We start from the raw sequence: 72,089 nt of genomic DNA, 5'->3' as shown, positions 1-72,089 counted from the left end.
AATGGCCACCAAGCTCGAGATTCCAAAGACTCTGGGCTAGATTCAGGTAGCCCTGCGTAATTGTGCGGGCGTAACATATCTCCTATACGTTACGCCGCCGTAAATTAGGGCGCAAGTTCCGTATTCTGAAAGAACTTGCGCCCTAAGTTACGGTGGCGTAACGTATGTGCTCCGGCGTAAGCCCGCCTAATTCACATTTGGATAATGTGGGCGTGTTTTATATAAATTTAGTTTGACCCCACGTATTGGCTTTTTTTTTACGAACGCCGCATGCGCCGTTCGTAAAAGAATCCCAGTGCGCATGCTGTAAATTCCGCCGCAAATCGTCAATGCTTTAGACGTGAACGTAACTTACGTACAACCCTATTCGCGAACGACTTACGCAAACGACGTAAAAATTTCAAAATTCGAGGCGGGTAAGACATCCATACTTAACATTGCGTAGGCCTCATATCAGCAGGAGCAACCTTACGCCGGAAAAAGCCTAACGTAAACGACGTAAAAAAAATGCGCCGGGCACACGTACGTTTCTGAATCGGCGTATCCAGGTCATTTGCATATTCTACGCTGAAATTGATGGCAGCGCCACCTACCGGCCAGCGTAAATATGCACCCTAAGATACGACGGCGTAAGAGACTTACGCCAGTCGGATCTTAGCCTAATTTTGGCGTATCTTGCTTTCTGAATACAGAAAGAAGATACGCCGGTGTAAATTCTTGCTAAAATCTAGCCCTCTATTGGCAGCAAAGAATTTTGGGCCAGATTCACGTAGCTCAGCGGATCTATAGATCCGCTCGATCTACGTGAATTAAGATCCGCTCCCGCAAGTTTAGGAGGCAAGTGGCTAATTCACAAACCACTTACCTCCAAACTTGCGACGGCGGATCCTAAATCCCCCGGCGGAATTCAAATTCCGCGGCTAGGGGAGTGTACTATTTAAATCAGGCGCGTTCCCGCGCCGATTTAAATGCGCAGGCGCCGTCCGCGAAATTTCCCGGCGTGCATTGCTCCCACTGACGTCGCTAGGACGTCAGTGGTTTCGACGCTTACGTAAACGACGTCCGTCCGTATTCGAGAACGACTTACGCAAACGACGTTAAAAAATTCAAATTCGACGCGGGAACGCCGGCTATACTTAACATTGGCTGCGCCTGATAAAAGAAGGGGTAAGTATACGCCGGGAAAGCCGCTACAGAAACATTGTAAGAAGACTGCGTCGGGTCCGCGTACGTTCGTGAATTTGCGTATCTCGCTGATTTACATATTATTTATCGTAAATCAGCGGGAACGCCCCCGGCGCCATTTTTAAATTGAAAAAAAGATCCGACAGTGTAACACATTGTAACACTGTCAGATCTTAGTCCTATCTATGCGTAACTGATTCTATGAATCAGGCGCATAGATAGGACCAGTGTAAGTCAGAGATACGATGGTGTATCTGTAGATACACCGTCGTATCTCTTTGTGAATCTGGCCCTTTAAGTCTCAGAATACATGTAAAATTTAGCTCACTGGCATAGGACCAGCTTCAGTCCAGCAACACTCTGAACGTCATAATGAAAACTGTGAGCTTTCACATGCACATAAGATAAGGTGGATCACATAATATTATAATATAATAAAGTAAAACCTTAGATTACGAGCCTAAAATCGTTCCAGAAACATGCTTGTAATTTCCCCATAAGAAATAATGGAAACTCAGATGATATGTTCCACAACCACTTATTCATAAGTCCTTCAGTTTATAGTCCATATATAAAGATTATAGCAATGTGACCAGGTTGTGTAACCATAAAATGTCCATCCACAAGGGGAAGAAGAAAAATACAGCACCAGCTACAGAGTATAAAAGAGAAGAGAGGCGCCTCTAAGGCCCCATACACACCATAGAATCTATCCGCAGATAAATCCCATCAAATGGGTTTCTGCGGATAGATTCTATGGTGTGTACACTCCGTCGGATATTTATCCGCAGATAAATCTCCCCTGGGATGGATTTCCAGCAGATGGATATTTGCTGACATGCTCAACAAATCCATCTGCTGGAATCCATTCCAACGGATGGATCCGCTCGTCTGTACAGACTTACCGGATCCATCCGTCCAAAGGGATTCCCCGCACGCGTCGTAATGATTTGACGCATGCGTGGAATTCCTTATATGACAGCGTCACGCCCGTCGCCGCGTCATAATAGCGGCGACGGCGCGACACGTCATCGGCAGAGGATTTCAGCGGGGATTTCAATGCGATGGTGTGTACACGCCATCGCATAGAAATCTTCTGAAATCCTCGAGAGGATTTATCCGCGGATACGGTCCGCTGGACCGTATCTGCGGATAAATCCTCTCGTGTGTATGGGGCCTGAGTGTAGCAATATGTTGATAAATGTTGTACCTTCATTAAATGTAACCATATTGCTACACTTAGAGGCGCCTCTCTTCTCTTTTATACCCTAATAAAGAAAAATTATTCAGCGCTGGAATGTAAATATAAACTAAAAAATGCAAGCCAGCACTAAGGTAAATTCAAATAAAACACCTCACATTGACATAAAATAATAATAGTGCAGCGCAAAACAAACAATTTTAAACTATACATACAGAAAGTTAAAACATATGATATATGATATATAATTAAAAATTATATAATAAAGTCCATATAAAGTGCTCAAGTGCAAAAAGATGATCCAAATCGGAATATAATAGTGCAAAAATCCAAAGGGTGATATCCAGAAGGAACCTCCACCAAATAGCAGGAATGGCCTCTCACCTTACAACTTCGACCTGCAATAGGTCACAAAGCATAATCAGAGAACCACCTGTTCTCAGAGGACAGCAAGCTATGCAGCAGTAGAACCACGATATCAGTCAGACTCAGGATCAGGACATGGCAATTGTATAAGCACTCTCAAACGAGTGCAGCGAAACAGCATAAAACATCCATAAGAGCATGGGTTTCAGTCTAGGTCGCCGATCGCGGTTGACGTCACATGTGGCCCCTTCCCCTCGTACGACGTTACGTCCCTATGAGCGGGACTTCATCAGCGTGGGGTGAAAAAAGGCAGCATGCAAACGTCCCGCTGTCTAGGTATAAGAAGCCTGTGGCTGCCATGACACACCCACTAGTAATCAAGCCCTCCCATCAATCCTAATTAGACAACAAAGACTGTCAGCAAAGGAAGGCACAAACTGCACCATGATGGAAAAAAGTGACAGATTCGATCATAATGGGAAAAAGGAAACACATTCGATCGGAATACTATCAAAGGGCAGACTCCTAAATACCAAAAGTTATATATATGCAATAAGGATAGAAATCCTCAAAGGCAAAAAAGACCCCTTTAAAAAGAAATCTTACATAAAAAATATAAATGACGTCAGCCACGATCGCACACCCAAATTACATAAAATACATCAAAAACACATATGTAAATCCTTATATATTAACCCATTAAGGTCTCGAAAAGGAACACTACGTGTAACAGATAGATACTGGACATAAATGTTAAGAATATTAAAAATAAAAATATTAATATTAAAAAATATATATATATATATATATATATATAAAATATAATATATACAAAATATAATTAAAAATATTTAAAAAATATTTAAAAATATACAGATACATAAGAAAGGGGGGATTATCTATTGGAAATGAAACAATTAAGGTCAAACTCTACATTTAAACCAGCTGGCGAGGATACTTTAGTCTCATATATCCAATAAGACTCACGCCGACTCAATTGGCGGATGTAATGTCCCCCTCGCCAATGTTTTGTAACTTTTTCAATGCCCCAGAATTTTAACCCTTTGGGATTCCTCTGGTGACACTGCCTAAAGTGTTTAGATACACTGTGATTCCTAATACCCCTTTTGATATTGCTGATATGTTCCCCCACTCTCACATGCAATGCCCGTGACGTGCGACCCACATACTGCAAGCCGCACTCACACTCAAGCATATAAACTACGCCGATAGTATCGCACGTAATTAATTGCTTGATGGGATACTCTAACTGGGTCACATTGGAACAGAAAGACTTCCGTTTCTTAATATGCTGTTTGACATGCTTGCAGGTCGCACAGCGACCGCAAGCATAAAATCCAGATAGGAAGTCAAAAAGTTTTGGCTGTGCAACAACTGGCGGGTCAATTACACCAGGGGCTAGACTATCCCTCAGAGAGGGGGCTTTTCTATAGATGAATTGTGGCCGATCCGGAAGGGCCGGACCCAAAACAACATCGCCCTTCAAGATGGGCCAGTGTTTGGCCACTATTTTTTCAAATTTCCTATACTGAATGTTATAGTCAAGCACCATTTTAAAGTTAGATGGCTCCTTATCAGTAATGGGTGGTTTGTCAGCTACAATAACACTCCTCTCTAACAGCCTAACTTTTTCCATTTCTTGCATAATCAAGGGGCGAGAGTAACCTTTAGACACAAATCGATTAGATAATTCCTGCTACTGGGCCAGATAATCCAACTCCAGGGTGCAATTCCTGCGGAGCCTCACAAACTGGCCTCGCGGGATATTGCATAGCCACAGACGATGGTGACAACTTGACAAAGGAATATATCCATTACGATCAACTGTTTTAAAATAATTTTTGGTTAAAAGCACATTATCTGACTTGAATATCTCAAGGTCAAGGAAGTTTATCTTATCATGGGAGACTGTCCAAGTTAAAACTATATTCTTGGTATTAGAATTCAGTTTATCCATAAATAATTGTAATGAGGGCAGGTCACCCTCCCAGACCATGATAAGGTCATCAATGTACCTACGGTAACACCGCAACTGGTGCGGTCTATCTTGGAAAACAACGTAACGCTCCCAGTGTGCCATAAAGAGATTGGCCACACTGGGAGCGAAACGGGCTCCCATAGCAACTCCACATTGCTGAAGAAAGAATTCTTTATTAAACCAAAAATAATTTCTTAACAAACAAAATTTAAGGCAATCCAGCAAGAACTGCACATGATCGTAGCTAAGGTCGGAGGACTCTAACGCCCAACGAACCGAAGTCAAGGCTGCTTCGTGATCAATGATGGTATAGAGCGACCCTACATCTGCAGTCACAAGAATGGTATTGGGAGTGCAGGGGATAGTATCCAAAATCTGAATGATCTGTTTAGTATCCCTGAGGTAAGCAGGCAACCTACATACAAGGGGTTGTAGAAAAACATCAAGATATTGTCCCAATCGGGAACTGACGGAATCTATGCCGTTTACAATAGGGCGGCCAGGAGGCCTTTCAGCATCCTTATGTAATTTCGGTAGAAAGTAGATAATGGGAGTCCGGCAGTAAAAAGGATCTAAATAAGAGGCCTCCTTACTGGTCAGAACACCCTTACCCTTACCCACTTCCACCAAAGAATGCAGCTCATTTTTATACATCACCATAGGATCACCCCGCAATACAGAATAAGTACTACGGTTGCTCAAAAGTCTGCTCATCTCCTCGAAATAATAAGCCTTACTGAGCACAACAAGCCCCCCCCCCCCTTATCAGCTATATCATTCCGTTTTTCTAGTGATAAAATTCCACGCTTAATACATTGAGAATCTTTCACTCTCTTGATGTTGAGACTTTCCAAATCTTTACACACCATATTGCGAAAGACATCAAGATGCCTAGTATCTGTATATTGTGGGTTAAAAGTAGAGCGGTTCCTAAGATTCGAATGACCCGGAGTAATCCCAGAGGAATTCCTCTCTATTGGATTAGACAAGAAATACTTTTTCATATTCAGACTTCTGGTGTACTTTTGTACATTGACATAAGTCTGAAATTTGTTCATATTCCGGATCGGGGCAAATTTTAAGCCTCTATCTAAAACTCTAGTTTCATCATCGGTCAAAGGAACTCCGCTAAGGTTAAAAATTCCAGTACCTATCAGGACCTTGGCCTTTTGGGCTCTTCTACCGCCTCTGACCCCTCTAGATTTTTTCTCTTTAGGGTGGATTTCCCCCTTGGGGTCTGACTTGGAGGAGGAGGACCGTTCTCCCCCCAATCCCCTATCCAAGGAGGTGGGTAAGGCGGAGGTCCCCTCCAAGGGGTCCTCCCCTGCCCTAAAAAATGCTGATTGGTAGGTGGAGGTCCTTCCCAATAGTTCTGCAAAGGTGCAAAGTAATTATAGGTGGGCAGAGGTGGGGCCCCCCCTGGGACGCCACCCCTCCCACCACCCTGTCCGTTCCCCCTGTTAGAGACTGTCCTCCAGGGAGGAATGGCCTGAGAATCAGGTCCAGGTGATTGAGGTAGTCTACCGACTTGGTGACCCGCTTTTCCTCTCGTATTTTTATTTTTGTTATTTTTACCCCTTCCCCTTGTAGGACCCCCTCCTCTGTTTAGAGGACTGAATGGTCTCAAAGGTGTCCTAGTTGACACCCCATCACCATGGTTAATCCCAGATCCCTGGGATAACATGGGAGGGGGTGGTTCAGAGGTATCCATTGATGCAGATAAAGTAGGGGCTAAAGACAGAGAGCTAAGAGATTGCCACTTGTAAACGTTAGGCACCCCAAAATCATTCACATCACGCAAGAACTTCTTGCGCTTTTTTTCTTGGGTCTCTTTATCCCATTTTTCAAGCTGATGAAGTCCCGCTCATAGGGACGTAACGTCGTACGAGGGGAAGGGGCCACATGTGACGTCAACCGCGATCGCCGACCTAGACTGAAACCCATGCTCTTATGGATGTTTTATGCTGTTCCGCTGCACTCGTTTGAGAGTGCTTATACAATTGCCATGTCCTGATCCTGAGTCTGACTGATATCGTGGTTCTACTGCTGCATAGCTTGCTGTCCTCTGAGAACAGGTGGTTCTCTGATTATGCTTTGTGACCTATTGCAGGTCGAAGTTGTAAGGTGAGAGGCCATTCCTGCTATTTGGTGGAGGTTCCTTCTGGATATCACCCTTTGGATTTTTTGCACTATTATATTCCGATTTGGATCATCTTTTTGCACTTGAGCACTTTATATGGACTTTATTATATAATTTTTAATTATATATCATATATCATATGTTTTAACTTTCTGTATGTATAGTTTAAAATTGTTTGTTTTGCGCTGCACTATTATTATTTTATGTCAATGTGAGGTGTTTTATTTGAATTTACCTTAGTGCTGGCTTGCATTTTTTAGTTTATATTTACATTCCAGCGCTGAATAATTTTTCTTTATTAGTATATTTCTCAATTCATTTATATTTGGCCGCAGGAAATGGATGTCTTTTCTTACTTAGAGAACCGTGAGGTTACCCTTACTGACGTTTTCTCAGAGGCTGCAGTTGCCTCTGACTCTGGAGATCTCAATATCTCTTTTAAAAAATTGGGACATTTATTCGATAAAAAAATAAGGACCTGGTGGGATATTGTCACCTTTGAACAATATCTTGTGACTAAAATCATACCCAGACGTCTAAGGTGGGATTTGCCACCTAATGACGGGCTTACTGATGAGGAGTCAATCAAAGAATGGTTCAATTTTTTTTACTGAAAAAGGCTTTGAGCTTATCAGGTTTTTACTATCCCGCAAACAGCGGAAGAAGTTATGGTTGGAGAGTCAAATTAAAGAGATAACTGACCGTATTGAGCGACATAAGGACACCTCTGAGTTCATTCGCCTCTCTGGGGAGCTTAAAAATAAGCTTGAAAAATGGGATAAAGAGACCCAAGAAAAAAAAGCGCAAGAAGTTCTTGCGTGATGTGAATGATTTTGGGGTGCCTAACGTTTACAAGTGGCAATCTCTTAGCTCTCTGTCTTTAGCCCCTACTTTATCTGCATCAATGGATACCTCTGAACCACCCCCTCCCATGTTATCCCAGGGATCTGGGATTAACCATGGTGATGGGGTGTCAACTAGGACACCTTTGAGACCATTCAGTCCTCTAAACAGAGGAGGGGGTCCTACAAGGGGAAGGGGTAAAAATAACAAAAATAAAAATACGAGAGGAAAAGCGGGTCACCAAGTCGGTAGACTACCTCAATCACCTGGACCTGATTCTCAGGCCATTCCTCCCTGGAGGACAGTCTCTAACAGGGGGAACGGACAGGGTGGTGGGAGGGGTGGCGTCCCAGGGGGGGCTCCACCTCTGCCCACCTATAATTACTATGCACCTTTGCAGAACTATTGGGAAGGACCTCCACCTACCAATCAGCATTTTTTAGGGCAGGGGAGGACCCCTTGGAGGGGACCTCCGCCTTACCCACCTCCTTGGATAGGGGATTGGGGGGAGAACGGTCCTCCTCCTCCAAGTCAGACCCCAAGGGGGAAATCCACCCTAAAGAGAAAAAATCTAGAGGGGTCAGAGGCGGTAGAAGAGCCCAAAAGGCCAAGGTCCTGATAGGTACTGGAATTTTTAACCTTAGCGGAGTTCCTTTGACCGATGATGAAACTAGAGTTTTAGATAGAGGCTTAAAATTTGCCCCGATCCGGAATATGAACAAATTTCAGACTTATGTCAATGTACAGAAGTCTGAATATGAAAAAGTATTTCTTGTCTAATCCAATAGAGAGGAATTCCTCTGGGATTACTCCGGGTCATTCGAATCTTAGGAACCGCTCTACTTTTAACCCACAATATACAGATACTAGGCATCTTGATGTCTTTCGCAATATGGTGTGTAAAGATTTGGAAAGTCTCAACATCAAGAGAGTGAAAGATTCTCAATGTATTAAGCGTGGAATTTTATCACTAGAAAAACGGAATGATATAGTGATTCGTCCCGCTGATAAGGGGGGGGGGGGCTTGTTGTGCTCAGTAAGGCTTATTATTTCGAGGAGATGAGCAGACTTTTGAGCGACCGTAGTACTTATTCTGTATTGCGGGGTGATCCTATGGTGATGTATAAAAATGAGCTGCATTCTTTGGTGGAAGTGGGTAAGGGTAAGGGTGTTCTGACCAGTAAGGAGGCCTCTTATTTAGATCCTTTTTACTGCCGGACTCCCATTATCTACTTTCTACCGAAATTACATAAGGATGCTGAAAGGCCTCCTGGCCGCCCTATTGTAAACGGCATAGATTCCGTCAGTTCCCGATTGGGACAATATCTTGATGTTTTTCTACAACCCCTTGTATGTAGGTTGCCTGCTTACCTCAGGGATGCTAAACAGATCATTCAGATTTTGGATACTATCCCCTGCACTCCCAATACCATTCTTGTGACTGCAGATGTAGGGTCGCTCTATACCATCATCGATCACGAAGCAGCCTTGACTTCGGTTCGTTGGGCGTTAGAGTCCTCCGACCTTAGCTACGATCATGTGCAGTTCTTGCTGGATTGCCTTAAATTTTGTTTGTTAAGAAATTATTTTTGGTTTAATAAAGAATTCTTTCTTCAGCAATGTGGAGTTGCTATGGGAGCCCGTTTCGCTCCCAGTGTGGCCAATCTCTTTATGGCACACTGGGAGCGTTACGTTGTTTTCCAAGATAGACCGCACCAGTTGCGGTGTTACCGTAGGTACATTGATGACCTTATCATGGTCTGGGAGGGTGACCTGCCCTCATTACAATTATTTATGGATAAACTGAATTCTAATACCAAGAATATAGTTTTAACTTGGACAGTCTCCCATGATAAGATAAACTTCCTTGACCTTGAGATATTCAAGTCAGATAATGTGCTTTTAACCAAAAATTATTTTAAAACAGTTGATCGTAATGGATATATTCCTTTGTCAAGTTGTCACCATCGTCTGTGACTATGCAATATCCCGCGAGGCCAGTTTGTGAGGCTCCGCAGGAATTGCACCCTGGAGTCGGATTATCTGGCCCAGTCGCAGGAATTATCTAATCGATTTGTGTCTAAAGGTTACTCTCGCCCCTTGATTATGCAAGAAATGGAAAAAGTTAGGCTGTTAGAGAGGAGTGTTATTGTAGCTGACAAACCACCCATTACTGATAAGGAGCCATCTAACTTTAAAATGGTGCTTGACTATAACATTCAGTATAGGAAATTTGAAAAAATAGTGGCCAAACACTGGCCCATCTTGAAGGGCGATGTTGTTTTGGGTCCGGCCCTTCCGGATCGGCCACAATTCATCTATAGAAAAGCCCCCTCTCTGAGGGATAGTCTAGCCCCTGGTGTAATTGACCCGCCAGTTGTTGCACAGCCAAAACTTTTTGACTTCCTATCTGGATTTTATGCTTGCGGTCGCTGTGCGACCTGCAAGCATGTCAAACAGCATATTAAGAAACGGAAGTCTTTCTGTTCCAATGTGACCCAGTTAGAGTATCCCATCAAGCAATTAATTACGTGCGATACTATCGGCGTAGTTTATATGCTTGAGTGTGAGTGCGGCTTGCAGTATGTGGGTCGCACGTCACGGGCATTGCATGTGAGAGTGGGGGAACATATCAGCAATATCAAAAGGGGTATTAGGAATCACAGTGTATCTAAACACTTTAGGCAGTGTCACCAGAGGAATCCCAAAGGGTTAAAATTCTGGGGCATTGAAAAAGTTACAAAACATTGGCGAGGGGGACATTACATCCGCCAATTGAGTCGGCGTGAGTCTTATTGGATATATGAGACTAAAGTATCCTCGCCAGCTGGTTTAAATGTAGAGTTTGACCTTAATTGTTTCATTTCCAATAGATAATCCCCCCTTTCTTATGTATCTGTATATTTTTAAATATTTTTTAAATATTTTTAATTATATTTTGTATATATTATATTTTATATATATATATATATATATATTTTTTAATATTAATATTTTTATTTTTAATATTCTTAACATTTATGTCCAGTATCTATCTGTTACACGTAGTGTTCCTTTTCGAGACCTTAATGGGTTAATATATAAGGATTTACATATGTGTTTTTGATGTATTTTATGTAATTTGGGTGTGCGATCGTGGCTGACGTCATTTATATTTTTTATGTAAGATTTCTTTTTAAAGGGGTCTTTTTTGCCTTTGAGGATTTCTATCCTTATTGCATATATATAACTTTTGGTATTTAGGAGTCTGCCCTTTGATAGTATTCCGATCGAATGTGTTTCCTTTTTCCCATTATGATCGAATCTGTCACTTTTTTCCATCATGGTGCAGTTTGTGCCTTCCTTTGCTGACAGTCTTTGTTGTCTAATTAGGATTGATGGGAGGGCTTGATTACTAGTGGGTGTGTCATGGCAGCCACAGGCTTCTTATACCTAGACAGCGGGACGTTTGCATGCTGCCTTTTTTCACCCCACGCTGATGAAGTCCCGCTCATAGGGACGTAACGTCGTACGAGGGGAAGGGGCCACATGTGACGTCAACCGCGATCGCCGACCTAGACTGAAACCCATGCTCTTATGGATGTTTTATGCTGTTTCGCTGCACTCGTTTGAGAGTGCTTATACAATTGCCATGTCCTGATCCTGAGTCTGACTGATATCGTGGTTCTACTGCTGCATAGCTTGCTGTCCTCTGAGAACAGGTGGTTCTCTGATTATGCTTTGTGACCTATTGCAGGTCGAAGTTGTAAGGTGAGAGACCATTCCTGCTATTTGGTGGAGGTTCCTTCTGGATATCACCCTTTGGATTTTTGCACTATTATATTCCGATTTGGATCATCTTTTTGCACTTGAGCACTTTATATGGACTTTATTATATAATTTTTAATTATATATCATATATCATATGTTTTAACTTTCTGTATGTATAGTTTAAAATTGTTTGTTTTGCGCTGCACTATTATTATTTTATGTCTTTTATACCCTGTTGTTATATGACGCTACTTGTATATAAACACATCGCTTCTATATCCAGTCAAGATTTATAAACAAAATTAGCTTGTCTTGCAAAACGCTCTCAAACCAAGGTTTTACTGTAATAAGGTTGCAGAGCATGAGGCAAACACATAGTTACAATTTGAAGGTTTACAATTAAGAAGTTACAATTAACCCTACACCTTACACTCCACCCCAATGGTTATGCATGGGCAACAGACCAGGTAGGTCTCCTGTGAACCATTTAAGCCATTTACCAAAGTGCAGGTGACAGGTTCACAATCTATTGTTTCAGAAGACTCAATCTAGAAATGCTTTGGCTCAACCACTACACACGTGTTATTACCAGACATCGTATACAAGCAATAGTCCTGAGTAGATCAAACAGTGATCCGTCTTTAGGCCCCAATCACACCTAAGCAATTTTCTGCTTGAAGCTTGTCGCTCCAAAACACCCAATGAGCCAAATCCCATTCATGCCAATGGCCCCAATTCACTTCTGAGCATTCTGTCGCCTGTCACAAAACGCCTGTTGATCAAAAAAGATTACTTTCCAAGTAGAAAAGGATAATGAAGTACATACTGTACATTTTCTTGAAAGGAATAATCTTTTCTAAGATAATTCCCCTGTTGAATCTTCATCTACCAAATTATGATCAAATTCAATTTGATCAATATTTTAGATCGCCTTGATAGTTTTGCTATAGGCTTGTTTATTCTAGGAGGTGACCTTAACTCATCTTCTACCAAGCAGTGGCATAGCGTGGGTTGTGAGCACCTGGGGCAAGGCAAGAAATTCCCCCCCCCCCCAACCTGCACACTTAGACACTCCCAGAGTCCCTGACCAACCTGATTACTTTACTAACCATTACACACTACACTATCCACTACTAAAAACTGAGAACTACACTGACCACTATACTGTCCACCATACTACACTACACTGACCACTGTACTATAATGTCCACTACACTGACCACCATACTACACTGACCACCATACTACACTGACCCCCATACTACACTACACTGACCACTGTACTATACTGTCCACTACACTGACCACCATACTACACTGACCACCATACTACACTGACCCCCATACTACACTACACTGACCACTGTACTATACTGTCCACTACACTGACCACCATACTACACTGACCCCCATACTACACTACACTGACCACTGTACTATACTGTCCACTACACTGATCACCATACTACACTACACTGACCATCATACTACACTGATCACCATACTACACTACACTGACCACCATTCTACACTACACTGACCACCATTCTACACTACACTGACCACTGTACTTTACTGTCCACTACACTGATCACCATACTACACTGACCACTGTACTATACTGTCCACTACACTGACCACCATTCTACACTGATCACCATACTACACTACACTGACCACCATACTACACTGACCTACTATACTGACCACTACACTGATCACCATACTACACTAACCACCATAATACACTGACCACTGTACTATACTGACCACTACACTGACCACCATACTACACTGACCACTGTACTATACTGTCGACTACACTGACCACCATTCTACACTGACCACTACACTGATCACCATACTACACTACACTGACCACTGTACTATACTGTCCACTACACTGATAACCATACTACACTACACTGACCACCAAACTACACTGACCACCATACTACACTGACCACTGTACTATACTGTACACTACTCTGACCACCATACTACACTACACTGACCACCAAACTACACTGACCACCACACTACACTGACCACTGTACTATACTGTCCACTACACTGACCACCATTCTACACTGACCACTACACTGATCACCATACTACACTACACTGACCACTGTACTATACTGTCCACTACACTGATCACCATACTACACTACACTGACCACCATACTACACTGACCACCATACTACACTGACCACTGTACTATACTGTACACTACTCTGACCACCATTCTACACTACACTGACCACCATACTATACTGTCCACTACACTGACCACCATACTACACTACACTGACCACCATTCTACACTGATCACCAAACTACACTGACCACCATACTACAATGACCACTGTACTATACTGTCCACTACACTGACCACCATTCTACACTGATCACCATACTACACTGCACTGACCACCATACTACACTGACCACTGTACTATACTGACCACTACACTGATCACCATACTACACTGCCCACCATACTACACTGACCACTGTACTATACTGTCCACTACACTGACCACCACACTACACTACTCTGACCACCATTCTACACTGATCACCATACTACACTACACTGACCACTGTACTATACTGTCCTCTACACTGACCACTATACTACACTACACTGACCAGCAAACTACACTGATCACCATACTACACTGACCACTGTACTATACTGTCCTCTACACTGATCACCAAGCTACAGTACACTACACTACACTGACCACCATACTACACTGACCACTGTACTATACTATCCACTACACTGATCACCATACTACACTACACTGACCACTGTACTATACTCTCCTCTACACTGATCACCATACTACACTACACTGACCACTGTACTATACTGACCACCATACTACACTAAACTACACTGACCACCATACTACACTGACCACCGTACTACACTTACCACTACACAGATCACCATACTACACTACACTGACCACTACACTGATCACAATACTACACTACACTGACCACCATACCACACTGACCAACATTCTAAACGGATCACTACACTGATCACCATACTACACTGACCACTGTACTGTACTGTCCACTACACTGATTACCGTACTACACTGACCACTGTACTATACTGTCCACTACACTGACCACCATACTACACTACACTGACCACTACACTGATCACCATACTACACTGACCACTGTATTATACTGCCCACTACACTGATCACCATACTACACTAACCACTGTACTATACTGTCCACTACACTGACCACCATAGTACACTACACTGACCACCATAGTACACTACACTGACCACCATACTACACTGACCACCATACTACACTGACCACCGTACTACACTGATCACCATACTACACTGACCACCATACTACACTACACTGACCACCGTACTACACTGACCACCATACTACACTACACTTATACTACACTGTCCTGCTGCCTACAGTATTCCCTTTCTCTCTCATCCCCCGGGGCCAGTAACACTAGGGAGTCTCACTCACCTTCTTGTCCAGTTCTGGCCTGCATCCCAGTGGAGGAGGCGAAGGCGGTGGAGGAGGAGGATGAGGCGGCGGTGTGGCGGCAGCAGTGGAGGAGGAGGAGGTAGCGGAGGCGGCTCACATTTTTGGTTGACGGTGGAGGAGGAGGAGGCAGCAGCGGAGGTGGAGGCAGCTCACTTTTTTGGTTGTCTCCCGACTCCCGCAGTGGAGGAGGCGAAGGCGGCGGCGTTGGAGGAGGAGGAGGAGGAGAAGGTGGTTGTGGTGGCGGAGGAGGAAGCGGCGGCGGCAGCGGAGGCGGTCTCAGGGCTTTTAGCATGTAAGGGGTTAAATGATTAATCCAATGTAATGCATCCTTCAGGGCTTTCAGCATGTAATGGGTTAAATGATTGCAAGATTAATCATTTAACCCCTGACTGTGAGGAGTTAAATGATTAATCCTGCGATCATTTAACCCCTTACATGCTGAAAGCGCTGAATGATACATTACATTGGATTAATCATTTAACCCCTTACATGCTGAAAGGCCTGAGGGTATAGATCATGAAGCTCTGTTATTAATCCAATTCTTGCAGGCCGCAGCAGGAGGGGGCTTTTGGCAATGGCATCAGGCATGTTACTGTAAGTGTCTGTACTGTACTTAGGCCAGCAGGGCAGGCATGCTGGCTGCGTGTGTGCTTGCTGGAGTGGCTGTCCTGGCCGGGGAATGCATGGCAGCATGGCGGTGGTGTGAGTCTGACTCTCCCAGTCTCCCCAACTAGGTCCCAGCGGTGCAGAGTCCTACTCCCATATCTCTGGCTCACCTTTGTCCAGACTCACTAGGCCGGCCGACCCTCCCAGACGAAGTCCACTGCACATTCGGCGCGGTCAGGGTGGAGGAGAAGATGGCGACGTATACAGAAGCGCGGGCGGAACTCCTCCAGGAGCAGCCTTCGCGCATGCGCCCACCCACGTTCATGGATTGGCCAGCCCTGCCACCACATGACCACATACGCCCAATCACAAGGCGCCATCTGCCGCAACATGGCGGCCGTGCTGGGACAGTGACACAGTAAATAACATTTTACTGATTTTAAAAGAGTGACACGAATGCCAGGATTTCGCGCCCCCCCAATGTTGCGCCCAGTGTGACGACCCCCCCCCCACGCTACGCCTCTGCTACCAAGGTATTTTAAATGACCAAAAACAAAGTCATGGACTGTTATCTGTCTCTAGAGTGCCTGAAAAAAATTAGTGCTCCTGGCTGTGCAGGAGTGGGAGATCATTTGTGGCTCCTAAGGGGGTGCGCTACAGGTAGAAGAGGCAACATCCTAGTGGAGACTGATCATTTCAGCCGGTATGCTCAGGCTTATTATTCCAAAGATCAGCAGGCCACCACTGTGGAGAAGATCCTGGGGGAAAATTATTTGAGGCAGAGGTTTTGAGAGTCAGCTGATACATCAACTGTGCCAATTACTAGGAAAAAAAAATCCAAGACTGCCTCATACCTCCCACAGGGAGATCCCCAGCCAGAGAGGTTCAACTGAACATGGAAGAAACAACATTGGAGGAACCACATTGCGGCTGTTGTGCATGCTTACAATAGCACTGTAAGTGATGCCACTGGATACTCACCTTACATGTTGATGTTCGGAAGAGAAGCTCGGCTCCCAATTGATCTGGATTTTGGGACGTCTGTTGGTAACACTTCTTTTTCCTCTCACAAAGGATATGTAGCACCTGGTTACTTTCCAGAACCGGTGCTAGTGTAAATATAGAGGGGGTCAGAGAGTTAAGTAACTTTGAAGCTTCTGTCTCAGCTTTGGCTGTGCTGTGGGCTCATTTTGTCGTTTCTGGGGTGCTGATCACACCCCAGATCGACAGGTGGCAGCAGTGGAGTCAAGGATTTGGATACTTTTCCCAGCAGCCTATCAGGAAGGGTTTGCTTGCTGTGCATGCTTGGAAGGGATATATATGAGGCAGACGCCATTGTCCTGGGGCTTCTTCCTGTGTGGCCCCCACCTTCAGGGTAGCCATACCACGCCCCCCCCCCCCAGCAAAATTGCCTTCCGGGCCGCGGTGTGCGTGCCACGCAGTGTTCCTGGTTCCGGGACCATGTTGGTCCGGAACATCTGAGCTGTGGCTGGGACCCAGTGACCGACTGGGTCCGAATCTAAAGGGGTTCCAAGCATTAGTCCTGTAAGAGGAAGCTGTTTGGTGGAAAGTCTGCCTGAGGAGTGCCAAGAGAGACTGGCGTTCCAAGAGGGTTTCGACTATCCACTGGGGATCAAGGTAACCGGGTACTGAGAGGCTGGACATCGGTTGTCTATCAGTCGGTAACCTAGCTACAATTAGATGAAGGAGATTCAGGTGTCGCTGTTTCAACCATAGGGAGGGTCTGTGGCAGAGACTTTTTCCCCAAGTTCCGAGTGACATTCTGGCTACCAGGCTGGTGAGAGAGGCCTGTCCAAGTGCACTGTACCCATTCCAGTTGGGGTGGTGAGAAAGAAAGTGTTGTTGGAAGCAGGACTGTTTCCCTATTATTTACACCTGAACCTGTTACTTCCATTTCTATCAAAATCTCTACTCTTCACCAAGTTCTACTGTTTTTACCTGGCTGGGTAATAAAGAGCACAGAAAAAGACACCTGTGGACATTCCATTACTTCAACTCTCATCATATACCCCTAGACGGCAGAGGACCATGAGGTAACGTGCCACCTAAAACAAACCAGCAGCTCTTTCGGGGGTAAGTGCTACAGATATATAAACAGACTATGAAAAAATCTGAAACCCAGGTCTTCCGCCCAAGGAAGAGAGCGTGTGTCACGATTCTCATTAAAAAGGGAGCCCCCTTTATCTTGACCCGAGAGGGCATTACCTTATCCTTCGGGGCCTCTGGCAGTCGCAGGCCATCACCCTTTGTGTAGTATACGCCCCGAACACACGCCAGCACCGTTTCCTGACCAGGGTGCACTCCCGCCTCTCTCGGGAGTCCCATGACTTCCTGGTGATCGGGGGAGACTTCAATATAGCTCACTCCTCAACCTGGGACCGTCTGGTGCGAGTCTCCGGGCCTCACAGACCCGAGCCCTTAGGGACTCTAAGCTATTCCGCCAGCTCACTAGGAGACACGCGTTGTTTGATGCCTGGCGGGCTCTTCACCCGCGCGTTCGCCAATACATGTTTTACTCGGCACCGCATTGCACTTATACATGTATAGACTACTTTTTTGTAAATAACAACACGCTGCGCATCGCGGACTCGGCGAGTATACTGCCCATATCTTGGTCCGATCACGCCCCCATCATGCTATCCTTAAACTTAAGCGCTCCCCTTCACTGGCCCTACAACTGGAGGCTAAATGATTTTCTCTTACAACACGTCCCCTTGAAACTGGAGCTGGATTCGACCTTACAGCACTATTTTGTTGAAAATGACACCCCGGACGTCTCCCCCTCCACCCTGTGGGCAGCCCACAAGGCGGTCCTTAGAGGGCGGTGCCTGGCGCTTTCTTCAGCCCTGAAGAAAGATGCCAGTTAACCAGCTGAAGGCCCTTGAGGCCCAGCTTCTGCTGAAACCATCCACCGCACTCCTTAAACGAATAGTTCAGGTATGCGTAACACTCGGAGACCTTGCGATAGGCAAGGTAGAGAAAGCACTGATCCGACTCAAGCAACTTTATTATGATAAAGGCAACACGGCGCAAGCGCTTTTAGCCAGGAAGTTAGCAGACCGGGCTCTTGCCTCCACCCCACACCAGGTAAAGAATAGAGGAGGTGACCTGCTGACCCACCCCCAGGACATAGCAAATACTTTTGCAGACTTTTACACTGACTTATATAACAAACCAGAGGTCCCACACAATCCCCACTCGCCCGACCTCACAGCCCGTATGACCCAATACCTCAAACAGGCCGGCCTGCCCCGACTTCAGGAGGCGGACCTACAGGACCTAAACGCCCCCATAACGATAGAGGAACTGGCTGTGACCGTGAAGGGCCTTCCGGCCAGTAAATCCCCTGGCCCGGATGGGTTACCCTATGAGTATTACAAGGCCTTCCTTCGCCTCCTAATGCCGCGTACACACGATTATTTTTCGGCATGAAAAAAAAGTTGTTTTTCAAAAACGTCATTTTAAATAATCATGTGTGGGCTACACATCATTTTTTAGGTTCTAAAAAACAACCCAAAAAAATTCGAACATGCTGCATTTTTTAACGTCGTTTTAAACGATGTCATTTTTTTGGTTGTAAAAAATGATCGTGTGTGGGCTAAAAGTTATGAGACGGGAGCGCTCGTTCTGGTTAAATTACCGTTCATAATGGAGTAAGCACATTCATCACGCTGTAACAGACAGAAAAGCGTGAATCGTCTTTTACTAACACTGAATCAGCTAAAGCAGCCCAAAGGCGGATGGAACTTCCCCTTTATAGTGCCGTCGTACGTGTTGTACATCACTGCGCTTTGCTAGAACATTTTTTTAAAACAATGGTGTGTAGGCAACATCGTTTTTAATGATGAAGTTGGGAAAACTTTGTTTTTTGGACATGCTGAAAAACAACGTTTTTTTTCATGCTGAAAAATTATCGTGTGTACGCGGCATTAGTCCCCACATGACCAAACTATTCAACGCATTCCTACACCAGACCCCAATCCCTGGTGACATGCAGGGATCTTTCTTGACCCTTATACCGAAGCCGGACAAAGACCCTGCCTCCTGCGCTATTTATAGACCCATAGCCCTGCTTAATTCGGACCTTAAAATCTTTACAAAACTACTATCAACCTGTCTGAATGTCATTCTCCCTGCGCTGGTCCACAAAGATCAGGTGGGCTTTGTCCCTCTTCGCCAGGCCGGCGACAACACTAGGAAGGTCATAGACTTGATAGATGTTGTCAACAGGGATGGGGCGGAGGCAGGGCCGGACTGGGAATGAAAACCAGCCCTGGAAATAATTTCATACCAGCCCCAAAGCATTAATATACCAGCCCAAAAAAAGAGAGAGAAATCCATGAGAGAGCCAGAGAGGGGCCGGGCTGCAATGGTGAGAGAGAGGGGTGCAACGATGAGAGAGAGAGGGTGCAACGGCAAGAGAGAGAGAGGATGCAACGGCGAGAGGGAGAAAGGGTGCAGCGGCGAGAGAGAGGCGTTTCTACTGAAACTGCGCCCCTGTGAAAACATTTGAAACCCATCTTTCAGATAACCATAACAAAAAAAAAACACCCAAGATTGCAGTAATATAAGCACCCATAATTGCGGCCTTATCACCCATAAATATGGCCTTACCAGCACCCATAAATGCGGCAATATCAGCACCCATAAATGCGGCAATATCCGCACCCATAAATGCGGCAATATCAGCACCCATAAATGCGGCAATACCAGCACCCATAAATGTGGCAATATCAGCACCCATAAATGCGGCAATATCAGCACCCATAAATGCGGCAATATCAGCACCCATAAATGCGGCAATATCAGCACCCATAAATGTGGCAATACCAGCACCCATAAATGTGGCAATACCAGCACCCATAAATGTGGCAATACCAGCACCCATAAATGTGGCAATATCAGCACCCATAAATGTGGCAATATCAGCACCCATAAATGTGGCAATATCAGCACCCATAAATGCGGCAATATCAGCACCCATAAATGCGGCAATATCAGCACCCATAAATGCGGCAATATCAGCACCCATAAATGTGGCGATATCAGCACCCATAAATGTGGCAATATCAGCACCCATAAATGCGGCAATACCAGCACCCATAAATGTGGCAATATCAGCACCCATAAATGCGGCAATATCAGCACCCATAAATGCGGCAATATCAGCACCCATAAATGCGGCAATATCAGCACCCATAAATGTGGCAATACCAGCACCCATAAATGTGGCAATACCAGCACCCATAAATGTGGCAATACCAGCACCCATAAATGTGGCAATATCAGCACCCATAAATGTGGCAATATCAGCACCCATAAATGTGGCAATATCAGCACCCATAAATGCGGCAATACCAGCACCCATAAATGTGGCATTACCAGCACCCATAAATGTGGCAATATCAGCACCCATAAATGCGGCAATATCAGCACCCATAAATGCGGCAATATCAGCACCCATAAATGCAGAGGAATCATGCGGTGTATCATGGGCACAGCACTGGGCAGAAAGGCAGAGTGGAATGGAACATCAGACAGTGGTACACATACAGGTCACACTCACTGGCAGTGGCACTGTGATGGTCAGGGACACGCAGCAGTGCAGGGGGTGTTTCCTTGTAATAGATACAGTCCTCTGCCAATGCTGCGCCAGTGCCTCTGACACTGTACAGGGGGAGAGAGGGAGTAGGATCACCAGCGGCCCTGTCTGCTTAGCACACACGCACAATCACACATGATGTGGAGGTTCCCCTAAAAATCAGTGGCGGCTGGTGCTCAAAATTTTTGGGGGGGCGCAAACGAAGAAGAAAAAAAAATATAAGCCTCACTGTGCCCATCAAATGCAGCCACTGTTCCATCAATTCGCACCACTGTGCCATGCCATCAAACGCAGCCACTGTGTCATGCCATCAAACGTAGCCACTGTGCCATGCCATCAAACACAGTCACTGTGCCATCAATTGTCACCACTGTACCATGCCATCAATTGTCACCACTGTACCATGCCATCAAACACAGCCACTGTACCATGCCATCAAACACAGCCACTGTACCATGCCATCAAATGCAGCCACTGTACCATGCCATCAAATGCAGCCACTGTACCATGCCATCAAATGCAGCCACTGTACCATGCCATCAAATGCAGCCACTGTACCATGCCATCAATTCTGGTCACTGTGCCATCAATTGTCACCACTGTGCCATGCCATCAAATGCAGCCACTGTACCATGCCATCAAATGCAGCCACTGTACCATGCCATCAAATGCAGCCACTGTACCATGCCATCAATTGTGGTCACTGTGCCATCAATTGTCACCACTGTGCCATGCCATCAAATGCAGCCACTGTGCCATGCCATCAAATGCAGCCACTGTGCCATGCCATCAAATGCAGCCACTGTGCAATGCCATCAAATGCAGCCACTGTACCATGCCATCAAATGCAGCCACTGTGCCATGCCATCAAATGCAGCCACTGTGCCATGCCATCAATTGTGGTCACTGTGCCATCAATTGTCACCACTGTGCCATGCCATCAAATGCAGCCACTGTACCATGCCATCAAATGCAGCCACTGTACCATGCCATCAAATGCAGCCACTGTACCATGCCATCAAATGCAGCCACTGTACCATGCCATCAATTGTGGTCACTGTGCCATCAATTGTCACCACTGTGCCATGCCATCAAATGCAGCCACTGTACCATGCCATCAAATGCAGCCACTGTACCATGCCATCAAATGCAGCCACTGTACCATGCCATCAATTGTGGTCACTGTGCCATCAATTGTCACCACTGTGCCATGCCATCAATTGTGGCCACTGTGCCATCAATTGTCACCACTGTGCCATGCCATCAAATGCAGCCACTGTGCAATGCCATCAAATGCAGCCACTGTGCCATGCCATCAAATGCAGCCTCTGTGCCATGCCATCAAATGCAGCCACTGTACCATGCCATCAAATGCAGCCACTGTACCATGCCATCAAATGCAGCCACTGTGCCATGCCATCAATTGTGGTCACTGTGCCATCAATTGTCACCACTGTGCCATGCCATCAAATGCAGCCACTGTACCATGCCATCAAACACAGCCACTGTGCCAATTGTCCCCACTGTGTCACTGTCCAGTCATACATCCACCTCGGAGCTTTATATTATAACCTGCTGGGACTTGTAGTTCTCCATCGTCTCCTGGGGCTCAGGTGCATGCAATCCACCATCTTTGTCCAGTTTTTCTCACTGCTGGGACTTGTAGTCCCATAGATGGTGGATTGCATGCACCTGAGCCCCAGGAGAAGATGGGGAACTACAAGTCCCAGCAGGTTTATAATATAAGACTCCCATCCACCTAGGAGCCTTATATTATAACCTGCTGGGACTTGTAGCTCCCCATCTTCTCCTGGGGCTCAGGCTGCTGACGGCTGGCATTTCACCCAGATTATGCATTGCATTGAACATTAAAAATCATTTATTATGCCCAACTCCATGAAAATGTTAAAAAAAATCCACCCTTGCAATGAGCCTACATCTGCACTGGGTTAATTGCTCATCATGTCTAGTGAACATTCGGCCGAAATCGCGGCACCCCCATCCCCCCCCCCCCCCTGGGGGGGGATGGGGGTGCCGCGATTTCGGCCAAATGTGCACTAAAAAAAAAAATTCCAAATGTTCCAAAAAATTTTTTATAGTGAATATTCGGCCGAAATCGCGGCACCCCCCTCCCCCCCCGGGGGGGGGGATGGGGGTGCCGCGATTTCGGCCGAATATTCACTAAAAAAAAATTGGAACATAGGTAATCTTTGCAGAAGGGGGGTGGACAGCTGCAGCTGCTGCCGCCGAACTTTGCAGAGAAAACAGTCCATTACAGAGGGGCAGAGGCAGGCGGCATAGCTCAGCTTACCTGTACTCGCACTGAGCGCCCCGAGTCCCGACGTCACTTCCTGTTCTTCCAGGGACGTCAGGACGGAACGAGCACAAATAGTGGATGCACCCGCCCAGCCATAACAATGCAGTCCATCGCGCCGGAAGCAAGTGGCGCGATGGACCGCGCCACAAAGGCATTTTTGGGCTGCCAATGTAGCGCCACGTCTGCAATCCCGTGATTGCACAGACGTGGCGCTACCCATACCGCGCTTTTCCCGGCGCCCGACGCCCGGACTCAGTGCACATAAGAACCTTTTTTGGAATTTTTTTTCCTTAAAGGGACATGTTTAAATAAAAAAAATTTTTTTTTTTTTTTTTTTAGATTTTTTTTTTTACTGACTGGGGGAGGGGGGGCGGCGCCCGGGCGCCCCCTATGGGCGGGCCGCCACTGCATATAAGGTCCTTTTTTTTCTGGTACCAGACCCCAGATATATTACATAAAATGTACCCCTCCACCTCTGATCAATGTTGGCGCTGCCACCAAGACAGGGGCTCCCTCTTCCACATCTACTGGGCCTGCCCCCTCATTGCCCCGTTCTGGCAATCTACGCAGCAATTGCTCACCCATCTCTTTGGGACGCCAATTCCCCTGACCCCCAAACTGTTTTTGCTGGGCATCTCTCAGCCTAAACTTGCCAAACCATATAAAAACTACTTAGGCATATCCTAACCGCAGCTAGGTGCCTGATAGCCCTCAACTGGAAGAAATCCACACCCCCATCTCAGGAAGACCTGTACGCAAGGGTCAAGGATGTGGAATTGATGGAAAGGTTGATGGTCAGAATGCGTGACGGCCTGGATGGCCACGATGAGGTCTGGAGGGAGTGGCATCGGCAGGAGGATACGCCGGGCGCGGGAGCAGACACGGTAACCTAGAACCTATTCTTGTTCTGTATTTCCCTTCTTCCTTCTCTTTTTCTTTCCACTTCTCTCTTTCCCCCTTCTTCTAATTGACTATTGTTGCAGTGTTGGTTGCGACACTGTGTTACACGGTTCAACGTGCCAGGGTTATTGACATGTTCATTTGAGGGACTAGTTCTTTATTTAATTTGTTTCCTCCCATAGTCATATTATGCTGGCCATCGGCCCAATCCCTCCTGCTCCCACATTTGTGGGAATAGTTTGCATACTTCCTGGCACGTGTTTGTCTTGACCTTTTAATGTATGTGTGGTATCACAAACTGTATACTGTTTTATATAAATAAAAATTGTTATTTGAAAAAAAAAGAAGAAAAATCTGAAGCAAGCCTATGAGAAGGCAGTAGAATGTGCCACCGCCAGAGAGCTGAAAAAGAAAAACTTTAATCTGAAAGTAAGGGTGCGAGAACTTCAACCCAGAGATCGTGTGCTGTTAAGGAATTTAGGGGTACCTGGGAAGCATAAATTGGCGGATCACTGGTGGCACCAAACTCATGTCATCTGCAAGCAGTTTCCTGGATTACCGGTGTACCAGATTAGACCTGAAGAAAAGGCAGGGCCCTTGAAGATGTGGCACCAAAGCCATCTGCTCCCTCTGTCAAATGCTGTTTGCGTACCTCAGACATCCACTCCACCCCATCAAGAACCAACACCCCCCAAGATTTGGTCGCATTAGTGACTTCCCACTCCACCTGTGGTAAGGGAGGATGAAGATAGCGGAGATGAAGAAAGCGTGTCGCCCTGGTTGTGGCCTTTGACTTCAGAGGTTGATGTGGGGACCAGTGTCTCAAGGAGGGAAAGAGAACGAACAAGAGAGTCCCTCCAGTTCAGGAGTTGAGATTCTTCCACAGCCTGGGAAGATTGACAAAATCAAAGTCGAAAGCACCTTTATTGTTGAATCTGTTTTATTACATTTCAAGCTTTTTTTTTAAATATCAAGTAAACATAGGCAGGAAATAACATATTTCCATTGAGTGTACAAGTATACATTAGGATCGGAAGGGCACTAATAGAACATGTATCACATAAGCATAGTCAGGTAGATATTATTGAGAAGTGTAGAAATAAATGAGATAAACCAAGTACTTGTAAAATCAATTAACCAGTAGACCACTATGAACAGTGGTGTAGAAAACATTAAAAAAAAACAAGGCCCAACACGTATGACCTGTAAGTGAGGTAAATCTACTGGTAAGATTACTATAATCTTATAAAGGTACGGGAGGAGGAGAAATAAGGGAAAGAAAGATTAAAAAAACAGAGGGGGGGGGGGGGGTATGTAGGGTATGAAAAAGAAAGGGACAGTGGAGAAAAGGTATATCACGCTACGCATGACAGGGTCCAGGGGAAATGGTAGGAGCTGTATCTGCTATAAAAGGGTCTAAGTCAGCAGAGAACCTGAAGTGTAGCCAAACGGTCCACATAATAGTGTGGGCATCACTCTTACCAGCATCCCATGCCAACATCCTTTCTATATGTTCGATCCTGTCCATTTCACAGGCCCAATCAGCTAGAGAGGGGACCACTGTTTGTCGCCGAGCTCTAGCAATGACTGAACATGCAGCCGTCAGCAAAGGGGTTCATTGGGATATTTGTCTCCTACAAGTTTGTCATATAGCTGGCGAATCTTGTCCCGAAAGGGGGTAACACGTGGGCACGTACCCCAAATGTGTGTCATGCTACCCGGGGCCAGCAAGCATCGTCGCAAGGACGTCATTTTTTTTAACATAGACGTGAATTACGTCCATCCCGATTCACGGACGACTTACGCAAAAAAAAAAAAATTCTAAATAAACGCGGGAACGACGGCCATACTTAACATGGCAGGTCTAACTATACGCAACGAAATACCAGCTTTAACTATACGTCGGAAAAAGCCGACTAGAGACGCCGTAAAAAAATGCGACGGCCGCTCGTACGTTCGTGGATCGTCGGAAATAGCTAATTTGCATACCCGACGCGGAAAACGACATGAACGCCACCCAGCGGACGCCGAAGAATTGCATCTTAGATCCGAAGGCGTACGAAGACGTACACCTGTCGGATCTAACCCAGAAGCCGTCGTATCTTGTTTTGAGGATTCAAAACAACGATACGACGCGGGAAATTTGAAAGTACGCCAGCGTATCAGTAGATACACCGGCGTACTCGCTCTGTGGATCTGCCCCTTGATGTTTTTTAACATTGATCATTTTGTCTGATCTGTCATTTTTATGTAACAATAAAACTATTTTTCATTATACATCAGTGTATGTGACCTTTAAAGTCCCATTGAAGTGGGATCTTTCCTTTTGTTCAATATAGTTAACCCTTTTCAACCCAGATCTTTAGGACTCCTTATTCACGGAGTTGGCCCTCAGACCCCTTCACATCACAACCCCCTTTACAGCACAGTCCCCTCTTTATATTAGTGTACTGTTCCACAGTCCCTCTTTACATTACAGTTGCCCCTTTAAAGCTGTCCCATGGTGTCCTCAGTTCCAGTGGCGGTGCGTCCATAGAGGGCGCCGGAGCACCGCCCCCTCTCGCTTCTGCACCGCCACTGATACAATACATAGATTCATGCATTGCATGAATCTATGTATTGCCGCTGCCGCCGACTATTCAGATGGCCCGCCCCCTGGTGAGTGCTGGCCATCTGAATAATGGCAGCTGGTTGGCTGTGGAAGTGCCTATCAGAGCCGGCGCCTCTGATAGGCTTTCTGATTACAGCCCTTAGGCTGTAATCGGCTTCCAAATACTTATCCAAGGGACGCACGGGGGGGTGCGTTCCTTGGATAAGACTGACAGGCGCCTCAGCCAATCAGGTTCACCGGTTCTGGTTACTGGTAACCTGATTGGCTAAAGCAGCATCGAGGGCGGGAGAAGACATCGAGGGACCGTGGAAGGAGGGTGGCCGACACCAGAAAGGTAAGTGCTGGGCAGGGGGGGCAGCATTTTACAGGGCACAGTGGCAAAATTACAGGGCACAGTGGCGAAAATTACAGGGCACAGTGGCGACAATTGGCACAGTGGCGACAAAGGGCACAGTGGCGACAAAGGGCACAATGGTGACAATTAAAGGGCACAGTGGCGACAATTGGCACAGTGGTGACAATTGATGGGCACAGTGGCTGCGTTTCATGGCATGGCACAGTAGCTGCGTTTGATGGCATGGCACATTGGCTGTGTTTGATGGCACAGTGGCGACAAAGGGTACAGTGGCGACAAAGGGCACAGTGGCGACAAAGGGCACAGTGGTGACAAAGGGCACAGTGGTGACAATTAAAGGGCACAGTGGCGACAATTGGCACAGTGGCGACAATTGATGGGCACAGTAGCTGCGTTTAATGGCATGGCACATTGGCTGTGTTTGATGGCATGGCACAGTGGTGACTAGAGTTGAGCGAACCCGAACTGTAAAGTTTGGGTTCGGTACGGACTTTGGGTTTTTCCCGAACCCGGACCCAAACCCGAATAATTGGAAAAAGTTTGGGTCCAGGTTCGGGGGAAAAAAAAATGCGCGGAGGTCCCCGCAAATTCAATAACCAGACCCTTTAGGTCTGGTATGGATATTAAGGGGAACCCCGCCATCAATTTAAAAAAAAAATTACGTGCGGTTCCCCCTAAATATCCATAACCAGACCCTTCAGGTCTGGTGTGGATTTTAAGGGGAACTCCACCCCAAATTTAAAAAAAAAAGGCGTGGAGTTCCCCTTAAAATCCACACCAGACCTGTTATCTGAGCACGTTGACCTGGCCGGCCGCAGAAAAAAGAGGGGGGGACAGAGTGCGGCCCCCCCGAACCGCACCAGGCCACATGCCCTCAACATTGGGAGGGTGCTTTGGGGTGCCCCCCAAAGCACCTTGTCCCCATGTTGATGGGGACAAGGGTCTCATCCCCACAACCCTTGCCCAGTGGTTGTGGGGGTATGCGGGCGGGAGGCTTATCAGAATCTGGAAGACCCCTTTAACAAAGGGGACCCCCAGATCCTGACCCCCCCGTGTGAAATGGTAATGGGGTACATGGTACCCCTACCATTTCACAAAGGAAATGATCCATCGTTGTCTTGTATCCAGCGGCGGGTTAGTTCTCCATCGACGGGTGTACGGGTGTTCTCGCCCACGATTGGTCCAGCCATGAGAAGATCCGTCCATTCAGAGCACAGCTAATAAAGTATTTTGTTCTACGGTGTGTGTGTTTTTTTTTCCAGACAACTACTATTTTCATTTCCTTTGTGAAATGGTAGGGGTACAGTGTACCCCATTACCATTTCACACAGGGGGGGGGTCAGGATCTGGGGGTCCCTTTTGTTAAAGGGGTCTTCCAGATTCTGATAAGCCTCCCGCCCGCATACCCCCACAACCACTGGGCAAGGGTTGTGGGGATGAGACCCTTGTCCCCATCAACATGGGGACAAGGTGCTTTGGGGGGCACCCCAAAGCACCCTCCCAATGTTGAGGGCATGTGGCCTGGTGCGGTTCAGGAGAGGGGGGGGCGCACTCTATCCCCCCCTCTTTTCTGCGGCCGGCCAGGTCAACGTGCTCAGATAATGGGTCTGGTATGGATTTTAGTGGGAACTCCACGCCGTTTTTTTTAAAAATTTGGGGTGGAGTTCCCCTTAAAATCCACACCAGACCTGAAGGGTCTGGTTATGGATATTTAGGGGGAACCGCACGTATTTTTTTTTTAAATTGACGGCGGGGTTCCCCTTAATATCCATACCAGACCTAAAGGGTCTGGTTATTGAATTATCGGGGACCTCCGCACATTTTTTTTTTCTAAAAGTCCTTTTTTTTTAAAGTTCGGGTTCGGACCAGAACCCGAACATCCAGGTGTCCGCTCAACTCTAGTGGTGACAATTGATGGCACGGTGGCTGCGTTTGATGGCATGGCACAGTGGTGACAATTGATGGCACAGTGGCTGCGTTTGATGGCATGGCACAGTGGCTGCGTTTGATGGCATGGCACAGTGGTGACAATTGATGGCATAGTGGCTGCGTTTGATGGCATGGCACAGTGACTGCGCTTGATGGGCCCAGTGGCTGCATTTGATAGGTACAGTGGCTGCATTTGATGGGCACAGTGGCTGCATTTGATGGGCACAGTTTTCGTTTGTTTGCGCCCCCCCAAAAAAATTCAGCACCAGCAGCCACTGCTCAGTTCCCCTTCACATCACTGTCCCCCGTTACAAAGGCGTTGCTAGGGGGGTGCAGGGGGTGCGGTCCGCACCCGGGTGACACCATCCCGATTTAAAAAAAATCCCCCCCCCGCGACTGCAGTGATGAGCGCCGCGGAATCGGAGCGCCGCGGTACAAGAGGAATGGGGGTTGCGGGGTGACACCGCAGCACCATCCATCCCCTCCTCTCACAGCCACAGGCTGTTAGCGGTGCTCGGCAGTCGGCACAGCCCCCTCCTCTCTGTTTGTGTGTACAGAGGGGGAGGGGCCGAGGGGACCTTCTGTCCATGTGCCGTGGCGCTGCCTGCGATGATCTAAGGTACTGAATGGGAAGGGGGGTGTTTGCACCTGGGGGGATTTCACTGAAGGGGGGAGTGGTTGTACTAAGGGGATGTTTGCACTGAGGGGGTTTTCACTAAGGGTGGTTTGCACTGGGGGGGGTTTGCACTGGGGGGTTGCACCGAGGGGGGTTGCACTGGGGGGGGATTTGCACTGAGGGGGGGTGTCTGCACTGAGGGGGGTCTGTGTAACATGCAGGGGTCCAGAGGTGCAGGTGGCTATGAGATGTAAAGGGGGCCAGTGATGCAGGGTGCTTGGTAATGTAAAGGGGTCCAGTGATGCAGGGTGCTGTGTAATGTAAAGGGGTCCAGTGATGCAGGGTGCTGTGTAATGTAAAGGGGTGCAGAGGGCTGTGTAGTGTAAAAGAGTCCAGAGGTGCAGGGGGCTATGCGATGTAAAAGGGTGCAGAGGTGCAGGCGGCTGTGTAATGTAAAAGGGGTGCAGTGATGCAGGGTGCTGTGTAATGTAAAAGGGTCCAGAGATGCAGGGTGCTGTGTAATGTAAAGGGGTCCAGTGATGCAGGGGGCTGTGTAATGTAAAGAGGTCCAGAGGTGCAGAGTGCTGTGTAATGTAAAGGGGTCCAGAGGTGCAGGGGGCTATGTGATGTAAAGGGGTCCAGAGGTGCTGGGGGCTATGTGATGTAAAGGGGTCCAGTGGTGCAGGGGGATGTGTAATGTAAAGAGGTCCAGAGGTGCAGGGTGCTGTGTAATGTAAAGAGGTCCAGAGGTGCAGGGTGCTGTGTAATGTAAAGAGGTCCAGAGGTGCAGGGTGCTGTATAATGTAAAGGGGCCTAGAGGTGCAGGGTGCTGTGTAATGTAAAGGGGCCCAGAGGTGCAGGGTGCTGTGTAATGTAAAAGGGTCCAGAGGTGAAGGGGGCTGTGAGATGTAAAGGGGTCCAGTGATACAGGGTGCTGTGTAATTTTAAAGGGGTCCAGTGATGCAGGGTACTGTGTAATTTTAAAGGGGTCCAGTGATGCAGGGGGCTGTGTAATGTAAAGGGGTCCAGTGATGCAGGGGGCTGTGTAATGAAAAGGGGTCCAGTGATGCAGGGGGCTGTGTAATGTAAAGTGGTCCAGAGGTGCAGGGTGCTGTGCAATGTAAAGGGGTCCAGAGGTGCAGTTGTGGAGAGGGGTACACAGTAGTAACAAAAATATATTGAAGGATGCAGAGGTATTATGCAGGGGGCACAGTGGGGTGTTTTTACATTTTAACGTGGGGGGGGGGGGTGCCAGATATTGGATCCGCCCCGGGTGCCAAATGCTCTAGGTACGCCCCTGCCCTATAGGCTCCTGAGATGTGAATTCCGGTTCTGGAGAAAGAGAGGTGGGGGGAGGGGACAAAGGAAAATGGAGAGAAAGAAGAAGGGATAGAACGAACAAGAAAGATGGATAGGGAGAGAGAGAAAAGGGGAAGAAAGGAGAACAGAGAGCAAACAGTAGGGTAAAAAATATTTGAAAATGTTATTGGGGGGGGGGGGGGGGGTGACACCATATTTTATCGCACCAGGTGACACCAACCCTAGTGACGCCACTGCTCCGTTACAGTACAGTGTCTCTAGCAATCACAGCCCCCTATCACAGTGTCCCTTGCATTCATTGTCCCCTTTCCTCTCTAACATCACAGTGACCCCTTTAAATATCTGCCTCCCCTGTACAGTCGTACAACTCACAGGGCAGAGGCAGTTATCAGCCTGTGTGTCTTCTCCCACATTTCCCGCAGGGGGCGGGATGAGCTGCAGATCTGGACCGAGTGCGAGAGCTGACCATTTTATCATTTAACAAGAGGGTGATTACCCACTTGTTAATATGAAAAAACTGCCACTTTCTGTGCAGATCTCCAGCTGCTCCCACCCCTCTGCTCTGCTGATAGGATGACATTGGCGGCTGGCTGGGAAGGGACACACAGGTTAAGTGGCACAGCCTCACAGCAGGAGGTGAGTGGCTAACACAATCTGTGATAGTGCAGCTCACCTTCTGCCACTGGGCCTGGTCATCAACAGGCCACGCACCAGTACTAGTCCATGGTCCAAGGGTTGGGGACCCCTGATATAAGGCATTGTTTGGGGGTATGCTCACCTAGGGGTCATTCAGACAGGCGCTGAGACCTGTCCTCCATGCTGAGACACATTTTTCTGAGCCTGCATCCACCTTAGAGCTGCGTGCAGGCAGCCCATAGATGTGAATGCAGACACAGCGGCAGGCCAGAATTGGACATGCAACTATGTCTGTGCACCCGCTGCATCTGCATTCACTTCTATGGAAAAACAGTGTCCCAAGTACTGAGTCCTATAAGGACTCACACTGTCCACTGCCCAACGGCCATTCTGGTGCAGTCATCAGCAATAATACACACAGTATCCATAAACACAAACAAGAAAGTAGACAGTGCTAACTGGATAGTGTTAGTGATAGTGTTGGATGGTAAACCCTTAGGCCGCGTACACACGGTCGGACAAAACCGATGAGAATGGACCGAGGTTCAGTTTCATCGGTTCAAACCGACCGTGGGCCAGATTCACAAAGAGATACGACGGCGGATCTCCTGATCCGCCGTCGTATCTCTGAGATCTCCCTTAGATCCGACTGGTCTAAGTGACTTACACCGTCGGATCTTAGGCTGCAATCTCCCGCCAGCCGCTAGGTGTCGCCTCGGTCTTTTACGCGTCGGATATGCAAATGAGGAGAACCGCCGTTTCAGAAACGAACGCCCGCCCGTCGTTTTTTTTTTTTTACGTCGTTTGCGTTCGGCTTTTTCCGACGTCATTTGGAGCATGCGCACTGGGTAATTTCGCCGGCGGCGCATGCGCAGTTAAATCGGCGCGGGAACGTGCCTGATTTAAATTGTACACTCCCCCTAGCCGCGGAATTTGAATTCCGCCGGGGGAGTTACGATCCGACGGTGCAATTTTTGAGGTAAGTGCTTTGTGAATACTGCACTGGCCTCGCTAAATTGCACCGGCGGATCGTAAATCACATACATTACGCGGATCTAAAGATCCGCTAATCTATGTGGATCTGGGCCCGTGTGTATAGCCCATCGGTCTGTTTTCCTTCGGTCTAAAATTTTAAAACATGCTTCAAAACCGAACCGATGGACCGCTGCCCCATCGGTCCAAACCGATGGTTAGTACACAAAAGCATCGGTTCAAAACCCGCGCATGCTCAGAATCAAGTCGACGCATGCTTGGAAGCATTGAACTTCGTTTTATTCAGCACGTCGTGTGTTTGACGTCACTGCGTTCTGACCCGATCGGATTTTGGAACGATGGTGTGTACGCACCTCAGACCATCAGGCCACTTCAGTGGTGAACCGATGGAAATGGCCCGTCGGACCATTCTCATCGGTTTGGAACGACCGTGTGTACGTGGCCTAAGAGGTACGATACCATGCTGATCTTAGTAGATGTAGATAGGCTAATATCCACTAGGTCCAGTGGGCAGGGGGAGGAAAGAACATCCAAATGACGTCACAGCGACACCGAGGTGGAAGTTCCTGACTGGAGGTGGTAGCCAATCAAACCAGCATGGAACACAAGGGGAACCTGTTGCTATGATGATGCGTTTCACACGAATACGCTTTGTCAAGTCCACACAAAGAACTTGACAAAGCGCATGCGCGTGAAATGCCACAGTGAAACAGTTCCACTGTTGATGACAGTTTTGATGGGGAAATCCCTTTTGTGGAGCTATTGTATTCTGACAGAATGCACTGATCAGTGACTCTAATATGTTTGCACGTGCGTGCCAATGCCTGTTTTGCAGCGAGCATTTGCTCAGAATTATGGGCATGCAATAGTGTTCTAGTTCCAATATGTACAGAGCTTTTCATACAGTGTGGCAACAGATCTAACTAGGGCACCACAGTGTTTTTTTTTTAACTACAATTTCTTTATATGTATAGTAGTGTATATCCACTTCACCTACATTGCAATAATAGAAGACAATAGGAAATCTTAGGAAATTCTTCAAATAGGAATTTTACCGACTCAGGTACTGTATTTTGACAAGTCTACATTGCAGAGGTTACCTTGAGAAATCTTCTCCAAGTTAAGACCACCAGTTCTCCTTAGAGATGCATGCAAAAGCTGTAAAAACATTGCGCCAAGTTAAGGTACTAGGCAGATACACAAAATTGGCGCACGCTGCACCATTTTTAGAATGCCCACAAAACATATTTACAAAATCTGTCTGCACCAGTCCTTATGAATTCCAGGAACAAAGCGCATTTACTTTTTTTAATTGATATTTAAAAATCATTTTATCCATTTATTTATTTTCCCTGTATGTTCCAAATATATGTAATACAAATCAAACATATAAGACAATGATTTCTTAGCAAACCCAATTCTACCATAATAAGGGTAAGCATGTGATGTTTGGAAAGGAACATGGAATGCTGTATATGATTTGCAACAAAATCACTGATTTCATCCAATCAGAAATGAAGACATAATTATTTGCATCAATCATATATATATATATATATATATATATATATATATATATACACCAGTATATACTGTACTATTAATACATTGTATATTGTCTATTAGCTTTGCAGTGCTATAGAATTAAATAGGTCTTATTTTCATTTCGGAATGTTTGTAGGAGATCCATTTTCCATTTGTTTTCCATTCGACACCCACCATGGAGTTGTTTTCCTTTGGTAGTTTATATACTCCATTCAGATTAGCTTGATAGCAATTTATAAACCACCAGCCCGCCTTAAAGCTCTTTGCACACGTTCCCTGTTTCTCCTCATTGTTCTGATCATGGGTGCTGAACAGTGCATTATTGTGACTTTTCATGGCATCATCTGAGGGAGAAACAAACAGAACAATACTAAGTACACATCAAAGTAGAGTCCAAGGGCAAAAATCCTAAGTATAGACAGAGCACCTGTCAGGTTGTTTTGCTGTCTGTGCCACTGTTAGGGAGATTCACCCTCTCTATTTGTCCTGTTTACCATTATCATCCAAAGTGAAAGCGAAAGAACATTCCAAATTTTGGGTTGTCCCCAGGGTGCCCACATGTCCCGTATTGCCCGGGACTGTCCCGCAATTGACATGTCTGTCCTGGGTCCTGGAACAGACATTCATTCTGGGACATTAGAATGTCCTGGAATGAAATAGAGGACACAGCCACCCCTACTAACTAATCACTACATTTCCGGAACTGGTTGCTAGGGCCAGCACTGCCTGGCTTCTTGCAACCAGTGACAATTAACTCTCAGACAGTAAGACCGGGAGCGAGGCCTGCGCCTAGTGCAGCACTGCTGTCCCCACCCACCTCGGCACCTCCTCCTTCTCCGGCAAGCAGCAGGGACTGGTGTGATCTTCACTCTCCAGGTAGTGACGTCACTCCTATCCTTCTACGCACGAGGCTCATGCAGTGGGATTGACATCAGCACTGCATCTAGTGGCAGGCTATGGGTGGCAAGAGGCACTGTATCTGGTGGCAGGCTATGGGTGGCAAGTGGTACTGCATCTGGTGGCAGGCTATGGGTGGCAAGCAGCACTGCATCTGGTGTCAAGTGGCACATTCAACTGACAAATAACCCGCCACCAAATTCCCCATCAACCCCCGAGACTACATTTCCCCCGCCCCCTCATCTTTTTTGGGGGAAAGTGAGAGAGCAGGTGGTGTCCCTGAATGGCAGTTTGAAAATGTGGTCACCCTATTTGTCCCCAGAACAGAATTAGAGGAGAAATCTTGCAATGTAGACACTAGCAAATATGCACAATTGTATAGTGGTAGATTAGCGTGTAGAGTGTTATCGTTAATATGGACTATCACACTACATTGTTCCTACCATGATGCAGGGTTAGTCTCTCGCCTACCAGGACCAGCAGGGGAAGACAGGCGAGAGACCCTGGGCTCCATCATTGTTGTGTGGCTCGAAGCAGCTTCCTTAGGCCGTGTACACACCAGCAAACATGTACGATGAAACCGGTCCGCCGGACCGTTTTCACCGTACATGTCTGCCCGGGGCTTTCTGTACGATGGCTGTACTAACCATCGTACAGAAAGACGCGCATAAACAATACGTGGGGCGTGTCCGCGGTGTCGCCGCGACAATGACGCGGCGACGTGGGCGGGCCTGCCAGTTGAATGCTTCCACGCATGCGTCAAAGTCATTCGACGCATGCGAGGGATGGCGGGCGCTCGGACATGTACGGTAGGTCTGTACAGACGACCGAACATGTCCGAGCGGGCAGGATTCCAGCGGACTGTTTTAAAACAAATCCAGGAATATTTGTCCGCTGGGAAAAGGCCCGGCGGGCAAATGTTTGCTGGAATCCTGCACGCTCGGGCCTACACACGACCGAACATGTCTGCTGAAACTGGCCCGCAGACCAGTTTCAGCAGACATGTTTGGTCGTCTGTACGGGGCCTTAGGCTGCTTTCACACTGTTGCGGGCGTTGACGGTAAAACACTGCGAATTCAGCCAGAAACTCGATCAGAGCTGTATTCTGCCGAGAAACCCGGTCATGTGTACACTTTCGGCCGAGGAAACCGACGAGGATCTCGTCGGGCCAAATAGAGAACATGTTCTCTATTTCCTCGTTAGTCAACGGGGAAACTTGGCTCGCCGAGATCCTCGGCAGCTTCACAAGGAACTCGACGAGAAAAACTATGTGTTTTGCTCGTAGAGTTTCTCGGCCGTGTATGCGGGGCATGCTAGTTTTAGAGGCACTTTACCATCATTTTAGCGGCAATATCGGGGTCTTTTAACCCCTGCTAGCGGCCAAATAAAGGGTTAAATACACCCACAAAGCGCTGCTGCCGAAGCACTTTGCAGGCGTTTCAGCAGTCCAGTCAAAATATTTTTTTCCCCCTATTATTAGTATGATAAATATCGTTATCTTTGATATTATTCATTTTGTGGCCAGCTGATTGTGTCACTTAGGTCTAATCTAAGGTAGACAATAAGCTTCTTCCTGTTATTCACTGACAATGCTATCTCCCCTCCCCTCTGAATTTGTTTGCTGAGCTGTCTTTCACTTCCTGAAAAGGTTGTCGGTCGTTCTTAGACAGGCATGCCTAGACCAGCCCAGCCCCGCCCCCATCCCTTCTATCCTTCACAGATCTCCTCTTGCCTTCATAGCCTTGTTTTGGCTGTCAGTTTCTCCTGAGAGAGAGGAGGAAGGGCAAGCTTTGGAAGTATGTTATGTTTGTTAGAAACTGTAAAATAGATTACAATGCAACATGCTGCAGATTTTCTACTGTTTAGAACCATTTGGTTGTTTCTGCATGGCACTGATGGGCACTGTGATGAGCACTGATGGGCACTAATGGGCAATATGATGGGCACTGTGATGGAACTGATGGGCACTGTGATGGCACTGATGGGCACTGTTGGGCACTGATGGGCAATGTGATGGGCACTGTGATGGCACTGATGGGTACTGTAATGAGCACTGATGGGCACTAATGGGCAATGTGATGGGCACTGGGATGGCACTGATGGGCACTGTGATGAGCACTGATGGGCAATGTGATGGGCACTGTGATGAGCACTGATAGTCACTGTGATGGCACTGTGTGCATGGTGTGCATGGTGTGGCACCTGCCCAGCTGAGGGAGCTACATGTGAGTTTAACCACTTCCCGCCCGCCCGTCGTCATTTGAGGTCCTGTAATTTGAGCAGGGATATCTGAATGATGCCTGCAGCTACAGGCATCATTCAGATATCGTCTTTTAGTGCCAGCAATTCCCTACACCATAAGAATAATCATAGCGGCTTTACGGGAGGCGAGAGGGGACAACCCCCTCCCGCGGCCCTCCGATGCTTCTACTGACTCACCGCTGCGATCGGTGAGTCGGAGAATGGATCCGCCGGCGCCGGATGTTGACCAAAGAGATTTCTGGCGGACCAGATGGTCGCCGGAGGCTCTATGATCGTTCGGAGGCCGGGCGCAATGTTATGACGTCATGCCCGGCCTCTGCATTCAAAAAAACGGCGCCGCCTCGGGTGGGAAGCCGAGATCGTTTTAAATTTTTTTATTTCAGGCTTACCAGAGGTGAGATGTGGGGTCTTATTGAACCCATATCTCACTGTAAAGAGGACCTGTCATGCTTATTTCTATTAAAAGGGATGTTTACATTCCTTGTAATAGGAATAAAAGTGATCAAATTTGTATTTCTATTTTTAGAGTGTCAAACTAACAAAAAGAAAGTATAATGAACAATAAAAAAAAGGAGCGCCCCTGTCCCCGTGTGCTCGCACGCAGAAGTGTACACATACGCAAGTCCCGCCCATATATGAAAACAGTGTTTAAACCATACATGTGAGGTGTGACCCCGAATGTTAGAGAAAGAGCAATAATTCTAGCCCTAGACCTTCTCTGTAACTCAAAACATGTAACCAGTAAAAAAATTTAACCCATCGCCTATGGGGATTTTTAAGTACCGAAGCTTGGCGCCATTCCACGAGCGTGTGCAATTTTAAAGCGTGACATGTTAGGTATCTATTTACTCGGCGTAACTTCATCTTTCACAATATGCCACAACATTGGGCTAACTTTACTGTTTTTTGTTTGTTTTGTTTTTAAAGCACAAAACATTTTTTCCCCCCCAAAAAACATGTTTAAAAACTTGCTGCGCAAATACCATGCGAGATAAAAAGTTGCAACAACCACCATTGTATTCTCTGGGGTCTTTGCTAAAAAACATAGATAATATTTGGGGGTTCTATGTAATTTTCTAGCAAACAAAATATGATTTTTACCAGTAGGAGGGAATTACGTAACCACTTGCCACCCGCAAGTGGTTACGAAATTCCAAAGTTCGAAAAATCGAAAAGCGAAAATCTGAAAAAGTGAAAACTCTAAATACCAAAATTCGAAAACGGGAAATTCGAAAATGCGCAAATCCAGAATTTGAAAATTCAAAAATCCAAAAATCAGAAAATTTCCAAATTCTGAATTTTTGAATTTCCAAATTTTGAATTTCAGAATTTCCAAAAAAAGCAACAAGATGTATGAAACGAAAACCAAATTTTTTTTCGGCAGTGCATTTCGTTTTTTATGTTAATGCATAGGGGCCCCTGAGCCAAGTCACAGCTCTGTATGTCGATTCAGACATGGAGCCCAGACACGGCCTCACCTCCTATCTCCCCTGATTGGCTGACTGACTTTGATTGACAGCCACGGGAGCCAATGGCGCTGCTGCTGTGTTATCTACCGCAGCTAAAATCAGACAATGCTTTCCTATGTCCCCATTCACACACTTCATTTAACAACAAATTTATTTGACTGCATCCAGGAATGATTTATTGCAGCTATCTGCACAGAACTGCAGGTAATCGCAGTGTACTATTTCACCTGCAGATAGCAGCGGCAACAAGGAAAGAAAAACAACAGAAATGGCAAGAATGTTCCAACGCAGCTAAACGCAGCCGCACGTAAACGCAGCTAATCGCAATGTACAACTGCAAGTGAATACTGTGCCAGGATTATCTGAATTTCCAAATAACAAAACATGCTTTTAACTGTGGCAGAACAGCCGTCTGTGTGAAAGGGGCCTAAGGGGGTGCTGGGGAGGCTGCTACACACAGAAGGTTTTTTTATAGACATGTGAAATTAGTTTAGTTCTGAATTTGTTTAACAATTTTTTACAAATGAGTTCTATTCAGAAAATTTCCGAATTCCTCAATTTCTGGATTTTGAAATTTAGAATTTCTAAATTTTTGAAAATTCGAAGATTGGGAATTTTGGAATTTCGAAAATTTGAAGTTGGGAAATTCGAGATTTCGAAAATTAGAAAAATCAAAGTTAGGAAATTTTGAAAATTTCGAAAATTAGAAAATTCTAAATTATGAAATTTAAAATTTTGGAGATTCGAAAATCCAAAAAATAAAAATGAAAATCTGAAAATTGTATTCTTCTATTACTAACTATTATATTATAGGTGAATAAAAACAAAATCCGTAAATAAAAATGAAAATCTGAAAATTCTTTTCTACTATTCTACTATTACTAACTATTAAATTATAGGTATTGTAATTTCCTTTCAAATTTGGCGATTTTTAGCAAATTTAATAAATACGAATTTATCTGAATTTACGAATTGTCCAAACTAAAGTTACAAATTATCCGAAATAATGAATGCCGCATCTAAACAAATGGAATGTAATGCTCTAATAATAATAATAATAATAAAACCTTTTTATTATTATTATTATTGTGCAGCATTTATTATTTCGGATAAAATTCATAACTTCAGATACATTTGTATTTGTTACATTCACTAACAGCCAAATTTGAAAGGAAATTCCAATACCTATAATTTAATAGTTATTATTGGTTAGTTATTATTTCAAATTTATTTCTTCATTTTTCAGATTTTCGAATTTCCGAATTTTTGAATTCCAAATTTTCAAGTTTGAAAATCGAAAATTCAGAAAAATTTGTTTTTGTTTCATATTTTTTTTTGCTTTTTTTGGAAATTCTGAAATTCGACATTTGGAAATTCAAAAATTCTGAATTTTTATGATTTTTTGATTTCCGATTTTTCAAATTCTGGATATTCGCATTTTCAAATTTCCGATTTTGTCATTTCCGATTTTCGAATTTTGTCATTTCAAAATTTTGTCATTTAGAATTTTCAAACTTTCACTTTTTCAAACTTTCACTCCGATTTTCAAATTATGGAATTTCCACATTTTCTAATTTTCGCTTTTCGAATTTTCGCTTTTTGAATTTTCGATTTTTAAATTTCCATTTTTCGAACTTTGAAATTTCGAATTTCCGAATTTCCAATTTTTAATTCGAAAAGCGAAAAATTCTGAAATTCCAAATTTGGAAAAAGTGAAAATTTGAAAAAGTGAAAATTTGAAAAAGTGAAAATTTGAAAATTCGGAAATTCCAAAATCGGGAAATTCCAAAATGCGATATTATTTTATTATTATTTGTTATAATTATTTGTTATAATTATTTATAATTATTTATTATATTATAATTTATAATTTTGTTTTAAAAAAAAATTCATACCCGGGATGCCTACTAGACTCTTGTTTGGACAGATTTAAGTTTGTTATTCCTAAGAATTACAGGCCTACAGTATAAAACGCCAAATTTCCTTGCAAAATAATGGTACCGCTTTCAGCATCTTTTTTCTGAAAGAATCATACCGCCAGGGAGGTTAAGGCCCGGTTCACACTGATACAAATTCTGATGCGATTTTGATTCCGAATGCACAGATTTGTATGTCATCTGCATATTTTTCAAAGAAGGCAGTTCATATCTATGTGGTGCTATTTTGATGAGACTAAAAAAAGGATCATATGTGAGTTTGATCAGGTGTGGTGCAAATTCATCCCCATAGACTTCAAAGGGACCAGATTTCAATCGCAATCCTGCGTTCACATTACTGTGAATTCAGCTTTTTTGGGGAATTCTATTGGCTAGGCATAAAATCACAGCTGTGACCAATCCCTTCACCAATTTGCATAAAATTCACATTAGATACGCACTCAACACACAAAGAATTTGTATCGCAATCGCACTCAAAAATGAATGAATTCACACTGCAGCAGTGTGAGCTGAGCCTTAATTGCAAATAAAGAAGTTATGTCACAGGATAAATATGTTTGAAAGATATAAATTATATATGTATATATTTATTTAGCAGGCTTACACACCACTAGAGTACCTTGAAAAAGTATTCATACCCATTGAGATTTTCCACATTTTGTCATGTTACAACCAAAACCATAAAAAAAAATTTATTGGAATTTTATGTGATAGACAAACACAAAGTAGCACATAACTGTGAAGTGGAAGGAAAATGATAAATGTATTTCAATTTTTTTACAAATAAATATGTGAAAAGTGTGGCATGTATTTGTATTTGTCAATACTTTGTAGAACCTCCTTTCACTGCAATTACAGCTGTAAGTCTTTTTGGGGATGTCTCTACCAGCTTTACACATCTAGAGAGTGACATTTGTGCCCATTCTTCCTTGTAAAATAGCCCAAGCTCTGTCAGATTGGATGGAGAGCGTCTGTGAACAGCAATTTTCAAGTCTTGCCACAGATTCTCAACTGGATTTAGGTCTGGACTTTGGCTGGGCCATTCTAATACATGAATATGCTTTGATCTAAATTATTCTATTGTAGCTCTGGCTGTATGTTTAGGGTTGTCATGCTGGAAGGTAAACTTCCACCCAGTTTCAGGTCTTTTGCATAATCTTAGGCCCTGTACACACGATCAGTCTAAGCCGATGAGAACGGACTGAAGGACCGTTCTCATCAGTTAACTGATGAAGCTGACTGATGGTCTGATGTGCCTACACACCATCAGTTAAAAAAACGATCGAGTCCAATGCGGTGACGTAAAACACAACGACGTGCTGAGAAAAATGAAGTTCAATGCTTCCAAGCATGCGTCGACTTGATTCTGAGCATGCGCAGGTTTTGAACCGATGCTTTTGCGTACTAGCCGTCGGTTTTGTCGGTTAGGCGTCCATCGGTTCAATTTTAAAGCATGTTCTAAATTTTTCGACTGAAGGATAACGGACCAATGGGGTCCACACACAGTCGGTTTGGACCGACGAAACGGACCTTAAGTCCGTTTTCATCGGTTTAGACTGATCGTGTGTACAAGGCTTAACAGGTTTTCTTCTAATGCCGCGTACACACGGTCGTTTTTTGGCATGAAATAAAATGACATTTTTAAAAACGTCATTTAAAATGATCGTGTTTGGGCTTCACATCGTTTTCTGTCTTCTGAAAAACGACAAAAAAAAAAATTCGAACATGCTTCAATTTTTTATGTCGTTTTTGAAAAATTCTTTTTTTGTGTTGTAAAAAATGATCGTGTGTGGGCTAAAACAACGTTTTAAACCCGCGCATGCTCAGAAGCAAGTTATGAGACAGGAGCGCTCGTTCTGGTAAAACTACCGTTCATAATGGAGTAAGCACATTCATCACGCTGTAACAGACAAAAAAGCACGAATCGTCTTTTGCTAACAAGGAATCAGCTAAAAGCAGCCCAAAGGCGAATAGAACTTCCTCTTTCGAGTTCCGTCTTACGTGTTGTACGTCACCACGCTTTGTTCATAATTTTTCCAAAACGATGGTGTGTGTGCAACATCGATTTTATGATGAAGTTGGAAAAACTTTGGGCTAGATTCAGGTAGCTGCGCCCCTTCTTACGGCGGCGCAGTGTATCGTATTTACGCTACGCCGCCGCAACTTACAGGAGCAAGTGCAGTATTCACAAAGCACTTGCTCCGTAAGTTGCGGCGGCGTAGCGTAAATGGGGCCGGCGTAAGCCAGCGTAATTCAAATGTGGAAGGGGGGGCGTGTTTTATGCTAATATGTGATGACCTGACGTGATTGACGTGTTTTACGAACGGCGCATGCGCCGTCCGTGTACATATCCCAGTGTGCATTGCTCCAAATGACGTCGCAAGGACATCATTGGTTTCGACGTGAACGTAAATTACGTCCAGCCCTATTCGCGAACGACTTACGCAAACGATGCAAAAAATTTAAATTTCGAAGCGGGAACGACGTCCATACTAAACATTGGCTGCACCACCTAATAGCAGGAGCAACGTTACGCCGAAAAAGCCTCACGCAAACGACGTAAAAAACTACCACCGGGCGCACATACGTTTGTGAATCGGCGTAACTAGGTAATTTGCAAACTCTACGCCGAAAACAGCAGAAGCGCCACCTAGCGGCCAGCGTGAGAATGCACCCTAAGATACGACGGCGTAAGAGACTTATGCCAGTCGTATCTTAGGCTAATGTCGGCGTATCTTGCTTTCTGAATACAGAAAGAAGATACGCCAGCGCAGCTTTGAATTTACGCGGCGTATCTATGGATACGCCGGCGTAAATCGTTGCTGAATCTAGCCCATTGTTTTCTTTCATGAGAAAAAGTGATTGTGTGTACGGGGCATTAAATTGCCCTGTATTTGGATGCATCCATTTTCCCATCAACTCTGACCAGCTTCCCTGTCCCTGCTGAAGATAAGCATCCCCACAACATGATGCTGCCACCACCATGTTTCACGGTTTTGATTTTAGGCCAAAAACTTGAATTTTGGTCTCATCTGACCAGAACACCTTCTTCCACATGTTTGCTGTGTCCCCCATGTGGCTTCTCACAAACTGTAAACAGGACTTCTTATGGCTTTCTTTCAACAATTGCTTTCTTCTTGCCACTCTTCCATAAAGGCCAGATTTGTAGAATACACAACTAATAGTTGTCCTGCGGAAAGACTCCCCCATCTGAGCTGTGGATCGCTGCAGCTCCTCCAGAGTTACCATGGGTCTCTTGGCTGCTTCTCTGATTAATGCTCTCCCTGCCCGGCCTGTCAGTTTAGGTGGACGGCCATGTTTTGGTAGGTTTGCAGTTGTGCCATACTCTTTCCATTTTCAGATGATGGATTGAACACTGCTCCGTGAGATGTTCAAAGCTTGGGATATTTTTTTAAAAACCTAACTCTGCTTTAAACTTCCCCACAACTTTATCCCTGACCTGTCTGCTGTGTTCCTTGGCCTTCATGATGCTGTTTGTTCACTAAGGTTCTCTAACAAACCTCTGAGGGCAGTATTTATACTGAGATTAAATTACACACAGGTGGACTTTATTTATTAATTAGGTGTCTTATGAAGGCGATTGGTTCCACTAGATTTTAGTTAGGGGTATCAGAGTAAAGGGGGATGAATACAAATTCAAGCCACACTTTTCAGATATTTATTTGTAAAAAAAATATGGAAAACCATTTATCATTTTCCTTCCACTTCACAATTATGTGCCACTTTGTGTTGGCTTCTCACATAAAATCCCAATAAAATACATTTATGTTTTTGGTTTTAACATGACAAAATGTGGAAAATTTTAAGGGGTATGAATACTTTTTCAAGACACTGTATAAGGGATAAATCTCAGTTGTGTATATATATTAGTGCTGTCAAACGATTACAATTTTTAATCGCGATTAATCGCATTAATGTCATAGTTAACTCACGATTAATTCGTCATAAATTTTGATCGCTGTTTTCTAGCTGATCTAAAACCATTTTTGACATAAAGGGACACTTTTGGACAATCTACAGTTTTCAGGCAGAAAGAACAGTTTTTATTATATAAAAGTGCATGTAGGACACTGGGCAGACCACTAGGGACAAGGGGGGTGTGTATTTTTTACATACAGTACTGTAATCTATAAGATTACAGTATACTGTGTGTATTGTGTTTGTTTACTTTTTTGAATTTGGCGCCGTTCTCCGCTCCCGTGCGTCGTAACGTGGCAGGGAACGGAGATCGGCGGCACACAGACACTGTGAATCGAGCGAGGAGGACCCGCTCGATCACACAGCGGGGTGGCATCGCTGGATCCAGAGACAAGGTGAGTAACTTGCCTGTGAATCCAGCGAGAAGGTAAGCCGCGCCACTGGACACTCTGCACGTCCACCCCGAGCGTTAATCGCGCGATAAAAATATTGACGGCGTTAACATGGGTTTGCGTTAACGCCGTTAATATCGCGTTTAACGCACAGCACTAATATATATATATATATATATATATATATGCTTACATATACTTACATGCATTTCCTTCCTTGAGGTCGCCCACAAATATTTTGTATTTCTCAGCCTCAGACAAGATCTTGAAGGATGGGGATTTGGCAAAGAGCTTTAATAGGTTAAAGTCCTCCAGGTCAACTCGCAGTTCCCATTTGCCTATGAAAAGAAGAAGAAAATAGTCTATGTACACTATCTGGACTCTTTAAATGCACAATATGTATTCTATATGAAAATTAAGGACAGGAAGAAGAAAAGTTTATTGTATTACAAGAATAGATTACAGTGATACCTCGGTTCACGAACTTAATTCGTGAACTGACTGACTGGTCGCGAACCGAATTGGTCGCGAACCGAGGCACATTTTCCCATAGGGTTCAATGTAAATCCGGTTAATCCCTGCTGACCTTTTTTTGGGGGTTTTTGAAGCACAAAAATATGAAAAAAATTACAATACACATTAGTACAGTATAGTAATGTATAAAGAGAGGACACTAACCTTGCTTGAGATGACTTCTGGCATGGAGGAAGGCAGGTGGGAGGCAGGTGGGAGGCAGTTATTGTTTGGAGGGAGAGTCCCCCTCCATAAGGACATCAGGGGGATCTCCTTCAGGGGTTTCCTCTCTCCTTTGTCTCCTAGCTGCAGGCTCAGTTTTGCTGAAAAATCTGTCCAATGTCACTTGTCTCTTCCTGCGCTGCATAACCCTCCGGAAATGAGAGACCACATTATCATTCATGAGATTTAACACTCTGTTCACGACAGTTATGTTGGGGTGGTGCTTTTCAAAAAAATCATGGCACTCATTCCATTTTTGCATAATGGATTTTATGGCATCACTGCTAACCTCCTCCCTTTCTTCCTCTTCCTCAGTGGAATGCTCCTCAAGAAGTGCCTTCTGCTGCTCACTGTGGAGTTCAGAAAGTTCTTCCGTGGTCAGCTCCTCCCTATGTTCCTCAACAAGCTCTTCCACATCAGCACCATCAACGTCCAGACCCATACTCTTGCCCATGGACACAATTTCCTCCACTACCTCATCATCAGGCCCTTCAATGTCATGTTCACGTTCAGCGACACATTCTGGCCACAGTTTCCTCCAGGCTGAATTTAGGGTTCGGGGAGTGACCTCTTCCCAGGCTTTGTCAATGAGGTTAATGCAGTGGGCAACATTGAAATGTTTCTTCCAGAAGTCTTTCAAAGTCAAGGACGTCTCTTCAGTGACATTAAAACACCTAGTGAAGAGCGCCTTTGTGTACAGCTTCTTGAAGTTGCAGATGACTTGCTGGTCCATAGGCTGCAGAAGTGGTGTTGTGTTGGGGGGAGGAACTCTACCTTGATGAAGTCATACTCAGCATCCATATCATCCACCAAGGCTGGAGGGTGTGCCGGGGCATTGTCCATCAGAAGAAGGCACCTTTCAGGCAGCTGGTTATCAGAAAGATATTTTCTGACGGTGGGTGCAAACACCTCGTGCAGCCATTCCATAAACAATTGCCTTGTGACCCAAGCTTTGGCATTGGCTCTCCACATGACGGGCAGTCTGGCCTTGTTCACATTTTGTTCCCTAAATGCACGAGTGGTCTGAGAATGGTACACCAGTAGTGGTTTAATTTTCAGATCGGCGCTTGCGTTGGCACACAGCAAAAGGGTCAATCTGTCCTTCATGGGCTTGTGCCCTGGTAGTGCCTTTTCCTCCTGCGTGATATAGGTTCTGTTCGGCATTTTTTTCCAGAAGAGCCCTGTTTCATCACAGTTGAACACTTGTTGAGGGACGTATCCTTCTGTCTTCATGAATTCCGCAAAGTCTAACTTGTAGGCTTCTGCTGCGGCCTTGTCAGAACTGGAAGCCTCACCATGTCTAATCACACTGTGGATGTCACTTCTCCTGCGGAATTTTTCAAACCACCCCCTACTAGCTTTAAATTCGTCACTTGCTGCAGTTGTAGAGGGGCTTCTTTGCAGTAAATCACTGTGCAATTTCCTGGCTTTCTCACAGATCATAGCTTCACTAACGCTATCACCTGCCAGCTGTTTCTCATTCAACCACACAAGCAAAAGTTTTTCCACCTCTTCCAGCACTTGCGTCCTCTGCTTGGTTAACATTGTTACTCCTTTTGCAACATCAGCTCCTTTGATGGCGGCTTTGTTTTTCAGAATAGTCGAGATTGTTGACTTTGCCATCTTGTACTCCGAGGCCAGATCAGTCACACGAATACCACGGTCATGCTTTTCTATAATTTCCTTCTTCAGCTCAATGGTTATTTTCTTCACAACCTTGCTGTCACCTTTACTACTGCTCTGCACTTTCTTTTTGCCCCCATGCTTGCGCTGCACATTCTTGTCACCTGCATTTCCCCTTTGCACATTGTCACTTGCATTTCCACTTTGCACATTGTCACTTGCATTTCCCCTTTGCACATTGTCACTTGCATTTCCACTTTGCACATTGTCACTTGCATTTCCCCTTTGCACATTGTCACTTGCATTTCCACTTTGCACATTGTCACTTGCATTTCCCCTTTGCACATTGTCACTTGCATTTCCACTTTGCACATTGTCACCTGCATTGCTGTTCTTGTCACCTTCATTGCTGCTCTGCACTTTCTTCTTTCCACTATGCTTCTTGGGAGCCATATTGGGTGTCCAGTGAACTGTACAATACAGCAAGAACAGCAAGAACAGTACTGTAGTACAGTACAGTACTGTATGTGCTAAAAAGCACACCAAAAATCAAAAAATACCTTGAAATGTATGCACAGTACTCGCAGTACACTTCTTTCTGTGTGTCTTCTTCTCTCCACGATCTTCCTACAGGAAGTCACGACCATGTGACAGCCTGGAAATAGCATTAAAATGGCCGCGGCTCCTGTTCGTGAACCGAGGCGGAGTTCGTGAACCGGAGCATATTTTTATGAACTTTTCTGTTCGTGAACCGAGTTGTTCGTGAACAGAAGCGTTCGTGAACCGAGGTATCACTGTATATACAAAAAAGTGTAGCGCTAAATACATGTGTGATAGGAATGCTAGATGCAAACCCAATATAAGGTACCGAAGGTACTAATAAATTATAAATTCGTGAGTCCACAAACGAAATAAGAAAAAGTTTGTAGGTGAGGTTTCATATGCAATAGTCAAAACACTCCCCACACTTAGTGAAACAATCTGCAGTGAAGTGACTTGTCTTCATAGGCATGGAGTGACAATCAAAAGTGTATCCACCACCGAAAGTAATTGGAGGCTTACCGGATTCAGTGGACCCAAAATAGGCTTATACCTAATGGGTCATAAAGGCTTTATAATTGATGGTATCCCACTTCTGGAGGTGTCCTAGATGGCAGGCAGGAGGGAGAGGTCCGATGCAATTCAGTAAACGTACCAGGAAGAGGATAATCCCAATAATAGCCTTAGATGTTAAATGATTTGGACCCACGTAAGTGGTTCAAAATCGCAGCTCATAGAGAAGGAATGTAAGAGAAAGCAAAGATGCACATAGTGTAATTCTGTATGTAAAGGTTTACTTGGCAGTAAAAACAAAAGAAATTACACTCACATTTCAGCAAATAAAATCAGGCATAAAAACTGTCAGCAGTAGGGTCAGCGGGTTCCCGACGCGTTTCGATCTAATAGATCATCATCTGGGGTGCAAGATACGCCTGAAATGTGGCTTCATTCGACCAACGTAAGTCTCCTACGCCGTTGGAGCCTGGGCGCATATTTACGCTGGCCGCAAGGGGCGCTTCCATTGATTTACGCATCGAATATGCAAATGACCGATATTCGCCGATTCATGAACGTACTTGCGCCCGTCGCATGAGTATACGCCGTTTACGTAAGGCGTACATCCGGCGTAAAGTTAGAACACCTATAGGGAGGCACAACCCATGCAAAGGTATGGACGACGGAACAGCCGTCGGATTTTACGTCGTTTACGTAGGACTACGTGAATAGGGCTGGGCATAGGTTACGTTCAGTGATTCGACGTATCTTAGGCGTTCGATCCGACGTGCTTCTGAGCATGCGCACTGGGAAGCGTCCACGGAACGGCGCATGCGCCGTTCGGCCCTTCATTTGCATGGGGTCACGGTTAATTTAAATGTATCACGCCCACTACCTTCCTACTTTGAATTAGGCTGGCTTACGCCGGCCAATTTACGTTACGCCGGTGCAACGCAGGGAGCGAGTGCTTTGTGAATACTGCTCTTGCCTCTCAGAGTTACATCAGCGTAGCGCATATGAGATGCGCTACACCAGCACAAAGATGCGCCGTTCTACGTGAATCCGGGCCAATATGTATATGTACCCATCTAGCAAAACTGCATGTGGGATTTTTCTGTGGGATTTAGTCAGCTGTTGTGAGAATGGAGCAAAATCTAACATTCCTTGTGTATATTCTCTTCTGGTTGAATGTTCTTTTGCATCAACACAACATGTACTGTACACCGATCAACCATAACTTTATGATCACCCATCTAATAATGACTAGACCCCAAAACAGCCTTGACCCATCGAGGCATGGACTCTACTAGAGCTCTGATGGTATTCTGTGGTATCTGGCACTAAGCTGTCAGTAGTAGATCCTTTAGGTCCTGTAAGCTGTAAGGTGGGGTCTAAATGGGTCTGATTTGTTTTTCCAGCACATCCCACGCTTGATCCCACCATGCTTGGTGGTATTTGATCTGGAGAATTTGAAAGCCAAGGCAAAACCTCAAACTCATTGTGTTCCTCAAACTATTCTTGGACCATTTTTGCAGTGTGGCAGAGGGCATTATCCTGCTGACAGAGGTCAAAGCCATCACAGAATACTGTTTCCATGAAGGGGTGTACTTGATCACCAACAATATTTAGCTAGGTGGTACAATATTTGTCAAAGTAAGGTCCAGATGAATAGCAGGACCCAGGGTTTCCCAGCAGAACATTGTTCAAAGCATCACGCTGCCTCTGTCTGCTTGCCTTCTTCCCATAGTTAAGGCTGATTGGTGTATATGTTCTTTACCCACATCAATGTCTAAAGAACTGTCACAGACTAAGTAGCCAGAAGTACCAATAGCAATCAGTAAATTGGGCTCCTTTAGTACCTTTAGGAAACACTAGTCTTCATCAAGCCATAACACAGGTCCCTTTGTGCATTATAATGTGATCTTATTAACATTTATCAATTATATTAACATTGCTCAAGTTCTGAAGAAGGGGGGTGCTCCCTTTGTTACTCTCAGGGAGGTAGCAGTCTACGACCTGACAATATTTTCACCACAGATCTGCATCTTTAAAGGAAAAGATGTGGTATATCCATTGGCATACCTCCCAACTGTCCCAGATTGTCCGGGACTGTCCCGGGAGTGCCACAGCCAGTGCCAGAATGCATGGCTCTGTTACTGCATGCATCTCACAGGGGCATGCCATAAAACCTTTTCCGCACCTCCCGTGCTCTAGCCAATAACCAGGGAACCTCCCCCACACCTCCTGTGCTCTAGCCAATAACCAGGGGACCTCCCCTGCACCTCCCTTGCTTTAGCCTTGCCTACCTGCTGCTGATTGAAGGGGAGGACTGGAGGCAAAGACTAGCCATTACACACAGTCAGCGAAACAATATTCTGGCCCCGCCCACCTGCTGCCAATCAGGAAACTCTGAGTTTCAGCAACTTGTCACTGACTGAAGAGGTGAAGATGGCTCATTCAACACCCGTCAAGCAGATGAAGTGTGTGTGTACATGGAAGTGTGTATGTATTTGCAACGGCGCAGGCGCACTGAGCATGCCGCTAGTGAAGGCGATCATGACCTACGATTAAGTGGCGTAGTTCAGCCACGCAACGCGTTAGTGTTTGGAGAAGTGCCGTCGGTGACGTTATTTCCGCTCGCGGCCGAGAGCGGAGATTAGCTGTCTGTCATTTCGTTTGTCTGTGAACCGTTTTCTGTTGCTGCTGGTGTTCAAAGATTTTAACTGTAAGTGATACTATGGGGGTCATTTACTAAAGGCAAGTCCACTTTGCACTACAAGTGCACTGCAAGTGCCCTTAAAAGTGCACTTGTAAGTGCAGTCGCTGTAGATCGCTGTAGACCTGAGGGGAAGCTCTGAAATTAGGGGAAGGTCTGCTGATTTTATCATCCAATCATGTGCAAGCAAAAATGCTGTTTTTTTATTTTCCTTGCATGTCCCCCCTCAGATCTATGCGACTGCACTTGAAAATGCACTTTCAAATACACTTGTAGTTCAAAGTGGATTTGCCTTTCGTAAATTACCCCCTATGTGTTATTAAATGTTATTCCTACCTACTACACTATGGAGTTTTGCTTTATGCTTTATTGAGAGCGGCTGGGACCTTATGTGATGAAAATTACCTGGGACCTTATGTGATGAAAATTACCTGGGCTGCCCTGGATCCAGAGCTATCCCCTGCTGACCTTCATATTACCTAAAGGCTCTAATTAGCCTTTCATGAGGTGAGAGGCTAGTATTTACCTTCTGATTCTGCACTACTACACGGAATGGATTGTGCATTGGATTGCAGCATCATCCTCTAACCTAGCACTATTGCACTTTTTGGGAATTTTTGCATCAAGCACTTTATTATTTATTCCACGTTCACTGTGATACAATTATCCTGTTTTTGCATGGGAATTTTTTTGGGACACTTTGATTACTGGAACATTATTTATTTATTTGGCACATTTAATTAGTGCACCTAACTGGAACATTATTTATTTATTATATATTTATATTTTTTAGGCACAGACTTTATAGTGCACGTACTGTCATTTGGATTCACCATTTTACTACGTTTATTTGTGGTTGCATGGATTCACTCTTACAAATGCAATTATCCACATTTTACTTCATCATATATGATTGTGTATGAACTCAAGACTTTGAGTCATAAATATTGTTTGGATCTCATTATCTTCACACATTCCCTCCTTCACATCATAGTCTTTGATGTGAGAGGAGTTTATAGAGGAATTTGGAGTGGAACACATTTTTTTGGACATTATCACACGTTGCTGTGCGTTTTTTTGCCTATTATTATAGTATTATAGTGCACGTACTGTCATTTGGGTTCACCCTTTTTACTACGTTTATTTGTGGTTACATGGATTCACTCTTACAAATGCAATTATCCACATTTTGCTTCATCATATATGATTGTGTATGAACTCTAGACATTGAGTCATAAATATTGTTTGGATCTCATTATCTTCACACATCCCCTCCTTCACATCATAAGTCATTGATGTGAGAGGATTATAAAGAGGAATTTGGAGTGGAACACATTTTTTTGGACATTATCACACGTTGCTGTGCGTTTCTTGTCTATTTTATTTATTTATTTACTGCAAGCGCCACTACACCCCCTCTTTCTTACATGCCGTCACTGCCGGCTCCCGCACGCATGCCCGGAGCAGCGATACCCAGAAGTCACCCCAGGTATCATGGCGGCGACGAAGGAGGTGACCGAGGACTGCTGTGGGGGCTTCGTTCTCGGGTAAGTAATTCATAATGGGCTAGTGTGCTATACATACTAGTTTATTATGCCTTTGTCTTGCAGGGTTTTTGTTTTTTTTAAAGAGAGGGTTTTCTTCCTCTTTAACTACTCTGCACCCACCATGCCTCACAACCCACTACATACAGAAGGATGTTGTCAGCTATCCCTGGCTCTGGAGGTTCTCATCAGAACAAAGGAGGCCTGGGACCTTGCTACATAACATACTATATATCTTATAAATCTGTCCACACACAGACTGAATGATGACTGAACACATTTGTCACACGTCATGTGTATGGTGTCAACAGCAACAAAAAATTGCTGATAAGGACAGTAGAGAAATCAGTGAAGATGTTGTAAAATGGAGGAAAGGTCACATTGGGAAAGTTTCTCCTTAGTCATTTCTGCTGTGCTCAGGTCGGCTAAACACAGCAAAATGCGAGGACTGATTATCTCAAGCACATCAGAAAGCCTGGGTAAGCAAAGAATGAACCTTTGGTCCACCTATGGCCTATGGAAGAGATAGAGCACCTTCTCCTCATGTCATGATAAGCAATTGTAACAATGCCAATAAAATAAATCTCAGGGTCACTCCAAATAGATTGTGGAAGATCCAATATATATATATATATATATATATATATATATATATATATATATATATATATATATATATATATATATTGTATAATATATAGTATGTTACCTGATGATGTAAGCTGGTGTAGGTTATCATTTCCCAACCAGAACTCATTCCAAAGATTGCCAAACCCGGTCTTATAGGATTTCCAGTCACGGTAGAAATCTACGGATCCATCCCAACGTCTCTGGAAGACCTAGATTAAGAAAATATAGAATATTTTCTGGAGCCTATAAAATCAGGGAATATGAGTGAGATCAACAAAGGAGCCGGGTTCCTGAGTAAGAAACAAGAGCCATGAGTAGGTTAAAGGGTCACTAAAGGAAAACATTTTTTTTGCTGAAATTACTGTTTACAGGGTTTAGAGACATAACAGTTAACTGATTCCTTTTAAAAATGATTAAAAATAGATTAAATTCAATCATATAATGTGCCTCTAGTTTCACTTTCGGTTTTAAACTGGTTTCATGTTTCTGTGAAGTAAAGAAACCCACAGAATAAAAACAAACAAATCCAGGGCAGTGTTTTGTTTTTAAAATGAATCTGATTGGTTCTGTTAAGTTTTAGACACACAGTAATGACAGCTTAAACCACAGTGAAAAGCTCCCAGTACTATGGTTATAAGGAAACAGACAACCAGGAAGTGTGGAGATCAGAGCAGAATTACAGCAACTTCAAAGCAAAAACGAACAATAAGGACATGAAACCAGGACTGCAGTAAGGTAAAGGAAGCTATTTAGCTAAAAAAAATTCCTTTAGTGACCCTTTAAGCCTGATAAAGGGACTGCAATGTCTTGAAGATTGGCAGTAATTTGCTATATATCAGGTTCTATTATACAGTATCTTTGCCGTGCTACTATACAAAGAACTTCTCCGCCTTGTATTTACTACAGACTTCTACCCTTTTCCTGAGTGTGAAACAAGAGCCATGAGTAGGTTAAGCCTGATAAAGGGACCACCATGTCATGAAGGTTGGCATTGATTTGTTGTATAATGGGGTCTTAGTGAGTGAGTGAGTGAGAGACTTGTAACGCGCAACACATGCGAACTGAATCGCCTCTGGGTCTATTATATATTTTCCTTGTTACCATACAAATAATTTCTCCACCTTGTATTTACTACAGACATTTACAGGATACAGGATTTGTTAGGCAGTAGACAATTGTTTGCAATGGATGGATCAACATTTGGACAGTTTAGTAGGGACCATCTTTCAATCAGTGTGTGACCCTCTCTGTTCAACAAAATTCGATCTTTAGATCGACTTCTGTCTAATGGATGTAGCACCCTCTAGTTAGGTAGGTGCTAGAGTGAGAATTTTATTATAGAGTGGTAAAATGTAGGCAGGTCTAGCTGTTAGCTTTCATTCTGGGCTGGGAGTGGCTCAGGTCAGGGCTGGGTGACTCACAGTTAGCATCACTGTCACCTCCCTCTTCTTTCTAGAAGGTGCTAGAAAGAAAAGAGGAGAGGCGGAGCTTCCTGGGGTATTCTAGGGAGCCTTGACCAATCCCCCAAAGAGTGGACTGTGGGAAGGGCAGTGGGGAGAGGTCATTGCAGCCAGGCTGGCTGGCAGGGCATGCAGAGAGCTATATGGGATTAGTAGCTGAGTAAAGGATTGTTAGTACCTGAACTATTTCTACACCATAGGGACCCGGTTCACTGAGGCCTGGTTGAGTTAGTGTCAGGCTTAACTATATGGTGCTAACTGGTCTAGAAATCTGCAGCAAGTGAAGTGCTAGAGGAGTAACGTCTGCAGCAAGCATAGATGTGCGCAGCCTATTACATTAGGGTGTGCACCCCAAAGCCCAAACACACATTCCTTTCTCTGCAGCCTCAGCTGCACTGGGCAGTGAATGAATGGGAAGTGCTTTATGCTGATCGGCTTTCTGTTCTCCTGTCTATTCACAAACTGAAATATAGTAAACACAGTTTACTATGCTTCCATTATGAATGGACACAGTGAGTGAGTGTGTTCATTTAGAAAAGGAAGGGGCCGGTAAATTACATATTTACTAGCCCCTTCCCCCACTCTCCATCCTAAAACATCCCCCGCAGCAACCTGGGTAGAGGAGGGAAGCGGGCAGCACTGAAACGTGAGGGCGGAAACAGGGGGGGGGGGCGAGGGCAGTAGGGGGAATCAGCACCACACATAGTGATTAGGGTGTGCCCAGGCACATCTGGCACACCCCCTGCGCACGCCTATGGCAGCAAGTGAAGTGCTGGACGAGTACGGGAAAGAGGTCTTAAAGCGGGGGTTCGCCCTGTTAAAAAAAAAAAAAAAGTTTTTTTTTTATTAGACAATTAAATTCGGCATCGTAGCGCGAGCTACGGTATGCCGGTCTTACATTTTTTATCCCCGTACTCACTGTGGTATCGCTGATTGAAGAATCCAGGGAATGGGCGTTCCTATGGTGAGAGAAGGTGATTGACGGCCGGCCCTGGCACGTCACGCTTCTCCGGAAATAGCCGAAATAGGCTTGGCTATTCACGGCGCCTGCGCATAGCCTGTGCGCAGGCGTCGTGAATAGCCGAGACCTACTCCGGCTATCTTCGGGGAGCGTGACGTGCCAGAGCCGGCCGTCAATCATCCTCCCTCTCCATAGGCACGCCCATTCCCCGCGGGAGTCGGATTCTTCAATCAACGATACCACAGTGAGTACGGGGATTAAAAATTTAAGACCGGCATACCGTAGCTCGCGCTACGATGCCGAATTTAATGGTCTAATGATGGAAAGGAGGGTGAACTACCGCTTTAAGCAAGAGTTGTGCTGGAGAGAAGACTGAAATGTATATACAGGAGTGTATATAGTAGTCCCAAGCATGTTACAGTGAATCCCATCCAAGTTCAATCCCCTTAATTAAAAAAAACAAAAAAACAAAGCATATAGACTGTTCCTGAGAGATAGACTGCAGTCGCTGATCAGTGTATTCTGACAGCAGTCCCTCTGTCAGAATATAATGTTCTGGGTGGGGGATTCCTCCAGGACATTTGCTGGCCATGGAATGAAGGTCCAAACTGACAAGTTTCTAGTAGTATCCCCTCTTCTTCAGAGCTCTGAAGAAGAGGGGCTACCCCTGGAAACGCGTCAGTTTTGGAAAGGTAAAGTGCAAGGCTGGGGTGACCCCTGTCCTTGTTTTCTTGTCCTGCTCCCATGCCCTGACTCTGATAGGGAGCCACACACAGCTAGCATTCCTAGAGACATTTTCTCCACCCATTACATCACTACAGGAGGCAAATGAATGAGGCTATAAAAATGGACAGCCGCACTCCAACAGACCTTTCGGTTGTCTTTATTGTAAAAACAGAACAGAAAATGCACTACAAAAATACAACAAAAATAGGGATAGCAGCCTACTACAGGAGGGGTTTCTCTAAAAGGGAAGCCGGCACCTGCTTATAAACTTCTCTTTACCATGCCATAAGGGCAAAAGAGCCACCTAGTGGCAGGCAAGCTAACTGCACCTGCCAAAACACTACTCTCTCGCCAGACTGACAATTTTTATGTCCAAAGGTGTCTCAATTGCTACTCCAGTGGAGTGGAGGCACCCAAGACAGAAAGTGTGTTACTGGCTGGATCACCATGTAAAAATAAAGGGGAAACATTTCTAAAAAAGAAAACAAAGGCAGCCACCATATCTGGAAGTTGGTAAGATGCAATATATTACATGTTTGTTTTTGGATATAATACCACTTTAAAGCACCCTAATTTCACCCACCCCTATTGCACTGTGGAGTGCAATAGTGCAATGTAAAAACTAGGTAGTTAGTAATGATTAGTAATGACTTACAATCCAGCCTCCTCCGTCAGTGTGCATATCACACAGCACCGTCAGGGGTGTCCGGCCATCGGGGCATATGGTGTACACGTCACTGAAGATATGCCCCTTATCCAGCAGGTCCTTACAGTTCCTGACAGCTAAGAAAATGACAGCAGAACAGATTATATGTGTACACAGTATATAATGCTGGTAATTAATCTATCAATATTGTGTTACCTATCCAAGCTTGGACTGAAAGATAACGTTTTCCAATATTCCATACAAAGTAAACCAAAGGATTCTGTTACCTATATCCCTGTGTTCTGGGACTGGCCATTGATGATAATCCCTGCAGCCTAGCGCTGCGCAAACTGTTGGCGCTATATAAATTCTGTATAATAATAATAATATACAAGTAGGCCAGCATGTGTACAGAGCTGCATGAATTGTCAGCACTATATAAATGCCTGCAATAAAAAATGTCTAATAAAAAAATTAAAAAAACGTGTGTATTGCCACCTCCCTGGTGGGGACTTATCCTGCTCTGTCTTCCCACTAATTTACAATGGCTCAGAAATGATACTAAAGAACAATGGGCCAAATCCACAAAGACCCGGCGTAACGGCGAATTTCTAATTTAAGTTACACTGCCTTAAAATTTCTACCTAAGTGCCCGATCCACAAAGCACTTACCTAGAAATTTCTGGCCGTGTAACTTAAATTCCGCCGGCGCAAGGCGTTCCTCATTTCATGGGGGCGATTCCCATTTAAATGAGGCGCGCTGGCCGTACTGAGCATGCTCGTGACGTCATTTTCCCGACGTGCATAGCGCGAAATTACGTTACCCCGGGCTTTGTGGATTGCGACGGGTCAATAAAGTTGCGTCGGGAAAAAAAAAAGATACGGCGTGAAAAAAAAAATTCAAATTCGAAAAAAAAACGCGTCGCTAGACAGAAGGGTCTGCTTTTACATGGTGTACTAACTTTACACCATGTAAAAGCAGCCCTAATTTTGCGTATGCAACTTAATACTTACGGAGAAAAAACGAAGCAGAAAAGCTTCGTGGATCTCCGTAAGTGCTAATTTGCATACCCGAGGCGGATGCGGTACTGCATCCTAAGATCCGGCAGTGTAATTCAATTACACATGCCGGATCTTCTCCCTAACTATGGAAAACTGATTCTGTGGATCAGTTCCATAGTTAGGACCAGGGATACGACGGAGTAACAGCAGTTACTTCGTCGTATCTCTTTTGAGGATTTGGCCCAATGTTACTGCCTGGAATTTTTCTGGATGCAATGCAATAAAAAACAGCTACCGACCAATCAGCTTCTATTTTGTTCAGTTAGGGTACTTTTTTGGGGCTGGGGTTCGTTGGCAGTAAGGCCTCGTACAGACGAGGGGACAGTTTTCAGCGGACATGTCCCCTCGGAGATTTCTGTCTGATGGTTGTACACACCATCAGACAGAAATCCCCGCGTACACGATACACGGGGACGTGGCCGCGCCGTCGCCGCAAAGATGACGCGGCGACGTGCGTGGCCCTGGAAGTTCAAAGCTTCCACGCATGCGTCAAATCACTTCGACGCATGCGAGGGATGGCGGCCGATCGGACATGTACGGTGAGTCTGTACAGACGACCGAACATGTCCGACGGACAGGCTTCCAGCGGACATGTTTCTTAGCATGCTAAGAAACATTTGTCCGCTGCAAAACGGTCGGCTGGACAAATGTCCGCTGGAAACCTGTCCGGTCAGCCGTACACACGACCGAACATGTCGGCTGAAACTGGTCCGCGGACCAGTTTCAGCAGACATGTTCGGTCGTGTGTACAAGGCCTAAAGCGCCGCTAGTGTTAGCTGCGTTTTTTCGGCCGCTAGTGGGGTGCTTTTAACCCCCACTAGCGGCCAAAGAAAGGGTTAAAAGCGCCGGTGTTGCAGCGCTACTGAAGTACTTTGCAGGCGCTTCGGCAGCGCTGCCCACTTATTTCAATGAGAACGGTGTATACAGCGCTCCCAAACTGTCTCAAAGATGCTGCTTGCAGGACTTTTTTTTCCCGTCCGGCAAGCACATCTCCCCAGTGTAGGGTTGCCACCTTTTCTTCAAGTCAAACCCGAACACTTTATCGGCACACAACAATTTTATTTTTTACAGTATATACTATGCAGTACATATATTTTGTGATTAAATTACATGAGTTCCCCTTTTACATCTGAATCCGCAGAGTTCCCCTTTTACATCTGAATCCACAGAGTTCCCCTTTTACATCTGAATCTGCAGAGTTCCCCTTATACATCTGAATCCGCAGAGTTCCCCTTTTACATCTGAATCCGCAGAGTTCCCTTTTTACATCTGAATCCACAGAGTTCCCCTTTTACATCTGAATCTGCAGAGTTCCCCTTATACATCTGAATCCGCAGAGTTCCCCTCTTACATCTGAATCCGCAGAGTTCCCCTCTTACATCTGAATCTGCAGAGTTCCCCTCTTACATCTGAATCTGCAGAGTTCCCCTCTTACATCTGAATCTGCAGAGTTCCCCTCTTACATCTGAATCTGCAGAGTTCCCCTCTTACATCTGAATCTGCAGAGTTCCCCTCTTACATCTGAATCTGCAGAGTTCCCCTCTTACATCTGAATCTGCAGAGTTCTCCTCTTACATCTGAATCCCCAGAGTTCCCCATTACATCTGAATCCCCAGAGTTTCCCTTTACATCTGAATCCGCAGAGTTCCCCCTTTACATCTGAATCCGCAAAGTTCCCTTACACAGACTCTGATGTAAGGGAGAATTCTGGGGAATCTGGCATAAGAGATGCTATGGGAACCCTGATTTAAGGGTTAACACTGAGAACTGTGATGCATGGAGAGTACTCTGATGTAAGGGGGAACACTGTGGCCTCTGGTGTAAAGGGGAACTTTGATGTAAGGGATGCTCTGAGAGCCCTGATTTACCTTAGTGTACTCACTCAGAGACAGGAGAGAGAAGGGGGGGGTGGGGGTTCAGTCACAGACAGGGATGGATGGTGAGCTCACTCACCCCTTGGCACCTCCCATCCAGATGTATCTGCTTCTGTTGGGGCTTCTGCTTTTCTTATTGGATTGGAGCTTGGGCAGACACTGAGGGGTAGGGGCGGGACAAAGAGCGGCAGATCGAGCCCTCTCTCCTCTCCCATCTATATGAATGTTTGTGGTTGGGGGGGGGGGGGGTCAGAATGTTAGTGCTGGCTTTGGGCAGTGTGAAAGAAAGTGTAACAGACACTCTTGGCCTAGACAACCCCAGCCAGCAACCCTGCTGGGAAGCCATGGTCCAGTCTGAATAATGTGTCTGGGTTTCAGGTGGTCTGAAACCCAGACACATGATTCAAAACCGAACTGTCCGGGTGAATCCGGGACAGGTGGTAACCCTACCCCAGTATGAAAGCACTCAGGCTTTCACACTGGGGAGGCATGAGAGGTGCTTTTAAGGTGCTTTACAGGTGCTATTTCTAGCGCTAAAAGGGCTAAAAAGCGCCTCAGTTTGAAAGGGGTCTTAAGCTTTGAAAATGAAAGCTAGAAGCTGATTGGCTGCCATGCACATCTGCTCCAGAGCCTTTCTGCTCCAGTCTTAGTAAATTCCCCTGAATATATTGGTGGGCATGTCTTCAGATCTCTATGAATATCCTTATTCAGATGAGGTCATGCCACCCTTCTTTTGCACATCAAAAGTGTCACATAAAATTCAGACTTTTCTGTGGTTTATGGAAAAAAAGAAGAAGAAAACTCACCAGGATTAGAGCAGACCTGTCCGGTGAAACCTGATAGTGAAGCATAGGCTCGGTTAGTGCTCAGTTTATGTGCACAACACCTACTGCATTATGTATATTCAAAAAAATCACCTTTTTCGCCATTTATTCCTCTGTCTCCAGTGTCACCTATAGCCGGAGCGGGGGGAGAAGAATACAGTATATATACATATTTATATATATATATATATATATTTTTCCACATACACACCAGTCAAAAATGGTCAACTCATGTTCAACGTCTCAACATGTATGCACACAAGACCACAACAAGCAATTCTGACAACCATGGGCTAGATTCAGATATGTGCTCCGGCGTAAGCCCGCCTAATTCAAATTTGGATGATGTGGGCATGTTCTATTTAAATTCAGTGTGACCCCAAGTATTTGACGTTTTTTACTCACCCTAAATAGCTGTTGCTATGCGGAAGTGCCGAATCTGCCTCTTCATCGTCCTCTGTGGATTCTCTTCCTCCTCCTACACTGGGCGTCTTCTTGTGAATGGGGCGCTCTGCATTCTGGGAACTGTGTGTGTCCCAGAAAGCAGCCTGCCCATTCACAAAGCGCCGCGCTGCTCGCGCATGCGCAGTAGGAAACGGGCAGTGAAGCTGTATGGCTTCACTGCCTGTTTCCCTTACTGTGGATGGCGGCGCTTGGAGCTGCCAGGATCGAGGATCGGCCTCGGCGGGGGCTGACATCGCTGGCGGCTAGGACAGGTAAGTGTCCTTATTAAAAGTCAGCAGCTCCAGTGTTAGTAGCTGCTGACTTTTAATTTTTTTTTTTTTTTAATGGAACCTCCGCTTTAACATTGCGTACACCTCATATAGCAGGAGCAACCTTACGTCGGAAAAAGCCTAACGTAAACGACGTAAAAAAATGTGCCGGGCGTACGTACGTTTGTGAATTGGCATATCTACCTAATTAGCATATTCCTCGCGTAAATTGACCGAAGCGACAGCTAGCGGCCAGCGTAAAATTCCAACAAAGATACGACGGTGTAAGAGACTTACGCCGGTCGGATCTTAGTCAAATCTATGCGTAACTGATTCTAAGAATCACAGCATAGATACGACGCCGCAACTCAGAGATACGATGGCATATCTGGAGATACGCCGTCGTATCTCGTACCTGAATCTAGTCCCATGTGTGCTGGAGTCAACAAGGCGGATCCCCGTTCTAACAGGGGACATGTCAGATCTGCTGTTCCCAGTGATCGGGAACCGTGATCTCTATCATGTCCCAGGCGGCCCATAGTTAGAACACATCCAGGGAACACATTTAACCCCTTGATCGCCCTCTAGTGTTAACCCCTTCCACTGCCTGTGTCATTTATACATTGATCAGAGCATTTTTATAGCACTGATCAATGTAATAATGTCACTGGTCCCCAAAAAATGTCATTCATGGTCAGATCTGTCTGCCACAATGTCACAGTCCCACTAAAAATCGCAGATTGCTGCCATTACCAGTAAAAACTATAAAAAAAAAAAAAAAAGTCCTTAAATCTATCCCGTTTTTAGACGCAATAACTTTTGCGCAAACCAATCAATCTATGCCTATTGTGATTTCCCCAAAAATATGTAGAAGAACAGATATTGACCTAAACTGATAAATACATTTTTTTTATTATTATTTTTTTATTTTTTGGGGGATATGTATTATAGCAGAAAGTAAAAAAATATATTTTCCTCTATTTAAAACTGTCACTTTTTCTCATTTATAGCGCAAAAAATAAAAACCGCAGAGTTGATCAAATACCACCAAAAGAAAGCTCTATTTGTGGGGGGGGGAAGACATAAATTTTGTTTGTTTAGAACATTGCATGACCGTGCAATTGTCAGTTAAAGCGATGCAGTGCCGTGTCGCAAAAAATGGCCTGGTCATTTAGGGCCCTTTCACACGGGGCGGATCAGTAATGATCCGCCTCCGTGTGTCCGTAAGCTCAGCGGGGATCTCTCCGTAAATCCCCGCTGAGCCGTCGGATGACAGGGCGGTCTCCGCACACTGTGCAGGGACCGCCCTGTCTTTTCTCCGCTTTCCCCTATGGGGAATCGGATGAACACGAATTGGGTTTTCTTCCGTCTGCAAAATCGGATGTTTGCGGAGGCGGGTGATTACGCTGACACCCGCACTCACATACGGACCAATGTATGTCCCTTTTTCATCTACAAACGGATCGATGAAAAAGCGGACATACGGTCCGCACGTCTGAAAGGTGCCTAAGGGAGCAAATCCTTCCGGGGCTGAAGTTATACTGCGGCAGGTTTAAGACGCTTTAGCGCGTGCCCACAGCGTGTCCCCGGAGCCGATGTGCGTGCCTGGCGGGCGCGATGACCGGCGGGCACCCGTGACAGAGTGAGAACCAGGATCTGTGTGTGTAAAGTCGTGTGCTCCTACTAAGTAGGAACACCGATCGGCCTCCTCCCCTAGTCAGTACCATCCCCCCACAGGAAAAAAAAAAATCTAGGAAACTTGGGATATTTATTATAGCAAAAAGTAAAAAATATTGTGTTTTCTTCAAAATTTTCGCTCTTTTTTTGTTTATAGAAAAAAAAATGAAACCGCAGAAGTGATCAAATACCACCAAAAGAAAGCTCTATTTGTGGGGAATTTTTTATTTTTTTTTGGGGGGAGGGGTTGGGTACTAAGTCGCACGACCGCACAATTGTAAGTTAAAGCGATGCAGTGCCGTATCGCAAAAAATGGCCGGGTCAGGAAGGGGGAAAATCCTTCTGGGGCTGAAGTGGTTAAAGGATAACGATCATTATATATATATATTTTTTTTTAATAGTTTTGTGCCATGTTGATAGGTGCTTTATAAACCTAGCTATGAGGTCCAAACTGCATCCCCCTCCCCTGGTGCCATAGCCGATCCAACAACAGCTAACAAGGAGATAGCTGATTCATAAAGGTAGCTGAGAGCACTTTCTCGAGACAAGCATTGGCAAGAGGAATGCAGAGGCTGACACATCCCTCCTCCCACTGCATTCCTCTTTCCTTTCTCTGTCTCAGAAAGTGGGGAGAGCCAACGTACCTGCCATTATAAAGTGTCTGTATCTTTCCTAGTTGTTGTCAGATTTGCAGTGGCAGAAGGGGAGGGGGTGAAATTCGTACCTCATAGCTAGGGTTGGTACACATGTGCTTTGTACCATAGAGGACAGAACAGTAAAAAGCATATATAATGATAGTCCCTCTCTAAACATGAATAAGAAAATGCCTCCCAAATCACAATTAAGAGATTTCAAAATGATAGTAATAGAGTAGTATTTCTCTGTGACCCCCCATTTATTCCAATGGTAGCTAGAGAAGGATGTGTTTGAAATCTGGCAAGAGTCCAGAGAGTTTAGTCTGATTAAGAGAGGACATCCAGTGTGGTTAATGCAAATTACATCTGGAAATCTCTTGCAATCCTCTAGTCAGGTATTTTATGTTCATGGCCCCTTACCTTTTAGCCCTTGTTGCCCAGTCAAGCCGGTTTTTCCTTGAGGCCCAGGCTCCCCTAAAATCAATAACAGATGTCATTAAAAAGATGCATTGTATGTATCTCCAGATCATAGGATTGCGCAAGGGGTGTGCCTGGGCACACCCTTATCCTGGGGTATCCTGACAATTGTAAGCTACCCAAAGATCGAGGGCAGGTGACAGGTAAACCGCTATCCTTCCTTGCCAACCCCCAGAGCCTAGCGAAGGTGGAATTTAGTGGAACCTATCTGTATTTTCCTCCTGCAGCAGCTGAATGTAGGCTTCTCCTCCTCTCCCTCTCACCGACATTTAGCTGCCAGAGAAGGAAAATATATGCCACCCCTGTCACCCCTCCTGTCCCTCTTTCTGCTGCCCGGGTCCCCATTGTTTTAAGATGTAGAGCGGGGAAAAGGCCGGTAAATACACGCATATGTGTTGGAGCTTTGAGGTGCACACCCTAATGCAATAGGATGCGCACACCTATGCTCCAGATAATTTATACTGACATTTTCCACCATGTTACATTTGTATTGGTGCCTCTATTAAATTGACCCACCAACCTTGCAGAGTGCTCATTTCTTGAACTGACCCAGCCTGTGCCAGCATAGGAAGTGACAGCTTCCCTGATGCAGGAGGTACTAGGGGCTTCACTATGACTACAACTACCATAGTGCCTGAGTAAATCCAGAAGCTCACATATGGTCCACTGGTTGCCAGCTTTTACAGTCATGTAACCCACCTTTCTGCCCAGCCGGTCCAACTTTTCCAGGTTCCCCAGGGTCTCCCCGTTGTCCTATGAAAACATAAAAAAAATGTATGTTTTGAAAGCAAAGATAAAATGGAAGAGAAATATAATATATACAAGAGTTTGAAACTTGCCCACAGAGTAGAGAGAACATGCTTTTTACATGACCTGGAGACAAAAGATCTCTCAGGTTCCGAGGGCTTAATTCTGCTTTATGGGTGACATAAATCTTGAATGTTTTCACTCACCCTTTTCTCCTTGTGTACCAGTCTCTCCTTTTTTCCCTGGCGCCCCAGGCATGCCAGGATACCCCGAGAGGAATGTCACCGCCTTGGCACTGCTCACATTCACAAGCTTAATGTCTTGATGCAAAAACAGAAAAAAAAAATGTTTTTGTATCTGGAACAAGTATATGTAAAACATCCATCAGTAATTATACAATATTGGATAACTGATGCTGAGAGACACAGAGGCTCAGCACTTGGGATCAGCTGTGTCATGCCATGCAAGCCAACGCTGGCAAACCCAATCTCCAATGCCATTGTCTAAAGCAGGGGTCTCCAAACTGCGGCCCCTTGCTAGCCTTTATCCAGCCCTTGGGGCACTATTCCTCCCACTGATATGAGGCAATATTTCTCCCACTGACACCAACAATGGGGCACTATATCTTCCACCGATACAAATGATGGGATACTACTCCTCTTCCTATTGACCACCAGCCCTGGGGCCATATTTATTTTTACTGATGCTGGGCCATTGACATCTATTGCCCCTGCTGGCCACAATCCGGTCCTCCTAAAGTCTAAAAGACAATAAACTGGCCCTTTGTTTGAAAAGAGGTTTAGAGACCCCTGGTTTAAAGGACCACCCAGGGTTTAGACTTTTTGGTAGTGGAAAGGTTAGAGATAGGCAATCCTCTGCACTCTAGCTGTTGTGAAACTGCAAATCTCATCATACCTGTGCCCGTCTGAGGTTTACAAGGCATGATGGACTGCCAAAGGTTGTGAGGAACCAGTTAGTTACTCTTTATTTTAGGTAATTTACATGGGGAATAATGAATCAATATGAGTAAAAGGAGGGAAAAAAAACACTTTTTTCGTTTATAGAAGCTTAATGTGCAAGCTTAAGCCAAGTGATGGATAGGTAATAATTTATTTTATAGCTTTTAAAATTTTTAAAGTATATCAAACATGTTGCCTTTCACACAGACAAAGTGGCTATAACAGGAGAGACTTCCATGTTCTTATTCATGCTTTTGGCAATCTCCAGGGACCATGACCCCAGGAGGAATCCAACAATATATACAATAAATCAATATATAATATACACACACACATACAGTACTGTATTACTATGTCATTACTAAGGAATGAACTCTACAGTATGTGGTGGTCCTACCTGGACATGAGATGGTGGCATCACTTAGATTGATCACCAGGCAGAGCAGTGTAAGTCCCCAAATTCCCATAGTGTTGACTGAATATACCCGTCTCCTCTCCATCCTTGTCTTCCTATACTCTTTGTTAAGGCTGATATATTATCGCCTCCTGTTCCCATTTCCTGCAACTCCCCTTACTCAGCCACTTTAGCTTTAGTATTCCAGAAAAGCAGAAAATAGAAACTAACACAGAAAACAGAAGAGATTTTCCTTGCAAAAAAAATTGAAATGTGATTTATGGATCAGGTCTACAGAAAATCTTGGGGCATGGAACCGGCTAATGTTATCTCATTCTGGCACAACTGTCAAACTCTGCATTGGATAAAGTGTTAAAAAATGGAATTTAGATACAAGATTAAGAGGAAACAGCAAAAACAGGCCTTGTGCTTAAAGCGGGAGTTCAACCAATTCCTTTTTTCCCTTAGCTTCCTGCTCGTTTTGTCTAGGGGAATTGGCTATTTGTTTTAAAATATGATCCGTACTTACCCGTTTTCGAGATGCATCTTCTTCCGTCGCTTCCGGGTATGGGTCTTCGGGAGCGGGCGTTCCTTCTTGATTGACAGTCTTCCAAGAGGCTTCCGACGAGGCTTCCGACGGTCGCATCCATCGCGTCACTCGTAGCCGAAAGAAGCCGAACGTCGGTGCGGCTCTATACTGCGCCTGCGCACCGACGTTCAGCTTCTTTCGGAAAATCGTGACGCGATGGATGCGACCGTCGGAAGCCTCTCGGAAGACTGTCAATCAAGAAGGAACGCCCATTCCCGCAGCCCATACCTGGAAGTGGCGGAGAGGATGCATCTCGTAAACGGGTAAGTACGGATCATATTTTAAAACAAATAGCCGATTCCCCTAGACAAAACGAGCATAAAGCGAAGGGGAAAATGTGTAAGGGATGGGTGAACCTCCGCTTTAAAGCTAAAGTACGACCAAAATATAAAACACAAAAATCAGCACAAGGGACAATCTGACTTATGCCGCGTACACACAACCGTTTTTCGGGTTGTAAAAAATAACATTTTTAAAGGGTCTAGAAAAAACGATGTTTTTTTCAACCCGTTTATTAAAACTGCCTTGCCTACACACAATAGTGAAAAAAAAATTCTCTAGCAAAGTGCAGTGACGTACAACACGTACAACGGCACTATAAAGGGGAAGTTCCATGCGGATGACGCCACCCTTTGGGCTGCTTTAGCTGATTTCGTGTTAGTAAAAGACGATTCGCGCTTTTCAGTCTGTTACAGCGTGATGAATGTGTTTACTTCATTGCGAACGCTAGTTTTACCAGAACGAGCGCTCCCGTCTCATAACTTGCTTCTTTTTTCACGTCGTTAAAGCCCACACACGACCATTTTTTACAACGTTAAAAACGTTGTGCAAAAAATAGAGCATGTTCTAAATTTTTAATGGCCATTTTTTAGATCGTGAAAAATGCTCTGGAGCCCACACACGATCGTTTTTAATGACATTTAAAAAAAAAACATTTTTTAGAACCTGAAAAACGGTCGTGTGTACGTGCCATAACAGTTAGAAGGATGTGCCCCTTGTGCTGATGCCACTTTAATTGGTTAAATCCAGATAAACATGTAACAAGGGCGCTCCTAAATGTCAGGACCTAGCATATAATTTCTGCATTGGATAAGGGTATTGAGAGGATGTGATCTTCAAACACTCAAAGAGGAAAGCAATCTCTAATAGAAAACAGATAAATAAAAAAGGTGCCTCCAAGTGCAGAATTAAAAACTTTTAATATCCCCAAAAATAATTAAAAACCCTTACAGGATCAAAGATAAGAAAGGGCATATCACGCGTGTGTACAGTGGGTGATACAGCATCAAGGGGGTCTCAGTATATACAACTTCCAGCAAAAAATCCAGAGAGACCAGCAGATGTGCGCTCCAGGCTCTGGGAACACTGGTGAAGCAGTCTAGGAACAAGGATCCCGGAAATGACGTCAGCAGAAGGGGACAACAACCAGCATGGACCACAAACAGGAAACAGGAAATAGGTCAATATCAAAATGGGACGCGTTTCGGAACTACTGACTGGTTCCTTTTTCAGCTAATGACAAGTTAATAGAAGCTTAGCTTCTTATAGTTTGTGGGCGGAGCTGTGGGCGGGACTGTGGGCAGTAGTTTCTTTTATCTATTGGTTAAATCCACCGCTCTCCATTCCTACCCACCCCCACTTCTGGTGTGGCAGGGGGTAATGGAACTGTGGGAGCTCTCATCAAAAGTGCCCAACTTTGCCCACTCTTTCTGTCAAGTTCCTCCATTCATAGAAGGTGAACTACAACAAAGTAAACTATGAATAGGGGATGGGCGGATTATTACAAGGCCCACCCTTATAAATCTTGCTTCATTCATAGAAGCTGTATTATGGCTTTAACCACTTCAGCCCCGGACCATATTGCTGGTCAATGACCGGGCCACTTTTTGCACTGCGTCGCTTTAACTGAAAATTGCACGGTCGTGCGACGTGGCTCCCAAACAATTATTTTTTCCCACAAATAGAGCTTTCTTTTGGTGGTATTTGATCACCTCTGCGGTTTTTAGTTTTTGCACTATAAACAAAAATAGAGCGCCAATTTTGAAAAAAAATGAATATTTTTTACTTTTTGCTATAATAAATATCCCCCAAAAATATATAAAAAAAAGTTTTTTTTCCTCAGTTTAGGCCGATACGCATTCTTCTACATATTTTTTGTTAAAACAAAATCGCAATAAGCGTTTACTGATTGGTTTGCGCAAAAGTTATAGCGTTTACAAAATAGGGGATAGTTTTATGGCATTTTTATTAATATTTTTTTTTTACTAGTAATGGCGGCGATCAGCGATTTTTATCGGTACTGCGACCTTATGGCGGACACTTCGGACACCTTTGACAAATTTTTGGGACCATTGGCATTTTTATAGCGATCAGTGCTATAAAACTGCATTGATTACTATACAAATGCCACTGGCAGTGAAGGGGTTAACACTAGGGGGCGAGGAAGGGGTTAATCATGTTCCCTGGGTGTGTTCTAACTGAAGGGGGGTGGGACTGCCATGGGGAAATGACAAATCGCTGTTCATACATTGTATTAACAGACGATAGGTCATTTCCCCCCCTAACAGGACCGGGAGCTGTGTGTTTACACACACAGCTCCCGGTTCTTGCTCTGTAACGAGCGATCGCAGGTGCCCGGCGGTGATCGCGCGCGCCCCTATTGGCTGAACGGCGAGATGACGTATAGCTACGTGATCTCGCCCAGCCGAGCCGACCTGCCGCCGTATGACTGCAGCGGCTGGTCGGCAAGTAGTTAATGAATGGAGTAGCTGGGTGGAAAGGGCAGGCATAGTCCGGCACACCTTAAAACTGTCACCAAAAGGCAACGCCTTAGACTACTTAGCCATCCTGACCTGCAGAAAGCAAGCTTTGAGTTTACTGAAGGATCCACAGAGCCAACTGGATGGTCTTTTCTCCATTCTAGTAGTGCGTATTGTGGGAGTTTTCTGGGTCAGTTCCTGTATCTAACATGTACACCCAACACTGAATCTGTTCCTCTGTCCACCTATCACTAGGCACTACTTAGCCGTGTTGACCGGGTCAATTTTATTGGCTTGGCTGGTACCTGCTGACATGGTTGTCACTCTACAAAAAGGCCCAGAAGACAAACCCCTGCATGTACGCTGTATCACTGACTCCCTCAGGAGCTCTGGACTGTTGGATTCTTCTGCCATTCCAAGTGGTGCCTTGCCCTTAAAGGGGTTGTAAAGGTACAATTTTGTTTTCCTAAATAGTTTCCTTTACCTTAGTGCAGTCCTCCTTCACTTACCTCATCCTTCCATTTTGCTTTTAACCACTTCGTTACCGGGCCTATTTTGGCACTTTTCTCCTTTATGTAAAGATCACAATTTTTTTGCTAGAAAATTAATCAGAACCCCCAAACATTATATATTTTTTTAGCAGACACCCTAGGGAATAAAATGGCGGTCATTGCAACTTTTTTTCTCGCAAGGTATTTGCGCAATAATTTTTCAAACGCCTTTTTTTAGGGAAAAAAACTGTTTCATGAATTAAAAAATAACAAAACAGTAAACTTAGCCAAATTTTTTTGTATAATGTGAAAGACGGTGTTACACCGAGTAAATAGATACCTAACATGTCACGCTTTAAAATTGCGCACACTCATGGAATGGCGCCAAACTTCGGTACTTAAAAATCTCCATAGGCGACGCTTTAATTTTTTTTACAGGTTACTATTTTTGAGTTACAGAGGAGGTCTAGTGCTAGAATTGTTGCACACACTCTAACACACGCAATGATACCTCACATGTGGGGTTTGAACGGTGTTTACATATGTGGACTTGCATGGGCGTTCGCTTCTGCATGCCAGCGACCGGGACAGGGGCGTTTAAATTTTTTTTTTTTATTATTATTTTTTTTTTTTTACGAGAGCTGGAGAAGCACCGGATGGCGGCGGGAGGGGGAGGCGTCCCCTGCCGCTGCCTAGAAGAACGATCGAGCGGCGGAACCGCCGCTTTGATCGTTCTCCTGGTGCACAGAATCGCCGGCTGAAGACGGCGATATCTGAATGATGCCTGCAGGGACATCCTCGGGTCTGAAGTGGTTAAAGGAGAATACATTGGGATGCAGTTTAAAGTGTGGCCTATTCATAGCTACAAACTTTCTGAAATTATAAAGGACACGGTCAGCACATAGTATGTAGGCAAAGCACACACCCTAATCCACGGCCCTACACAGACCAAAACGATCCAATATGCAGAAAAAGTTTGGCTAAACCACTCAAATACTTTTCTGACCTTTTTTTTTTCTTTTATATGAGCTTTTAAAAAATAACAAGTGTAGTGATATAGAGGTTTTAGAAAAAGTTCAGTGCAGCATAACACTTTTGGTAGTAAAATAGTACATTTTGTATAAAGATTTACACATCAGACCAAAAAGAGGGACAACTGAGGCTTCACTATGGACAGAGGGATTTGCTTACTTTAAGGTGACCAGATTTTTAAAATGAAATCCGGGGACATTTTTTTTTTACTAGTAATGGCGGCAATAAGCTGCCCGTCGCTGCCGCCCCGCCTCACAGCCTGTCAAGTCTTACTCTCCAGCCCCGGCTATTACTGGGTGGGGGACGGAGGAAGATCACTCCACCAGGGAAGGCAAGGAGATAGGCAGGTGGCTGGCTGGGACTTGAGCCAAGGCAGATGAAAATGCAAGCCGGAGC

The 72,089-nt window shown here is 45.0% G+C and overlaps 1 protein-coding gene across 1 annotated transcript; it reads right to left on the bottom strand.

Annotated features, from left to right (window-relative positions):
• Positions 1 to 34,238: 34,238 nt before the first annotated feature.
• On the bottom strand, positions 34,239 to 66,976 carry LOC120918425 (ficolin-1-like). Its single transcript, XM_040329983.1, has 10 exons — positions 66,826 to 66,976; positions 65,676 to 65,789; positions 65,422 to 65,475; positions 64,666 to 64,719; positions 61,314 to 61,349; positions 61,203 to 61,232; positions 57,470 to 57,597; positions 53,747 to 53,876; positions 45,588 to 45,722; positions 34,239 to 34,832 (listed from the first exon to the last, which is right to left on the bottom strand). The coding sequence occupies exons 1-10, from the start codon at positions 66,926 to 66,928 to the stop codon at positions 34,588 to 34,590; spliced, it is 1,029 nt and encodes a 342-aa protein (XP_040185917.1). The 5' UTR covers positions 66,929 to 66,976; the 3' UTR covers positions 34,239 to 34,587.
• Between the last annotated feature and the right edge of the window lie 5,113 nt (positions 66,977 to 72,089).

This window comes from Rana temporaria, chromosome 12, assembly GCF_905171775.1.
Source record: "Rana temporaria chromosome 12, aRanTem1.1, whole genome shotgun sequence".
Classification (NCBI taxonomy): domain Eukaryota; kingdom Metazoa; phylum Chordata; class Amphibia; order Anura; family Ranidae; genus Rana; species Rana temporaria.
Note: the sequence above shows the minus strand (reverse complement) of the source record. Positions and strands in the feature narration are given on the sequence as shown.

Excerpts from the sequence above, each read along its gene's own strand:
- LOC120918425 (XM_040329983.1), bottom strand. The coding sequence starts at position 66,928 with ATGGAGAGGAGACGGGTATATTCAGTCAACACTATGGGAATTTGGGGA. Across the intron at positions 57,598-61,202 it reads ACAGGTCTGCTCTAATCCTG|CTGTCAGGAACTGTAAGGAC; the intron begins GTGAGTTTTCTT and ends TCATTTTCTTAG. Across the intron at positions 45,723-53,746 it reads ACACCAGCTTACATCATCAG|GCAAATGGGAACTGCGAGTT; the intron begins GTAACATACTAT and ends TTCTTTTCATAG.